Source organism: Alnus glutinosa, chromosome 10 (assembly GCF_958979055.1).
Source record: "Alnus glutinosa chromosome 10, dhAlnGlut1.1, whole genome shotgun sequence".
NCBI classification, from domain to species: domain Eukaryota; kingdom Viridiplantae; phylum Streptophyta; class Magnoliopsida; order Fagales; family Betulaceae; genus Alnus; species Alnus glutinosa.
Genome location: NC_084895.1, coordinates 27,755,944 through 27,811,890, shown reverse-complemented (window position 1 = coordinate 27,811,890; position 55,947 = coordinate 27,755,944). Strand labels below are relative to the sequence as shown.

The following is a 55,947-nucleotide window of genomic DNA, read 5'->3' as shown; positions in this document are numbered from 1 at the left end:
AATTTTAACAATTGAGTGAAATTGAAAAAAATTGAAATATGAATACACTAAATTGACACTTTTTAAAGTTTATGGGTATAATTGCAAAAGTTATGAAAGATCAGGGGTAATAAGTGAAGTTTTCCCCAAAAATAGATCAAACCTTTTCAAGTTCACTTCCTCAGCTTCACAAGAAAACTTGAGTTGCCCCTTGGAATCAACTCAAGTTTTGCAAGGATTATTTGGAGGAACAAAAAAATGGCCCCTTGGATGGATAGACACGCGTCATTCATTTGATGCATTGCTTCCTATTGTCTGCTTTTTCTAGTACTTATTGTATTGTTGGGTTGCCCAGCCCAAGTTTGTTGGTTTTAATTGTAATTTTTCTTCATTTACGACCCCTATATACATAAATGGCCCCTTGGATGGATTCAAGTACTCCTAATGCTGATTTGCCCATTACTGACTAGATAGAAGGTCTCCTCAACCCTCATTTATTTATGGCAATTTCGAAGAACAATAACAGTTTTGATGACCAAATTTGGTTTGTGAGAAATAAAGTTGTCCATGCATGAACCCTACCCCTTCTCTCGAATCCCCCCCATTCAACAACTCTCAAAAGCATTGACTTCATCAGCAAAGATTATCTTCTTAATGCTTGGAGGAAGTCCACAAACATGGAGGACGTACAGGTCCCCATCCTCCTAGGTATAGCTGGATCGTGAGTTGTGTTTATTTTTCTTGTCTTTCTAACCAAGTAATTTAGCATGTTGCTTGGAACAGCCTCTTTAGCATGTAACGACAGATCTTTCTAGATAGACAGAAGGATGCTTTTGAAACATTTGAGTAGCTTGAGAGTTTCCCACTCACTTTTTTCCGAGAAAACTGCGGCAGTCCCTATTTGCACAGAAACATACATATCTCAGTAATTGACTCAGCAGATCTCCCTTGAAAATGTGCTTTGGCTTGGACAACGACTGAGGATTGCTTATAGGGTTGTTGCATGATATAGTAGGGAGAGGATTAGGTAAAGAAAATAATGAGATAGGGAAATTAATTAATTAAGTTGTGGGTATATTATAATATTAATGTATCCAAGAAGAAATTAACTAATTAGGAAACTGCTGGCAATGTTAGATATCAAGAAACTTTAAGATCTAATATTGGAGATATATGGAATGAATTTTAGATCCAAAGCATTCATTCAATCACAATGATTGAATTGAAGGTCCTAAATGTGTATGGAGAAACACGTAAATTCCTAAAATAACAAGTAATTGTTAATTAAGTGGAGATACTTGTCAGAGATGAAAGTAAAACTGTTATAATTAGGTAAACATCATATATGTAATTAATATACGTACCCCTTAATATATTATTGTGTCAGTTTGATTGATTTAGATGTTAATATCCCTTGCACATTTAGCAACAAAGGAACATAGAAATTATTCGCATATGATTTGGGTGGGGTCTTACAATTAAATAATCTCATTTACAGGGAAAGAAAATGTTGGATATCCTGATAGAACCTAGCTATAAGAAAAATATGATGGAACCCCTTATATATTGCTTAACCTGATTTTGGCTTTTAAACTCTAATTTTTAATTTTTCAAATTTAAGATCGATCATTTTCAATCCAAGACCTTCGTCTATTTTTTCATTAAAAAAATAACAAAAATGGTATAAAAATACAATTATGCCCTCTTATAAATTTATAAAAGGGGCATAATTGTATTTTTACAGAAAAAAAATGGACAAGGGTCTCGGATTTAAAATAATTGTGAACTTCAATCTAATTAAATATATAAAACTAAAATCTATGATCTAAAAGTCAAAATCAGGTAAAATGCAGGAGGGTTCCATCATATTTTCCCTAAGAAATATTACCCATTTTTGTTCCTGATCATCTTGTGCTGTAACACTACTCCAGTTGCACATTGGGTAGATAAATAGCTCATATAGCTAGAGTGGGTAGTTTGTAAAAACACTTATTAGCCGGTGCTAAATCTCACATTAGTTCCTTAATAGATAAAACTGGGTTTTATAATTTCTATGTTCATTTATTGCTAGCACAAATGTGGCTAACACTGTACGTTTCTAAATCGTTACAAATGCTAACAAAGCGAACCTAGGCATTAATGCATAACGTGATTATAACAAGGAAGTCATATATTGGTGTTAAGTACCATATTCGTTATTCATTATGTGAGACTGAACTTTATAATTGATTTTAGAAAAGTTTTAACTTAATTAATCATTTTGAAGTAATATCGTACACAAATATGACTGGTGCAGATTACAGTTTCTTAAATACAATTCTTACTGCGTTATATAGGTGCGCACGTATTTGGCTTGTAAAGCATGTTTGGTTGTTAGAACAGTTAAAGGGTCATGCAAACAATCCAAAACAGTTAAAAATTGGATACGCATATAATGTCAAAATCAAAATGCGCAACAGTACTTTCATTCGCTTGTGAAAGCATCTTCGGTTGTTAGAGCACGATTAAGGGTCATGCAAGAACTAAACAATCCAAAAATATTTGTTTGAAAAAAATGGATCGACATATGTCAAACGTGGAATACTTTATTACACAAAAATGAGTACAAAAGCTACATTTTTGTACTTCTCTCTCTCTAGTACTCTTTTTAATGCTGTAGGTTTATACTTCAAATTCACGTGTAGGCAGAGAGAGAGAGAGAGAGAGAGAGAGAGATTATTATGTGAAGTGGAAGCAAAAATGTAGCTTTCTCATTGACAAAGATGATGATTACCTTGTGAGTGAAGAAAAATGCATCGAAAAAGACCAGAATAGAGTCAAAGACAAGAAGACCAACCATCCCTCTCCCAGCTTTGTTTTTCTCTCAAGGAGGTCCCCCTCCAATCCGTTTTCCACTCCACCCATTAACCAACAAACATAATCCTTCTCTCTTTCTCTCTCTCTCTCTCTCTCTAGATCTCTCTCTCTCTCTCTCTCTCTCACACTTCATATTCATATTCTAAGCAAACCCCACAACCATCGCCATCATCATCACCATTTCCACCCCATAAAGCCTTCTCTGATATATGTTCATACAAATGATATATCCATATATGTATATATATATATCTTTCTCTTGGATCTTCATCAACCCACTTAAAAGAAGAAAGCAGCAATGAGGAAGCCGGATCTGATGATAAAAGATAGAGTAAACAATAACAATAACAAGAGCAAGCTTAGGAAGGGCTTGTGGTCACCAGAGGAGGATGAGAAGCTCATGAGGTACATGTTAACCAATGGACAAGGATGTTGGAGTGATATTGCTCGAAATGCTGGTCTCCAAAGGTGTGGGAAAAGTTGTCGTCTTCGTTGGATCAATTACTTGAGACCTGACCTCAAACGTGGTGCATTCTGTCCCCAAGAGGAAGAGCTTATCATCCATTTGCATTCAATTCTTGGCAACAGGTCCTCTCTCTCTCTCGCTCTCTAGCTCTCTTCTACATGGCATTGATAATATATGCAAGTATTATGTTTCCATTTTCTATGATCAACCGAACCATGAAAACTAATATTTTCAGCAGTGACTTGATAAGCAATAACTAATGAAAAGAATAAATATCCTACGTAGTTAAATGTAATGTTGTTCCTTAATCCCATGTATAGCAGATCGACAGTAAGGTTGAATATGCATGCATATATATATAAATGAAATGCACTTATACTATCTTTTCTTATTCTTTTCTTTCTTTCTTTCTTTTTTCCCCCCCAAGCAATGCACTAATATTCACATAATTAATGTCCACTGCTTTGCATATATATCGCCATTGAAAATTGGCCAGATGTGAATCATACAGCGTACGTTTGACATTAAGCTATTTCTTGGATTTCAGCTTGTGTTGGTGGGGGTTAGGATAGATTTTAGGTTCATATACATTGCCAAGAAAAACATAATTAAAAAAACAATAAAGCCACTTGTGCTAGCTCCTAAATGAATGGATCAAATCTTGAACTCATTCAACAATTTAAAATGTGAAACTAGCTAGAGAAGGGATCTTTGAATTTGGCTTTCCTAATTAAGCTTGCTACTAGTGAGGCTGTAATTACTTGATTGCTTGTAATTCTTTTTTTTTTTTTTTGAATAAGTTTGTTATACTTTCTTAAACATGAGAGAATCACAAATTTATAGCCAAAACTTCGATCGAAATCTCTCTCCCTCCCTCTCTACGAATTTCAGTAAGATTTAACAAATATTTGTTATGATATATATATATATATATATATATATATATATATATATATATATATATATATATATATATATCCCATCAAATCTCACAATATATTCTAACAAGGCTTGACCATCTAGCTGCTCTAGGGCCGAGCATCTTTCAAACATCTTTCACTAATATATAGGATGCGGACCAAATAATGTTTTCAGATTATCAGAAAAGAAAGGTTCTTAATTGTGGAGCATATTTTCTTTGCCATGAACTCACCTCATTTAATAATTTAGTCCAGAAAGTAACTATATGTACGGAACAAAAATTATTTGGATGCCAGCTTAGACCTTGACAATCTTCTACTTTCCTTTGTAATTTGTTTATCTTGTACGTCCATTTTGGATTTAGCTTCGGTGAAGTTAAAAAAATTAGAGGGAATTTTTTTATTTTTTTTTGGTCTTTTTAACGGTTTGGATTTAATTTTATTCTCTCCATTTCAAATAGAAAATATAAAAATTAAATCTAAACCGTTAAAAATACTTCAAGATTAAATCACTACAGAAGATCTCGGTCTTTTTATTCTTTTTATAACATCTAAGCTAAATCCGTTTTCCTCATAGGAAACCATGCATTTAATTTTTAGTTTGACTAACCTCAAGTGAAAAAAGTAAAAAACCACCGAAGATCCCTCCAGTCATGAAAAATCAGCAAAAAAATAACTAGAATTCTCTTCTAATCTTGCAATCTTCCCCGTTAATTTTTGCACAAGAACATTGTACTGCTGCAGCTTAATTATATAATTTGTTAATTTCTCAACCTTTTTTTCTCTTTTCGACATGATGGATTCAGGTGGTCTCAGATTGCTGCACGTCTTCCAGGACGGACAGACAACGAGATTAAGAACTTTTGGAATTCCACACTAAAGAAAAGGTTCAAAAACAACAACAATTCGACACCCTCATCAAACGACAGTGATGGTTCAGAGCCTAGAGATCATGTCACAGGAGGCCGGGGTGTCATGCCCATGCATGAACTCGACATAATGAATATGTGTATGGAAACATTTTCGTCATCATCAACGTCGACGACCATGCAAAATTTTGTCACAGGCGGCAGCCAGTTTGACCCCTTTCCCGTGCTTGATAACCGTTATGACATGACTGGTGCGGCCGGATTGTTCAACATGCAGCCTACAGGCTTAGCTCAAGTTGGTGCTGGGGAGATTGGATTTTATGGAGAATATGGGATCTTAGAGGCTAATAATATGGGGTTAGAAAGGGACCTTTCACTTCCTCCACTAGAGAGTAGAAGCAATATTGAAGAGAATAATATTGCTCAACCGGTGGATATGAAAAGCAATAACAACAACCACTTCAATAATGGTTGCTTCAACAACACTGATCACAGCTTTAAAGTAGAAAACATGTTTGGTTTTGGAAATCATGCACAAGGAGAAAGCTTAAAGATGGGAGAATGGGACTTTGAGGGTTTAATGCAAGACTTATCCTCCTTCCCTTTCCTTGATTTCCACGTTGAATAAAACCCCACCTTTAACAGATAGGGATTCCAGACAATTTTGCTATACAAATTGTTGGGATCCGGATCCACCCTTGACTACCCCCCCCCCCCCCCTCTCTCTCTCTCTCTCTCTCTCTCTCTCTCTCTCTCTCTCTCTCTCTCTCTCTCTCATTTCTCTCACAAAACCATCCAACAAGCCAAACCCTAGGAAATTTTGGGGAAAATATTATTTCTTTCAAAACCATCAACTCATATATAAGCCCTTTTATCTTGCTTAATTTCTTCTTTTTGTTCCACCAATACCTTGTTGTTTCTTTTAGCCTTTAAGAAAAACGTATCCATCAATGGTCCGTGGTATTTCAATTTCTTTGTGAGGCATTTAATTTGGTCGATTTGCGGGAACAGATGGGTACTGCAATAATCATCGTCCCATGCAGTAATGAAGAGAAATGTGAATAGAAATATATATAGCAGTCGAGAGGAAAATAAAGATTAGATGGTAGAATATTTTAGTTTCTTGTGTACAAAAGAAATAATCTGGAGGTACATCAAGTGTTATTATAATTAGTGGAAGAAAGAATGTAACACCAATTATGTGAACTCATGTTAAATAATAACAAGCAAAATGAGAAGCTTAATTCTGTTGGTTTTATACACACATGTTTTGTTAAACAAGTATATATGTATGAAGACAACTATCTCTTGATCCTCTCATGAAATACACACACATATGCATATATACATCATGGCCCTAGTACTGCATGTGTTTTGACAATCTTGTTTGGCACATATATATATAGGAAAACTACAATTTACCATGCATTTATCTTTTGAAGCTACTTGGGGTACTTAGACTTCCCACCAAGGATTTCTTTAGCAAGCTGGGCTCTCATTAGATGTGATATGTGTGCTTTTTGTGGGCAAGAGGAGTCCTTTGAGTATCTCCCATTTATTTATTTATTTTCAAATGACATATTGGAACGTTAACCCTTCAAGACAACTACTTCGTGATTCATCCTTGTTGGATAAACTCCGATCCGGATACACAATCCTGTTTGTAAAAATCGAATATCAGTTGAATGAGGACTTGAATAGCCGATTTTGTGGTATTAATTACCAAGCGAGTCGACCATTCAAGCTAACCGTTGTGGGTGAATATAATCTCTTCTTTTCTTGTTCTTTTTCTTCCTTTCATTTGGCTAGCTCTCTCTATAAAAAAGGTGTAATATTCCAGTCCTTGCTTTGAGTTGGGAGCCGGACACCGTCTGCTAGATGGCAAACAGGAATATTAATGGCAAATACCTTCCTTCCTATATGGATTGACTGCTAGCTAGCTAGGGTGATGTTCGCTGCAACAATCTAGAGAATTTAGTGATCAGAAAGAACTGTTAATTAGTGATCTTTTCCAGAGCAGAACTTCTAGGCTTTTAATGCTTGTTATGAGACTAGCTAGCTAGCTATGTTCTGGATCAAGGTTAGAAACTTAGAATATAATCCTTGCATGGGTTCCCCTCTTATGGTTTCCTGATCTTATGATAATTCTAGCTCATATGCTAATTAATAATGGTTGTAATCTTTCTTCCTACTATAGCAATTGCATGTTCAGAGGATACGTACCCCGCGTTGTTTGTTTTCTTTGAGCTTTATCTAATTAATTACCCCCCAAAAAAAACATTATATTAGAATAATATAATTGGAATATAAAACTTAACCATGCATAATTTGATAATTTAACGTGTATTTTGAGGTTACAAGAAATTAATTTGCCTCCCAGCACAGGCCCTAATCCTATCCGTTTGGTGCAACAAGAAATTAATGTTAATTTATTGACCACTTCCTGTCGCGTCTTTTGTGAGCAAACCTGCAGTAAATTAACAGTCTCTAACTAATAAAGGTTCCACTGCCTTTAATTAGCTGTTGACTAATTAATGAGTAATCTAGAAGATCTTCAATTAATTCATATATATATATATATATATATATCCACATGCATGCACATACATTTCAATATCCGAATATATATATTCATACAAATAGATAATATATTGGCTTCATTCACAAGTAACACGTTGGTGACTTGATGTCCAAGCTTGCAAATCATTTATCTTTAAGTTGCAACTTATTCTAAAAATTCATGGCCAATAAAGAATGATTAATTTAATAATTTAATTAATAGATTAACACTCTTTTTTATGTGTGGGACCAGCCAAAATTTGAATTATTTTAATTGAAATGTGAGATATTAAACTGTATAGTAGTCAAGATTCGAAAATAGGATTTTAACTTTAATCCATATTAAATCTCACTTATCCCAAAAGTTGTAGTTGATAAAAAAAAAAAAAAAAATATCAATTTAATCACTTAATTAATACTTTAATAACTTTTTACCTATCATTTGCATGAAATAACAAACATTCATTTACATATTCTTCCTTCGTTAATTTCCTTGTCAGAAACCTCATGGACAACTTTTGTAGTGTGTGTCATGTGACACCGGCTATCTTCTAGACAGATGTTAGATGTGACACTGGGATAGAGTATTCACAATAAATTATCTACATTTAGTGTGTGCCTATTCTGTCATCCTAGGCAGAAAAATAGAGCTCACCTCTTTTTTTAGTGTAGTTTTAGCAAGAGAATTTAGAGATCTCTTATGACAGATTGTTTGAAGTTTGATCCTCCGATTGAATGGGATATGATTGTGCAGTGGAGTTCGGTGAGTTTGAAAGGAAAAAACTTAAGAGCTAGTATCCAAAAGCTCTGTCTTGCTACTACAGTATACAATCTGTGAATGCAAAGGAATGCTTTGCTCCATGGAAGGACCCAAAGACTAAAGAGGCGATTCTATCCAAGATAAGAAGGAAAGTCAAGACGAGAATCTTAGCTATGTTTTCTCCCACGTGCAGAATTCTGTAGAAGTAATTTATGAGTTTTGTCATTGTATTGTGTTTGCTGGTCAATGGTTTTTAGTATATATGTAGTTGTTTTGTGTTCCTAACCGCTTAGGGGTAGTTAGCTGTGTTTCTTGTTGGAACATTTGAAGAGTTGTAATGTTATATTTGGTTTATAAAGCTTTAATTCATTAAAATTAAAAAAAAAAAAAAAAAAAAAAAAAAAATTGAGAGAAAAATGAATAAAGAGAATGGAAGAAAAAAAAATCATAAATAAAAAATTTTATGGATGTGGAATATACACCAAAGCTTTTCAGTACGAGTTTTCAATAATGATTTGCTAAAAGTTATATTGGATTGGAATACAGTAAAAATAATTAATTAAACCGACTCAAATAGAAATAAATACAGGAGGAAAAAAAAAATTGTATGCGTCGCCTGAGAGATTCGAACTCTCGCGGGGAGACCCCATGTACTTAGCAGGCACACGCCTTAACCACTCGGCCAAAGCGACACTGTGTGAAAGGTTGTCGTTAGTAGTGAGCTTTAACTGTTTGATGTCTTCATTTCCAACCCTTGCATAATTTCTTAATAGATAAAAGTTTACAAATAACATATATTTTATAAAATAAAATCTTTTTAATCTTTCTGGAATGCACTTAAATGAGTTGGGAAAGGTGGGCTCTGGATTTAAAAATAGGTCATGATGAACTCAAATATAAGAATTAGTAAAATCATGAATAAATTAATTTAATTATAGCTAGAACCTCTCATCTATTTCAGGACAATTATAAAAAGAAAGCAGCTATCATTGACTATGGAACAGTGGTAGCACTCGAATAATCGAAAAAAAAAGAAGAAAAAGAACACAGTTTATAACCAAAACGAAAAAGAAAAAGAAGAAAGCTAGAACAAGCTAGAATGGAGCTGTGTTACACACTCCATTAATCCATTCCATAGATCGGTTAAATCTAACTTTGGTCGAGGGTGTGACTCAAAAGAATTATTTCTATCTAAAAGAATTTGGACTTTGGACTTGATTTCATTGTCACCAAAGTTCAAGGCTTTCACCAGTTGAGCCAACTTCTTGGGATTGGCTCCTAGCTACCTTTAATTTACACTCATTTCTATTTGTTACTTAATATTTGGGTTTACCTTAAACAGGTTTGGGTCATAAACGAGTCGTGTTTGGGTCATAAACGAGCCGGCCCGTTTATGACCCATTTATCTTGGTCTGGCGGGTCGGGTCGGGTCGGGGGGTCACCAGCGGGTGACTCGCCAGACACGATTAGTTTTTTTTAAAAAAAAAAAAAAAAGGAAAAAAGAAAAATGGAGAATGGCGGAAAATTGGAAATCCGGAATGGCCGAACCGAAATTACCGAATAGGAAATAAAATTGGGGGGAAAAGTAACCGGGAAAGGAAATGGCCCAAAATGGCCAAATGCCAAATGGGAAATTATTAATTTATTATTATCTGAAAACAAAAGATTCAAAAGAATCAAAGTTCAAAAAAGTAAAAAAACAAACAAAACGTCAAAACCGGAAAAGTGAGAAAAATCATAAAAGTGAAAGAAAAGAAAACCCTAGCTTTTTTTTTTGGATTTTTCCTTCAGCCGCCGCCCTTCTCTTCTCCTTCAGCCGCCGCCCTTTTCTTCTCCTTCAGCCTCGCCGAGTCGCCACGCAGCCTGCGCTCGACGATCGACGCTCTCTCTCTCAAGTCTTTGCTCTCCCCGTCTCTCTTCCAGCGTGCCGCTCTCTCTCCGGCCGATGTCGCGTCCGGTACCGCCGGGTCTGGCGGTATGTTAGTTGATTTCTATTTTCAATTTTTTATAGCCTCATTATTGTGGATTTGTGGGTATAAATTATAAAATCATAATCCGAATCATCCGATAATATGTGATGCTTGCCTGCTTGTTCAAAATCTAAAGGTCTTTCAAATTCCTTTAGGTTGTCTTTCAACTGACTCCTCTCTGTATAAACTATAAAGTATAAAATATAAACCCCCTCTCTGTATAAAGTATAAACTACATACACAACAGAATACCAAATGTTAGCTTCACTGTTTTCGCAAGTGTATCTGTGTATGTTGGTAGGATATTTCTGCAGCAAGTATGTTTCTGTAGAAGAATACTGAAAAATGCTTTCTATTTCTGTTCCTGCAAAAACCCCCCAAAATAATAATAAATAAATAAAAATTTAAGCTAAACGGGTCGTGTTGGGCCGCGGGTCATGTCGACCCGATTCGACCCATTACGTTAAACGAGTTCACGGGTCGTGTCGGGTGACCCGTGAAATAATTGTGTTCGTGTCGTGTCTGGAGCCCCAACCCGTTAACATAAACGGGTCGTGTCTGGGTCTAGGCTAAACAGGTCGCGGGTCTTGACGGATCGTGTCGGGTGACCCATTTTGCCAGCCCTACTTAATATAATTTTGGTTTTTCATATCTTTGAATTCTTGTTTTCTACTTTAAGATTTATATATATATATTTTAGTGATGTCTCTTTGAATAATATAAGTCAAGGATGCATGTGCAAGTATTTTAAGTAGATGAGATAACTTTATAAAATAGTATCGAATTATACGTCATTTTGATATAAGTGTATTGAACTAGCAAACGTCTCAAATTAGGATATCCAAGTTTTCAAACGTCTTGCTTAAAGATACTCCGTTAGGATATAATAAATCCTAACGGAGTACCCAAAATACCCCTATTTTTTTTAGAAAAAAAAAAATAAAAAAGAATGCTAGGATCTAGGTATTAGTCAGAATTTAACGAAATTTACAAAAATACCCATGCCTAAATCCTTGAAAATTTTATAATTTTTTCTTAAAAAAATAAACACATGGTATTTTGGGAATTTTTGCAGGATTTAACAGCAAATCTTAATGGAGTACCCTTAAGTGAGACATTTGAAAACTTGGATATCCCATTTTGAGACGTTTGCTAGTTCAATACACTTATCTCAAAATGACGTATAATTCGATATCTTTTTGTGAAGTTATCCCTAAGTAGATTTCTTAACCAACTACTACTCCAATGGTTATCAGTCGTCCCTAACGCTAAGCCAAAAGCCCGATCAAGTCTTTTAATTAAACATTTATGATATAAATATTAAAAAAAAAAAACAATATTTTTTTCGTTAATTATCATTTTTACAAATTAATCTGCAAAATTGCTTTGTTTTAAGCACTTTCTTTATTACTATAGTATTGATCTACAAATGGTGTTTTTTTTTTTTAATTAAAAAAAAAAAAAAAAAAAAAAAAAAAAAAAAAACAGAGTAGGGCAGCCGGGCAGGTTTTGTGGTAATGAAGAGTCAAGTCAAAATCCATTTTACGGCTCACTCCACTCCCATAAATTCTCTTAACTTTCGATTCACCTTTAGGTTATGCTTTAATTATATGCTGCCCTAGCCTCGTCTTTCCTTTAATAAGTTGACAAATTTATTGTCCTTTCACCTTTATCATATAAATTACAGAATCGATCCAAAGATTACAAATGATAGCGCGCAAAACGGTATAAATTTTTCTTTAGTCTTTCATGATCGAACTAGTCTCATATTACCATCTTTAATTGGAAGCTAGGAAGAAAATACCATTAAACAACTATAAAATCTGCAGTGATAATCTTAGAGTTCGACTTGGATTAGGCATCTCCAGTTGTTGAATATGGACAATCAAGATTAAAATTCAGTACTATTTTTAGCACAAACCCACTTAATGTTTAGAAATGTCTTAGACATGTGGCAACTCGTGTTCGCATGTCGAGTTTGGATCATATCGAAGCATGAGTATAAGACTATATATATATATAAGTCAATCTTAACCCGAACCATTTAATTAAATGGGTCAAACTTTCAACCCTAACCAACTAATTTCGTGTCGGGTTCACGGGTGGTGTCAAAAATTGATAGCCCTAAATGCCGCTTGACGTTTCGGGTTGTGTTAAGACATGAGTATAAAATTAAATAAATAAGTCAATCTTCACCTGAACTATTTAGTTAAATAAGCCATACTCCTCGACCCTAACCTATTAAATTCGTGTCGTGTTTATCAATCGTGTCAAAATTGTCAACCCTATTTCTTTAATGTCTATTCAATAATAAGGTGGATCATGTTATTAAATAATAAGATGCAAGCAAGGGTAACTCAAAATGTTATGCCGTTTGGAAAGGTGCATGTAATAGGAAACACTAATAAATTGCTCAAAGATCGAGGCTGAAGTTTAGGAGTAGTCCCTTTCTAATGAAAGGTGTTGACCTGTAAATGCATGCGTAGCAAGTATGGTTTTAGTGCTGAGGAATAGAAAATGAATTAAATGCAAGACCCAGTTGGGAGTAAGCTAGAAAGGAAACGTAATTGGTGATGATCGATATGATATCATGCTAGTGATCGACAAGTGCAATTCATAATGTCTCTAGGCATAAAAGCGAAAGCTATATATATTCCCGGCCCTTACATTATTTCCCAATGTTCACATTGTTTCCTTTAATCATCACCATGTATGGTCACCCTTGTATTTTAATCCATCACCTCTCTTCAAAAGCAAGCAATATTATTCATATCAAAATTGCATTATCTATTGCTCATTAAAGTTTTTTAATCTTGTTTGTCGCAAATTATTCTTGATTAATACAGCCAAACAAAGGCCCATATAGGATCAGATAGAAATCTCCAACAATTTTGATGTACAGATTGCTAGCTAGCAATTCAAGCAGAAAATGTGAGAAAGTTTCTACGGAGCCTACCTGCCTAGACAAGTCTTGGGCAGCCCAACCACCCCTTGTTCAAGCAAGTGGGCCTCATAGGAGCTATCTTATATTCGCTGCCTGAATTGCTAACAATTCAGATAGCAAATTGGTAGGAATCCCGATCCAATAAGATTTTGTGTGTGCATCTAAATTGAAACTTCATACATTCAACGAACTTTGAACACACTCCATAAGGATGTCATTGATTTATCAAATTAACAAGATCGATAAGTTTACTCTCTACGGAATAAGATCCTCTACATTTCAAGTAAAATGAAGTGGAGTATTTTATTTTGTTGTATCTAACAATATATATGTTGTCACGTCATTTAAAATTTTAAATAACATAATTACATATTCGTCATGTAACATCATGTACACTGTTATATATGTGAAATAAAATCTTGACCAATAAATAACTCATCCCCATTTCCATTTGTCCTCGTCTAGGCGAATCTGCATCAAATGCCACATAACCCCATTAATTAGCATTTACACACCAAGTTTTTTTTTTTTTTTTTGAAACATTCCTTTAGTTAAGACAATAAATTTGATATAGTCCCCTAGGGGGCATTTTATAAGAATAAATTACTGAGACCAAGAGAATAAGAAGGGTAAACACAAAAACAAATCAACATTAAAGCACCTTTTGGCTTAGATATGAGTCTTTCAAGCTGAAAAGAAATCAAAAGAGGGAAAAGTATTGCTAAAGCGTGCTTACTTAGCAATCATTCCTGGGATGTAAAAAGAGAGACAATTCGGTGTAAAAGCATGTGCTGTGTAGATGAGAGCGAGGCTCTTCTTCCGTAACTATCGGATTAGAGTCGTTGTAAAGTATATATATATAGGAAAATGTTAAATTTACAACACCAACACAACAATCACACAACAACCTCTCACATGAGGGTGGACCCCACACACTGGAGCCCACCCTCATGTGAGGAGTTGTTGTGTGGTTGTTGTGATGGTGTTGTGTATGAATCAAATCCCATATATATATTCCAAACCCGGCTCGGCTACGCCAAACAAACTCACAAGTGACTTGGGAGGTGGGAATTTTAATTTGTGGTTTCAAAATAATAATTTAGAAGGAAATTTTTATCCTATCGATCGATATCAATTTCTGATATAATCATAATTTGTCCATCCATCTCACCTAATAAATTTCCACTTATTTTAAAGATTTAGTTCCAATGAAACAAGTGGAGTAGGCGTCACAATTCGTACGTACGTGGTTGGGAGTTGAGTTCGTGTCGTGTCGAGGTATAAGTATAAGATTAGATAGGTCAACCATGACCCAATCTGTTCAATTAAACAAGTCAGACTCATTAACCCTAATTCGTCAATTTCGTGTCGAGTTTGTGGATCATGTCAAAAATTGTGTCATCCCTTATGTAGTATGTTGGCCATGGTATATATAAGGCTATATAGGTCAACCATAACTCGATCCATTTAATTAAACGAGACAAACCCCTAAATTTTAACTTACTAATTTTGTATTGAGCTCGTGTCGAGTTTGTGGGTCGTGTAAAAAAAAAGAATGCCAACCATATTGTGAAGTACTATTGTTGTACAATTAATATGTACTCATTTGTAATGGAAAAAATGCTTAGGAAATTACAAATTTTGATACAATCCTCTTACAAATTTAAGTCGTAGTATCTTAATAGTGAAAAAAAAAAAAGTAAATAACAAAATTTGACACGTAAATTTAATAGTTTAGTGACTGATATAATAAGTGCTGCTATCATATCAATTTGTAAGAAATTATGACAAATATTCTCGATCTCCATTCAAATGAAATGGATTAATATTCTCAATTTTATTGTTGGATTTAAAATTAATACATTTAATAATGTCTATAATTTCACATTATCTATATATTTTAAAAGACGTGTCAACGTTAACTTTGTAATGAAAATTATTTATTGATACTAGCTAGCTAGCAGTACAAAAAAAGCATTTAATATGGTCTTTTTTTTATTTTTTGTTCCTTTTTTGGTCCCTAATTGAGAGTGTATATAGTGCATCAAATTAAGCTTTGGCTCTAAATGGCTAAAAGTCTCCTAGCCAGCCAACCTCTTCTCAAAAAATGATCAACCTCGATCTCTTTTCCAGTTTAAAAACCCTACCTGCTTCCTAGCCTTTCCCGTGTCAGACAACTCTCTCTCTCTCTCTCTCTCTCACACACACACACACACAGAGAATGGATGACGTTGAAGACCAAGAAGGTGTATTTCATTCCTACCCTTGTGCATACTACGTCCAAAGTCCTTCCACAATCTCCCACGCCAACAGCGCCGATATCCGAAACATTCACAATATTGAATCCACATACCACTCCCCACTCCGCTCTGAAACGTTCCTCACCAACCCACCAAACCCGAGCCACGTTGAAGCCTCACGCTTCACTCTCTCCCGCTACTCGTCCTCTCGCGGATCCAACAACTCCTTCTTGCATGAAAAGAAGGTTGCTTACGACGCTCAGAGCCATGGAACGGGGACCGATAATGGTGAGAACCCTCTCATCATTGTCGATGGCGGAGTGCTTGGTGATGGTGATGATGAGAATGAGGATGAGGATGATGAGAAGGAATATTATGGAAGAAAAAGAGGGTTTTGGAGAAGGTACTGTACTTATCGTAACTCTGATTCATGTATGTGGATTTGCTTGCAAATATCCTGGAGGGCAATGGTGAGCTTGGGAGTTGCACTGATTGTCTTTTACCTTGCGACAAAGCCCCCACCACCCAAGGTCTCTGTTAAGGTACTTTCTTGGCATGCTCTCAATAAAATTCTTTTATATACTTTCTTAATTTATTTGATCAGTTTCATTGTTAGGAACTTTGATACTTGTTTTAGGTAGTGCAATTAATAATAGTTTCATGAGCTTTTTCTCCACCTTGAAGATAATAAAGGGTTCTTATCAAAACCATCGGACTCTACCTCGGATTTATGAAAAGTATATGTTTATTTTAATGTTGTGGTGTGGTGGTGGGGGTAGGGTTAAGTTAAAAAATATATATATATATTATAAAAAAAAAAAAAAAAAAAAAAAAAAAAAGAAGAAGAAGAAGAAAAAGAACAAAGATATTTAAGTTCAACTAGCGTGGGCGTGACTCTCTATTTGATAGAGATCTTAGCAATAAATAATTTTATTGTTACGACTCTTAGCAATTTGAACGGTAAGTATAAAGAGCTTACGTAGGTTTCACTAATTGTACGAATATGTTTTGAACAGTCCGTTCACTTGCTTTGTTAGAAGGACCCAAAAGAGTCTCTTATATTTATTGTTCGAATTACTAGTAATTTAGACAGAAAATTACTGTGACCCAAATCCCTCACTCTCTACGTAGGAAGTTAGAATAGAGATGTCAATAATTTTGTTGTCTGAATTGCTAACAAAGTGAACAGTAAATGTGAGAGAGTTAATATGAGACCTATATATCCAAACAAATTTTGAGCTGCCCACCAACATGTTTGGGCATACGAGCCTTTATAGAAATTCTCTCCTATTTACTATATATCTAAATTATTAGCGGTTTGGACGAAGATCCGAATTAAAAAGTTATAGGCCAAACAGTTTTTTTCCCGTTCTCTTCATTGTTGAGCAAGGATCTGCCCGCTCCTAACCATGGGCCTAAATAGAGATTATATCCTCCGTACACCTCCACATAGAAACTCTAGGCACCCAAACTTTAGCTAGGCTGCATGAGTAAGACTTGTGCTTCGTGGCTCAAGTAGGCCTAAATGTGATAAGTTGACAAGTGACCCAAACAACTATTAAAAGAAAAGGCCGAGAAACCAAGTCCCATGATTAATGAAATGCTTTTTGGATGAAAAGATCCAACAAAAAAGGAAATGGCCAACGCTCTAAGCTTGGCAACCCCATTGGGCTGGGTTCGGATCGATTGGGTCTAATTTCAGTTGAAATTGAACCGATCGATTGGAATTAACACATATACTTTTTTATGTTTTGTTATGAGACGCGTGTTTCAATCTCAACAAATTCCGTCCCAACTAAAGTTAGACCCGAGCCAAATCTTTCTCTCTGGTCGCTTCCTTCTGATCAATTTATAATTTACTTGTTGCAGATTGCGGGCATTGGCCAATTTCTGCTGGCGGAAGGAGTGGATGCTTCAGGTGTTGCAACAAAGATACTCACCTGCAATTGTTCCATCGATTTGGTGACAGAGAACGATTCCAAGCTCTTTGGCCTTCACATTCACCCCCTATTAATCGAAATGTCATTTGGTCGCCTCCCTTTTGCACTGTCTTATGTAAGTAATTTAAAAATACCCTTTTCTTTAAATGGACTCGAGATTTTAGTTAATGGGCCTAGCTCGTCCACTATATCCTCTCCTTATAATTACTTGGTGAAAAAAGAAGAAGTAAACCTAGCTACGAAGATGTCAGAGAGAGAGATGCTATACACTACACTTTCCTCTCATTATGTTGATGTAGCCATGCTTAATTATCAGTCCTCAGATCATCTAGTGTTCAAGAAAAAAAAAATCTACGAGCGAATGACCACGGTTACATCAGCCTAGTGGGATGAACATATAATATATAACATTTCTCAATAAAACAAAGTTTTCCTCTAAATTAGGTTAGAAAAACTTCCTACAACCCAATCTATTAAACTGATACATGTCCTTAGAATATGTAATCCTCACGTGCATTTTTAATAGAATTAAAAGAACATGTGATTCTCACATTTATTTTAAAAAATGCATTTGAGAATCATATGATCCAAGAACAAACGTCATTTTAATAGATTGGATTAGATGAATTTTTTAAAATCAAATTTAAAGGAAAACTTTCTTCGTTTTACGGTGCATTTCTCTAACAAATACGCATAAATAATATATGTAATTAGTATAGGGTCATTATTATTGTTGTTGTTGTTAATAATGTGGCTAATCAAATATTTTACAATGGGTTATGTATGTAGAGTCCAAAGCTATATGCTGAGAGGGGTCCAACATTGTACAAACTCTCAGTCGGGACAAGGAATAAGGCGATGTATGGTGCGGGAAGAAGCATGGAGGACATGCTAGAGTCTGGAAGGGGATTGCCGTTGGTGATTCGCATGAGCATGAGCTCAAGTTTCCGAGTTGTTTGGAACCTTGTCAGGCCTAAATTTCATCATCAAGCTGAATGTCTATTGGTCCTTAAAAAGGCATATGATAAGAAACATAGAACCCAGGCATATAATAGCAGCTGCACAATTGCTTCTTAATCCATCCTTAAGTGCAAGCACAGATAATTTTCAAGCATAAGCTAGAAGACAATGTGATACTAATGCTGTTGCAAGATCTCAATAGATATATTAAAATCTCAATGGACTTTCAACCCCTATAGCTAGATCTATATTCTTACTTTACGTTTTAAACTTGTAATGAACAATTTTTAACTATGATTTATATTCAATTTTTAACTATGAGTTCTTTAGGCATAATTCCTTGACCAAAAGGCCAAGGAAAGGGGCGCCATGTTGGCGGTTTGCGATCCATACAGATGGATGCACTGCTAAAAAATGCTGTTGATGGTTGGAATGGGCCAGGTAGTCGATCAATGAAGAACACTTTTCCTACACCTTTGAACAAAAGAGCATGCTCTGCGATAGTTTTGAAAAAAATAGGAGAGAAACTCTACCGAATTTCTTGTTTTACTATTGCGTAGGTATCCTAATGTCATATATTCCATCTATAGGCTTAAAAGAAAGCATGGTCGGTATTTAAAATTATCTTTTGATCTACAATTGAAAACACATTAATCTTTGCGCAATAACCCCCATGAAATGTTTCACATCAATCCTCTCCACTTCAGGAAAAATCGTTCTCGAGTTTATCCTTTCTCACTTTACTAAGAAAAGAGGTGGGGATTGGCTTTCAAAAAAATGATTTGAAACTAGACACCACTAGAGGAGTGGCGCATGTAGACAAGTGTATACCCAAGTACCCAACTATAATGTGAAATCAGAAGTGTGAACATAACCTCAACAATTTGCGACACAATAAAATTAGTAAGAAGGCTGGTCTGACTGAGTTGATGATGAACCGGAACTCAAAAGGTGAGAGGCTTTCATAAAGACATGAGAAATGAAGAGTCAAGAGAGGTGGACAAGCATCCTCTCAATTTCATTTAAAATTGATTGTATTGATCATTTCATAGTCAATTTCATTTAAAATTAGAATATTAGTACGCCTTTTAAAAAATTTCAATAATGTGACATCATATATATCATTAGATACATTGATAGCATGTTTGGCAAAAGCAATGGGCTCGTTTAAAGCCCTCCAAAATTGAGTTGAGTTTAATATTCAAGCGGAACGTAGTAGTGGTAAAAATAATAAGAAGAAGAAGAAGAAAACTTAAATTCTATTATACTTCATTCACATTTGGCTTTGTTTGGAAGTGGACACAACTCAAACTTAAATCTTAAATTTCAAAAATCTTGCATTTAATGAATGCTTTGGGCATTTGGAGTTTGTATTGAGTGCGGATTTCATGGGAAAAGAGAAAATCTGTCCAAACAAAGGTATAATTTACAAATCATTTTTCTTTTCACCAACTCCAAAAAAAAAATAACCCTCTTTCCCTCCTGTCAAGCACAACATAAGAATCTCTTGGCCAACAATTAGTAGGAATTAGTAAAGATCACTTTCACAAAGGCAACATGATATCTTGTATTGTTTAATATATGGTATACGTAGTCCTTAAAAGAAAAAGTATATCTAGCTAGTCTCTTTTCAAATTGGACTTGGTGGGGGGGGGGGGGGGGGACCTAAAGAGTGATTCTCTCTTCTTTTCCACTAGAGATAGAGAGGAAAGAAAAAACAAAGAAATATATATCCTAGAAAGCAAGTTAATTATTATATATAGAAATCTCACATTGTCAAAACAATACAATAGGTTTTTTTTTGTTTTTATTGTTATTTGGTGCGTTTTAATTAGTAATCTCACACTTGCATGAAATGGCCGGAGGGACCAATTGGTGAGTGGGCAATGCATGCGCACGCCTATATATCATTTTTTTAATTTATTCAAGTAATTTATTGTTATAAGCACTACGTACATCTCATATTAAGCAGGCACTTATCTTATCATATTACTTACATTGCAAGAATATTTTGTAACAACCCACTCCAATGACACAATATTGTCTGTTTTTTACTCATCCGAACCAGACTTTTTAAGAGGTCACCCATCTTGATACTACTCTCATAGAAGCACGCTTAACTACGGAGTTCTGATAGGTTTACGACAATCACGGATTTAAAATGTATTGTGTCAAAAAGTGTGTAAATATACATATAAGCACATCCCCATTCCCATACCAAAGTGACGTGGGACGTCACAATATTTTATGTCACTGCTCATTTTAATTTAGGACGGGATTGTCTTAGAGTCCATTTAGCCTTGCGATTTCTCAGGTCAAAGTGCGTTTTTAAATCATATCGTGAAAAATACCTCGTTCGGGAATATTTTTTTTTTTTAAAAAAAAAAAAGTGTTTTGAAAATGAGGAAACATTCATGTTTGCAAATCACATGTAAGAGGTGTGTTTTTAAATACAAAACTATGATTTTAAATATCAAAATGTGATTTTACTAACTACGTAACTGCGTTTTTTAAAAATTGAAATATTTATGTTTTTAAATCTTGGTTTTGAAACCGCAAAACAATTCAGACCCTTAATATTAAATATGTATGTTGATTAGAAGTTTTCAGTTTCTGTTTGTTTCCACGTAAAATATTTTCTAAAATTAATAAAACATTTTTAAAAAAACAAAATATTGGTTTTCTAGTATTGGGTATTCGCAGAGATGGAAGGTTTAAAAGAGGATCTAGAAAGGAAAATGTTTTGCGCCTTCAAAAAAAAAACATTTTACAGAAAATGATTATGAGATTTTTTTCTCGACAATTTTTTTTTTTTTTAAATGGTTGGCCAAATTTTCTAAGTGCTGCCGAACACCCGAAAATACTAAAAATGTTTTATGGAACAAGCGAAACCCAAATTAAGCAACATCCAATAATAAGATCGGAATGTTTCTAATTAAGGAGCTAGAACATTATTTTCTAGTGCTTAATAAACGAGACATTTTAGGGGATTCCCATCTTTTCATCGATCGAACTTGGAATGGCTAAATCGTGTAGTGTACTACTCCTCCATTACACAAACGTGGAGTCCAATCTATTTTTATCGAATTTGGAATGATGAAATCGTGCAATATTCTTCAAGAAAGTGGACTCCTAGCCTCCTCCATTTTCTTATTTCAATTATTTTTTCTGTGATCGATCAGTCGTTTCTCTCTCTCTCTAAACGATGGGCTACACTCAACTCAACTTCATCGATAATATATATCTATAGTTTGAAGATATATCATTAATTCATTATTGAGCACTATACTATGTTTTCCCTTTTACATACCCAATTGTATAGAGGCAATGTGTTGCACGTTCAGGATCATCTCTGATCCAACAGGCCCACTAGTACTAGACCACCAAACATAAATGGCGTGCTGCAACTCTATCCCCCACTAGGTGTTTGATGGAATTTCTATGGATTACCTGATTGAATCAATAAAAGAATAATAGACCCTGGCCTGCATCAATATCCTTACCGTATGTTTTGCTTCTAAGCCCCGGCCCCCATCGACACAATGAGTAAAGAATGAAAGGGAGACAAAGTCCTAACTAAATCATAACATAAGAACCTTCCTCTATAATTTGCACGATCAAATTTTTATATTCAATACCCGTGTTTTTTTCGTTCTTTTTTTTTTTTTTTTTCCCTTAATTTAAAAGGCAGACGGAGCAACCAGAATAGTTACTTTTTTTGAATGTGATCATAGTAGTACCTCTCACTAGGAACCGCAAAAAAAAGGGCAGACAGTAAGAACCGCATGTACGTCTTCCTTCAAGTCTGATTGAGCTATAATCTGACCCAGTTCCATCAATACATTAGTGAAACCCATGGTAATTTTTACTAATCACTAATTATGCATGAAAATTTTCATTACGAGACTCGAATTCATGCTCTAATATATTAATAATATATATATATACATGACCACTTTAAAAAGTTTCGTAGAACCACTGAATCACATCCGGCCAGATCGATGGTAGAACACTCATGATTCTTTGATTTGCATGGCCATAGGACCAGGCTAGATCGTCGTATTTCTAATTAGTATAAGTGCATCGTTAGTTAAGTTTGAAAAAAGAAGTACTCTAGGGTGAATATCTCCATCCAAAATATGAAGCCCATAATAGAAGAGACTTTCATGGCCGACAACAAAAAGGAAATGAATGAGGATCACTTTCTAAAAGGCACTTTCACATCTAACACTCATTGTACGATCGCCGTAAAAGAAGTGCATGTTTTTCTTTTAAAATAATTGTACGATCCATTTTAACTCTGAAAAAAATTAATATAATTAATTGAATAATATTACGTCTCATGAAATGAAGATATTATTAATTACTTGACATGGAAATTAAGGTAAAGTTGATGACGAAGGTTTTTGCACGCCAAGCCAGCTGGCCAGACGACTGGTTCCTATAAAATAAGGAGAAGGTTACCAGAAAAGTGTCGGCCTCTTGGGATTGTCTGATGCTTAAATCAATAAAGTATTCTCAAAAAATAAATAAAATTAAATTAAAATAAAGAGAGATTAGGATAAAATAGGTCGTTAATTTCCTGATTTCAGAGATGGTAACCCTTTTCATGTAAGACTCGAGATCTGAAGACTATCTCTTATGAATGTTGTGTGATTATTTACCATGTAGTGAGATTATAGCTGTGCAATAGCTATCTGATCATTTGCCACATAGTGGGCTTGTTTGAACAGGTCCTTTGTGATTCATCTCCACTGGACGTTGTGAGTTTTGTTTTGCAAAGACGGGTTGATTGGACACAGCCTAGAATGATAGGCCAAAAATGTTATAGTATGATTACTTAGCTTAATAGGAATTGGATTCCTGCTAGATGTCATATTTCAATTCACACCCAAAAAAAATGAATGCATTTTACGTCGTTTGAGTAGTTACGGCGCATGCAAAATGCCCGAAAGACGACGCTATTTGGTTCTCGTCGTTTCTATTAAGTCGCTTGTTGTCGCCGTTTACTGTGCAACAGCGGAAGACCTTGCTGTTAATTAGTATTATTTACAATTGATCTGTTTCAACAATACTAATAGCTAGCTTAATTAGGTCTCTGAAAGCATTGTTAGTTAATTTGTATTCTTTTTCTTTCTTTTTTTGCGTTTTTATTATTATGTTTTCCCTGGGTATGCTTGGAGCACTAATTTGAGAACTTGGAGCACAAGCTTGGACTAATTAAAATTAGTCTTGTTTTTTGTCATTAAACGTGGCATTGAATATCTACGCATGCACTTATCGTATCATGTGATCACTCAGAGATGATCACAACAATTCAATGATGCCCCTTTTTTTTTTCTTTTTTCTTTCTTTTTTTCTCTCTATATACGGTTGTGGCATGCATTAATTCCTTATAAATTAATGTTTTAATTATTGAAGCATCACAGCTTCTGCTCATAAATTAATAAATATAAGCATCGTGGTTGAACATGTGGAATGTGCTGATGCGTCACCGATATCCCCCATTAACTCTTTTTTTTATTTTTTTATTAAAAAAAATGTTAAATTGGTGGTGATTATTGTGACAAATAATGAGCCATTTTAATTAAATTAAAACCTAGTAACGTTGAGTTGGATTATGACATTCCTTCTGTCTAGCTTGATTCATAAAATAGGTAAATCCGGCCAACAATTACCAACCATCGATCTTATACATCCTTAATGAAATTGCGGCCGGCTATTATAGAGGAGCAGTGGAGGAATATCAATTACTAGAAGCTAGGCAAAATGATATCCAAAATTGAATACATTACATTAAATTATCAATTGTCTTAAAGTTTATATTACTTTTCACACTCGCTTATCACACTTTTTTATTACCGGCCGGCGTTGTGTATTTTAAATAGCTTTCCATGTCAGTAATTTAATAAAAATAAACGAAAGTCACTTAAACCACGCCACGTCAACAACAGGTGTAAAATAAATATGAAGAATAGCATAATTTAATCTAGTAGCATGTTTATTTTTTAGTTTAAAATTTTAATTATTTACTTATTATTCTAATACACTCCTTACCAAAAAAATGAAAAAAAAAAAAAAAAAAAAAAAAAAAAAAATAGATAATTTCTTTTCAACCTATTTTCAGATATTTCCAAATGGCTCTACCCTAATCTAGCTAGCTGACATTTTTACTAGAAAGTATTAAAAAGTGAAAAACTTTAATTGTCAAATTATGATTAATTTTTCATTAAAATGGCAATTAAAGTAACCACCAGTGATCGGTGAACCCGTTGATCTATTTGCAACTCCTTTAAAAATATTACCTAAATGGTATTTCTTTCCCGTATTTCTTTCCCCTTTTTCAAATTTGTCGTATAGTGTCCAATAAGTTACTAGGTTAATTTAAATGCTTCTTTATAGTTTCGTAAATTATTTTTCGAGTTTGAGTTTTTCATTCTCAAATCGTCGGTCCACTGCCAAGCCAGCACCGGGCCACCGACGGCCACCCTAGACCACCTCAAACCACCGTCAGACCACCATCGAGCTACCCCAGACTACCATTGAGACACCTCTGGACCACCACCAAGCCATCCCAAACCACCATTGCGCCACCCTCGAATCACCATCGAGCTACCTCTAACCACCACTGAGTCATACTGAACCAGTACTAAGCCACCTCTGAACCACCATTGAACAACGACGATCCACTACTGAGCCACCTCTAAACCACAGTCAAACAACCACTAGGTCACCGCTGGACCACCGACAGGCTTCCGCTAGACCACTGCCCAAACGCAAATTATGAGGTTAATTTTTTTAAATTATTTTATATTAATATTTTTATGTTGTAAATAAAAAATAATTTTATATATTAATAGGATTGAATGAAAATGTAAAAATTATTTATAATTTTTCGTACGCGGTAAACATAAAAAATATTTTTTAAAAAATTAATTTTTCTAAAAATACTTTTTAAAAACAAATTATTTTACGTCGAAAAAAAAAAAACAGAAGTCAGATAATGGGCATCATGGAAGGAGCACCAGGGCTATTGGCGGACAGGAGCTTTGTGTTTCTTCGAGGATTTATTAATCAAACCTTTCTTGTTAAACATCAGTACTTCATCACATTTCACTGCTCTAGCTTCTAGATGTGCCTGCTTTGCATCCCATTATACATTTGTTCTTCATCATATTTGAATATTCAAGTTTGGATGGCCGGTGATGCTGACAGGGGGTAAAGCCGCACGGCCGGTGTCCTGGGGTCCATGGATTCCCAATGACAATATATATAGCTCCATTTAATATTTGTTAATTAATCTTGGTTGAATAATTAAGAAAAAAAAACACTAGTGCACATAATTGGATGTATTTGAATTGAATAATTAATGCTACTTTTTATACTTATTTTATCACACAAAATTTATATCAGCTGACACGATGCATTTTAAGTAATTTTCCATTTATTTTTTAAGTGACTGCCATATAAAATCTCTTTAAAATACGTAACGTCAGCCGATGTAAAATAAGTATAATAAAATGAGTAACCCCACTCATTTGAATTATTCAAGACAAAATATTTTGCCAATTTAAAAATGATAAAGGTTTCGTCTAAATTGGGTTAGAAGAATTAAACCGGCATCTGTCCTTAGAGCATGTGATTCTAACATGTACTAAGCGCATGGTGTGAGCAGTCCGTTAGTTGAGCTGACGGAGTGGGAGAATCTGCTATTGGGTGCAACACCCTAATGAGAGTGCACCCGGCCCGAATCCTTATCCGTTATTTGACCTGCAAGACATTGAGCCTTCCAACTAGGTCCCTTGGTTATGGGCAACCGGGTCTTCTAGCAATGTGGTGGGTGACCTACAAGAAGTCCATTTGTAACTTGACCACAGTAGTTCCCCAATTTCATTGAATGCTGATAATCGTTCATTGGAGTTTGTATTGTAAACCCATCGAAAATAATTAGGCCCTCCCGTCCAAAAAGAATCCTTTAAGTAATCGAAATAAAACAAACACAAACACAAGAAATCCAAATTATTCTAGTTCGTCACCAAAGTTTGGGGGAGGAAAAAAGTTAGGCGAGGGAAATCTATTTTTTCAGAGTATGATATGTTAAATTACTACTTATTTCAAAAGTTTAAGCTAATACATGACTATAAATTTAATCATTTAATCAATACTTCAACACCTATATATATAATGCCAACATAATCACCCTTTAATGCCGCGGTGGAATCCATCTTCTTCTTTAAATTGCTAAGCTGATCATAATTTATACAAGTAGGTATGACTCGAAACGTGGCTTCCACACAAAAGTGTACTTGATCTTCTTATTCAAATATGACAAGGCACTAGGAGACCGTGGCCTCCACATGAAAGTGAGCTCTATCATCGACTCTAAAATTGTTTATTTCTTCAATTATGAGTTTCTTTAACTTGGAAGGTTGCTTTTTCTAAGCCCATATCCCATAAAGTTGAAGACCCTAATTTTGTTCCTTGTTTGTGCGTGTTTTAATTCATTTTTTGTTGTTTCTCTACAAGATCCCACTTGTAAGATATGTTTAAAATTTCTTTTCTTTTCTTTTTTTTCCCCCTTTTTGACAATTCACAATTTAAAAAAAGGCTTCCACACAAAAGTATACTTGATCTTCTTATTCAAATATGACAAGGCACTAGGAGACCGTGGCCTCCACATGAAAGTGAGCTCCATCATCAACTCTAAAATTGTTTATTTCTTCAATTATGAGTTTCTTTAACTTGGAAGGTTGCTTTTTCTAAGCCCATATCCCATAAAGTTGAAGACCCTAATTTTGTTCCTTGTTTGTGCGTGTTTTAATTCATTTTTTGTTGTTTCTCTACAAGATCCCACTTGTAAGATACGTTTTTCTTTTCTTTTCTTTTCTTTTCTTTTTTTTTTTTTTCCCCCTTTTTGACAATTCACAATTTAAAAAAAGGTTAATAAAGGAGCGAGAAATATGCCATTTGGTTGAATACTAAATATTTATAAATTATTGATGTAACGTTAGATGCAAAGGTGACCATCACGAGCCCTCCATTTTCGTTTGCTTTGTAGTACAAAGAAAAGTACAAACAGTGGGTTGGACAAAGCTGGCCATAAACCATAAAAAAAAAACTCTATCTCTAATGCTATTATTCAACCAAACACACGTAAAAATTAAGAAAAAATTTCACTTATAATCTTTTATCATTTTTACAATCATATTTTTAAATTTTAAAAAGTATCAATTTAGTGTATTCATTTTTCAATTTTTTGTAATTTCATTTATCTATTAAGATTTTTCGTTAAATTTTGTCAAAATATTCAAAATACCTCTTTTTCTTTTTTTAATATATATATATTTCAAAGATTCAGGCATGGATATTTTTGTAAATTCCGTTAAATAACGCCTAAATCCTTTCAATTTTTTTTCCTAAGAAAAAAATGAGTATTTTAGGAATTTTGACACCCTTCCGTTAGGATTTAACGGAAAATTCTAACGGAATTGTGAAATTGAAAAAAAAAAATGAAATATGGATACACTAAATTGATACTTTTTAAAATATATGGGATAACTTCACAAAAGGCCAAAAGGGTATCGAATTATACGTCGTTTTAAGATAAGGATACTGAACTAAAAAACGTCTCAAATTGGGGTATTCACGTTTCCAAACATCTCACTTAAAGATACTCCGTTATAATTTCCTGTTAAATTCTTCCAAAATTTTCAAAATACCCGTGTTTTTCTTTTTTATAAAAAAAAAAAATATAAAAATTTTCAAAGATTCAGGAATCAGTATTTTTGCAAATTCCATTCAATTTGACCAATACCTAAATCCTAGATTTTTTTTTTTTCTAAAAAAAAAGTGGGTATGGACACCCGAACAATTAATGATAGGACAAAGATTCTCTCCATTTTTATGGTGTAAATGATACCACATCGATCATTTAAATTCTTTGAAAATCCTGCCAGCATATTTATCACATGTCATTATTTATTGTTATGTTAAATATAACAATATTAAATCTTCACCATAATGATGAAATAGGTGCCGATTTGGCGAGGGCCTTACTTCGATCAGTACGTCTTTGCTGAATTTCAATCATAAAAAGATGACATGAACGGTACGCGCATATGTTTTTTCACATATATTCTAATTCGAAGGCTTTCTCCAATAATTAAAGAAAGAACTTGATCTAAGATAATTGTTAGTCTGACATTAATAATAGTCTTCGAAACCAGAAAGTTTCAATCCATGAACTCATGAAGAGTGATCTAGAGCTTACGACTTAACTACAATTCTACCTCATTGGATCGATTGCTAATAGTGCACGAAAAAAAAAAAAATCTAGAGAAAAAGACCAAATCTTCATAATTTAATCAAATTCGGATTGATGATCGATATCGTGGCTTTCACACGAAAGTTTCTTACTTAAATTGTCCTATTACGTTATAAGTACATATATATCTTTGATGAATATTCTCCTTAAATCTAAGAACATGACCCAATTTGCTCTTTACTTGCAACTATATATCGAAGATTTCATACTAGTTCTTCTTTTCTTTTCTTTTTCATTCGGTCGTGCAAAGTAGAGCATGTACGATAGATTTCCAAGGTTTAAAACCCTTGAAAACCATATAAAGAGGCATATAGAATACGAGCTTAAGAGAGTTATTGTGAAAAATACATATATCTCTCTCAAACTATCATTTTATTGTTAATGTGCCATCTAAACTATCAATTGTGTCAATGTCTCCCCTAAAGCCAATAAAAAGACAAAAATAATCCTAAAAATTAAAGGTTTCAATAAATATTTCCTTATAAATTCTTGAAAAAACAAAATTGATTTTTGTTGGTAGAGGCCTTCATGATTATTGTGATAAGAATAGACTATTCTCAAGGATATCTTCCTCTAAATTTCACAACATTATATATTCTAATTAATGTGATTGTTTAATACATGCAAGCCTTTAATTATACATATACGGTCACTTAGAGTGATCTCATCAATCTAAGTGATATCCTTAGGTCATCAATCTAAGCCTTCAATACATATATTGGCCATGCATTATGAAAATTAGCAAATTAAGATCAAGTTAATCCGCTCGCAACAACCGGTAATAAAATTAGGTCATGAAGCTGCAATATTGGCTTATTGGGAATCCTACGCAGCCCACATTTGCAAAAGTTTGGTCGCTACCTACTTAAAAGCACTTAAAAATATATGTAGGACAAAGTAGAACAATATCTCATATAGGTTATAGCTTCTAATTGAATGGTGGGCTTCCACCTCTGGAGACCGGCCATCACAAAAACGACAACCAAATCCTTAGATTTTTCATGCAACCTTTGGTGAAATTGCTGTCGTGTCATAGAGGTAGTGGCGAGTTTCTTTGTATTCTTCTAATCCTGTACGTGCATCTGTGTGTGTGTGTACATGTAATTCAACTAATATTTTAAGGGTTTGTGTGAGGTGTGAGGGTGAGGAGAGAGTACTTAAAAGGCGAAGAGTAGGTTGGATTTGGTGTATGAGCAAAAGGAAGTTGGTGTAAAGAGCTTCGACTTAAACATATTTCTTAGAGAGAGCAAGTGCAAAGGTATGCTCTTTTCCAGTACTGTTTTGTAGATAAACATTCACAAAATAACATGAGTTATTATTGACACGTTGCTTTCACTCTTCAGTCCTTGGTATATATTCACACGTACAATTAAACACAAGCATGTACGCACGTTTAGCTATATATCTCTGTATGATCAGGAGATGCATCCATGCATGTATATGGGACATGCATGCATTAGTTGATAGTCATACGTATGTATATGTACATGATCGAATATTGTATGTATATTTCTAATTAACATGAAGGTCTTAGTCGTCCCACGTCAAACTAAGTAACATCCAAAAATTGCTCCATCGAGATTTAGATCTGTAATTAGTACAGTTATTTTTATGTTTTTGCTGTCCTTTCAATCTCGAAGTGTAATTGCAAAATGTGGTTCTTTTTTTTTTCTTTTTCTTTTTTGCAGTTATCTTCTTGATTTTCTCCCCCACAAATCTCTACCACTGAAGCTAAGATTATTGCGATTAATGTTTACTTTATATATATGTGTGTGTTTTTAAAGTGAAAATTTATTGAAGAAATTCAACAAGAACAAAAAGAATTTAAACCATGAAATCCACCTAGTTTTTTTTATTATTATTATTATTATTTTCTATTCAAACGGGAAAAAGGGAAAACAAAGAGATCGATTGTATGAGTACTATGAACTCCCCGTAGCTAGTTCAATTCCAAAGTGAGTGTGTATAACCTTGGGCCTAGCCCAAACCACTTTTTTACCTATTTTATTTTTCTTATTTATTTTTTGTAATATTTAAAAGGTTTTGGATAGCAATTAGCTAGCTCTCACCTTCTCGACAAAAATAAACATTATATCATGTTGAGATAAGCCACAACTCAACCAACCGAATGCAAGTGCAAAATGTGAGTAGGCTTTGAAGCCCTCTAAGAATCATTAACTCTAGGACTAATATTAAACAAGTAAAGATAGGTTATAAATAATTAAGAAGAGTAAAATTCAAGTGACTATCTTGTTTACGTTTGAGTCATGAATTTAATAAATGATTTCAATTAACGAACATTTCTTTAGTTGATTTTAATTGAGTTCAAGTTCTTGACTCTCCAAAGATCAAAAGTAAAGGGAATTGAGTAGTCTCTTGATCAAGCTTAATCTCATAATTTTTCACTTTAAGTTTAGAACTTTTATAAAATAAAGCTAATTATTTCTAATTAGATATTACGTCCGTATAATTTTTAACATATATATGTATATTGGTCCTCCTTTCTAGAGTTTTAGGATGGTTGGACCACCTAAAAAAAAGCTTTACAGAAATAGTTAGTCATCCTTTCAAAGCCAATGGAAATTGGATGGCAATTTCTTTAGGTGGCCGATCACTTATCTTGACTGGGCTGATCGATTGTAGTAGAAGTCATTTTCTTTGATAAAATTTTGATTATTTATTTTAAATGAGTGGTCAGAATTAAGAGATTACGTGCTTACATATCCACAACAAAATGGTACTTCAATTATAAATGGACTTTACACGTCAAAACCGTACCAACTCCACTAAATTAAATTAGGTTTAATTGGCCTTCTAAATTTATTGTGCGTTTGGAATTGCGATTTCATAGACAATAAGTGCGATTTTAAATCAAATCGTAGAACATAAATCATTTGGGAACTACGTTTTTAAAAATTGCAATTTGAAAAGATAAAAAATCTATTTTTTTCAAATCCCAGGTAATATGATTTTTTTTTAAAACACAGAATTTTAAAGGTTAATTTACAATTTTAAATGCTAAACTGCAATTTTCCCAAACGTTTAACTGCATTTTTAAAAACCATTTTTTTCAAATCACACATTTTAAAATAATAATTTTAAATTGGACTTTTTGAAATTACAAACACAAATAAGGCGTCATCATCCGTCTGTCAACGTCCGTACCAAGGCCCCCACCCCCATCCCATCCCATCCCATAAATGAATAAACGATCAACTCAAATAGACAGAGTGCCTAACCACGTACACAAAGCGCGCAGTTGAAAGTTCGGTGGGGGAAAACGTGCGCTGTCAGCACTGACCACACTGACGATGTGACTGGAATTTGGATTAAAGATCGACCCAGATAAACACATCCCCAGTTAATCACAGCCGACTTTGCTTTCTATTTAGATAATCCTTTGATGATTTGATTTGATCCCAAAATTCCGTTCTTTTTAATGTTTCTAATTAAACAGTTGTTTTACTTCTTTAATATCAGTACTCCTCAATGGTGGGGAAACTGCAGTTGGATATTATATTCCATGTGGCAGTTCGGATTTCATTTATTCGGATTACGGCCAAAACACTTGTTTGATCAAACGGGCGACAATAAAACAATCCTATTACACATAGGATGCTCATTTTTGCTGTTATCCAATATCATGGGTCCATTTATATATAAACATTAATTGTAATATAACCTGTACTCTTCCAGATTGATCAGTCACATGTGTGCATCCTTATACATATGTACGTACGTAGATCCAGAAATATATACAACTAGCTAGGTTTGCTAATTAAGCTCATCCCATATCACATGTATAGCTAATTGGTCAAAGAAGTAATAATCTCACGATTGAGAATACAAGAGTAGTCATCATTATTGTATATAAAAAGACCTCTTTAACCACCCATGTATTTAATTAATCGAAAATTAGGGTAATTTATAGAGTTAAGATTTGAACTCAAAATTCTTATTTTTATACCATATTAAATCATTAGCAATTTATTTTGGTGTTGTTGGCCGGTGCCTTCAATTTATTCCACGTACGTACGTAGAAAATCTCTCCTTAATTACTACAAAATCGTAACAAGCTCATAAAAAATAATAAAATAAAGGAAAACAATTCCTAAGGAAAAATTTGTAAGATTTCTTGATCGACTTAACGAATTAATTAGATCGACCAAATGACGATAGTGAAAGAATAATTTAAGCATCTTGGACTTAACGGTGGGGTTGGCCGGAATAGTTCCAAATCTTACCAATATAAAATATATATAAAGTATACGGAAAGGGAAATTCGATTCAAAAAAGTGGTCAATTATCAAAGTAAAGTACAAAAAAGGAGGTGGGTATCTTCCAAGTCAAAAGGAAGGGGCTGGATCTTCGCATCAATTATTATAAATGAAAATAAAGTTTTACAGCATATTTGCAAAAAAAATGCTACATACTGAAGAACCATTAGCTCTCATACCAGTACTGCTAGAGAAATTTATTGTGTATTAAGATACGTACCCTTCAATCCAAAAGTTTAAGCCAATAGATTTTAGTCCAATTTTATTATACTAGCCACTCATTTTTACGATGTTTTTTCAGTGTAGGAATTAATTGTTTTTCACTCACACAAGTATACACAACATTCATCCCCCTCCATCTTATTTACTTCAAAGTTTCATTGGATATATATGTCTTACAATATTGCTTTTGGACAACCTTGATCAACAACTAGGAGAATCATTGGAGATCCCTCTTCCCCCTATTGAAAAAAAGAAAGAAGAAAAAGAAAGAGAGATTTATTGGAGGGACACTAATTGAAGTAAGAAGCCTCCCAATCACTCCCATTAATTTTGTTTTTTGCGAGTTTAAGCAATATCGATCCCCATCCCTAGCTAGGTGCCGTGAATGATGCTAAACTTTTGCAGAAGTACTATTCTTCGATCAAGTGAGATTTGAGGAGAACATGAAATAAAAAGGTACTCAAGAAACAAAACAAAAGGAAGTTTCTTAGTATCTCTAGGTTCAGTTTGTTTCAATTTCCAAAACAGTCGGTGATGTTTCCATTCATTTTCCCACCTTTTGGTGCAAATTTTTTTTTTATGGTATGATAATTAAATTAATTAATCCGCTCGCATGCCTGCATGGCCTGGGGTCCATAAACCCCATAGTTTTTTAATAACTATTTGTGGTTCACCTGGGGAAGAGACGGGTCGAATCTTGTCACAAGAAAGTGTTCATACAGACAAAGACATAGTGGGTGTGTTTCTTCGGATTATGTTCTTTTGTTTTTACATGAATTATAGATTCTTGCTGTAATGTTATCTGGGAAATGTGGAACCGAGGAAGGTTCATGCAATTCCTTATATGGTCTCCCTCAGTCACATTTTTCTAACATATTCGTTGTCCGTTTGTACAAAAGAGGTTAATAATATTTGTCCCCGTACGTAAATTCTTCCTTGACCGTACTATACTGAGGGAGGTTCAGCTTTGATAACGAAATAAGAGAGTGAAAAGCAAAGAGTAGCATATATGAAGAACTAAGGGAGGTTTCAACTGTCACTGACTTCAAGAACTTTGTTTAAATTCACTCTGACTTCTTCGTAGACTTGTGCCTTTTTCTCACATATATAGACACTTGGCTTTTCGATATCTGTAACCCCTTGTTAAAATATATACATTGTGAGATATATATCAGAAAGAATTAATACTAGGTTGGTAATATTAGTACATTTCTTTTTAACTTTGTTCTTATGCATCTTATAATAGCTTGATAATTAAGTTTTCATTTCCGTTGCGGTTCTTCCGACAATTAATCACACACCCGATGTCTTGGGATCACTCCTTAATTGGTGTTGAAAAAGTTGTTCTTCAAATGTTAACAGATTAAATAATGTTAATTGCCAAATGCAGATTATAAAGCTTGCTGGCATCTTGTTCTCTCGATTGAATCAACTACACCAGAAACACTTCAAACCTTGGAGCTAGCTAGAAATACAACATTTGAGGTTGTTTGGCACTTTGATATCATGGATGAGAACAGGAGTCTGGATTCAACTTGGGGAAGATGGAAGAGGAAGCCAATCTTTGTTTTCTTTAGAGATTCAAGGTACAGTTTTTGAATGTACGTGCTGCATTTGCAAAATATTCATGTGTTGGAGAAGTATCTATTTGTGTTTGACAAATGTGATTACTCCAGGCTTGTTTTCAAGTTGGATGCTCTTGGTTGGGAGATACTAGGCATTGCATTGCCTGCTGCCCTTGCCGTAGCTGCTGATCCCATTGCTTCTCTGATTGACACAGCATTCATTGGTCATATAGGTACACTTTTTCTTATTCTTCATGGCTTTCCTTCCCATAATAGGATTCTCTCCGTTTTACTTCCAAAATCTAATATTGTTGTATTTAATGGTGTAGATATGTGACGTTTCATATCACTTAGGTATAAAAATGAAAATGTACTTATATGTATATTTGTATCCTTCTTATAATAAAGCGTTTTAAAACCGTGATGTCATAAACTTATTAGAATTCTGCAGTTAAACATCATAATACGAGAATAGTATTAAAAGGAGTGACCTTCTAAAAAGTTTAATTCAAAAAATTAAAAACAGGCAATATTGTATAGTTGAGAGTCAATTCCTACAAGATCTTGACATGCATACCATTAAAATAAAAAAAATGTTACGATATTATTTAGTCCGTTAAATAACTTTATTAAATCTTGATTAACTCCTGATTATGACTTGAGACTGTTGTAGTCAAACATTCTCGCGTTTCGTGAGAATCTTAGCATTAATAATATGAGATACCAGCCTAGTGGGGGAATATTAAAATTCAAGCATAATGTTGGCCACCTCAGCGAACCACCACCTGCCGGCAGCCATCTCCGGCAGGCCATCCAAAATAATGAATTATTTTTGTTCTAGCTGAACAAGAACTCTGTAATAATGTGTTGCCAATGTACACAATTTGCATATTACGGTGATCAACTGCAGTGTATTTTTTTCTTCAAAGGGTCAACAATTACTAAAAAGAAGCTTTTTTCTTTCTTTTCTCTGTACAGGACCGGTGGAACTTGCAGCTGCCGGAGTTTCTATTGCCTTGTTCAATCAAGCTTCAAGGATTACCATATTCCCACTGGTCAGTATTACAACTTCCTTTGTTGCTGAGGAAGATACTGTTCGGAAAGTCGGCATCAAAGCTGCAGCAGAGAAGTGCTCAGATAAAAATGGTGAAACAGAAGATGATATGCTTGAGGACATGGAAAAAGGTGAAGCTGGAAAAAAGATTATGGACTTGGAAAAGGGTTCACCTAAAAGCAGTGAAATGAAACCGGAAAATACGATTGCTGAGGAAGTGGCCGTAAAAGTTGCACTAGGAACAAGTAAGAGCTCAGAAAAGAGTTTATCAGAAAGCAGTGAACCGACGAAAGAGTCTTCGGCGCCGGAGGATGTGGAAAAAGATGCAGCAAGAAAGAGTGACGCGGAAGTAACACCAGAAGAAGGTATATATACTCTCTTTTTTTAAACTCTCTCTCTTCTCTTGTGTGGCAGAACAGTGAACAAGTGTACGCCAACACAGATGTTCTAATACTCCATTTTACGTGTAAATTTATTTATTTTTTAATACGTGAGACCCGATGCATATGATATTTAATTAAAAAATAAATAAATGACCGATACAATAATCAAACTTAAAACATTTATTATGATATTATATTAAATTTTTATTTATTCTAAAAACTTAAGCTAGTAAAGAAAAAGTAAATTCAATCATTTACAAAGTATTTACTAAAACTGACATCTTAATTCATGGTGATTCATTAATTATCAGATTTCGATACAACTAAGAGCAGCAAAGATCCCTCTGATGTTGGTTTCAACAAAAAGAAGACCAAAATAAAACACGAGAAGCGCCATATTGCTTCAGCATCAACTGCACTACTTTTTGGTGCAGTTCTTGGCGTCATTCAAGCTATAGTCCTAGTATTTGCGGCCAAACCTCTCTTACATGTGATGGGTGTGAAAGCTGTAAGTGTCTTCATTACGAGTACCTATATGTGTGTGTGTGTATATAGATATATATATAAGATAATAGCATATACGAATTCAGCTCTTAATATATTGAAAATGCATGAAAAGAAGTACTGCATCTCTCATCCTTTGTTACTTTTTCTGGTTTTTATTTTATTTCTCTTAACAGAGTTCCCCTATGCTAGCCCCGGCACTGAAATACTTGAAATTAAGATCACTCGGTGCTCCTGCAGTTCTTCTATCCTTGGCCATGCAAGGGATCTTTCGAGGATTTAAGGATACAAAAACTCCTCTATATGTCATTGGTAGGCTCATGAGTTTTCCATATATTTTGTATCCCACTCTTTTTGCTCATCCTGCTTATTAGAATGTTGTTAATCATTTGTTGATGACTGAAATAAAACTTGATTTGTTTGGGTGAAGCTTAGTTTATGGATGATAAAGAGTATAATTGCAAGAAATACAAAATTTAAAAAAAAAAAAAAAAAAAAAAAAAAAAAAAAAAAGTTCATTTAGCATAACACAATTGGAAGAATATACAAAGTAGCAACTTGAGCATAATGGTATATATTACCCCTATTTGAACTATATATAATAACTGTCTTGCAATTATTAATTAGCGCGACATATTATTGGATTGGATCCTCTATAATTCAGCTATCTAAATTTTATGCAATTCTAAGAACCCCACAATTAACCCCTCTAGATGCTATCTAAAGTGCATAAAATTCGGGTAATTAATTATGAAGAATCCTCGTCCCAAATTACTAGCACTAACTTGCTTAAGTACTTGAGATTAATGATGGATATATACATCCCCTAATTCTCATTCATTTCTTTGTTTGGTCTTAATGTAGTTGTGGGATATACAACAAACATCATTTTAGACCCCATACTTATCTTTGTCATGCGTTTGGGCATCAGCGGTGCAGCAATTGCGCATGTTCTTTCTCAGTAAGTAGTAGTCATGATTCTTTTATTTTCTTTCCTAGGCATCTTCACTGCTATTTGTGATCTGATGGTTGATATATGGTCCTTTTTAGGTACTTGATTTTGTCGATCCTCTTGTTTATGTTAATGAGAAAAGTTTATCTCCTACCTCCGAGCCTTAAGCAGTTGCAGTTTAGTCGATTTTTCAAAAATGGTAAGGGGTTTAAATATTTCTGCATCACTAACTTAATTTGCTTTCTGTCACAGAGATTGACACCTCAGAAAATTTTTCGAAATCATAATATAGAGCATGCATGTTAAAAGATTACTCAATCCAAAAGCTTAAACTTATGGGTTTGAACTCAATTATGTTATGTTAACAACCTATTCTTATCACCATCTTTCCAATGTAGAACTCAGTTTTTGTACACTCACACGGCTCGGATATAACCAAACCATGGTTAATGACACTTGATTTGTCCTTTTATCTGTTGTTTTGCTCTTATAAGTTATATCCTCTTATTGTTTCTAGTCTTTTAATAATTACAAATGGCTTTTGCTTACCTTTGTTTATATTATATGCATGGTCACTAGGTGGTCTGCTGTTAGCAAGAGTGGTAGCTGTCACATTCTGCGTGACCTTGGCAGCCTCGTTGGCTGCACGGCTGGGTGCAACGCCGATGGCTGCTTTCCAAACTTGCTTACAGGTCTGGTTGACATCATCGCTTCTCTCAGATGGCTTGGCTGTTGCTGGACAGGTAAACGACATTTTTTCTTCTCTCATAATTCTCTCTTTAATAACAAGAGTGGTATTAAGCCGTTATTTACATGACAATATATAATTAATGAAATAATTAAGAAAAAAAATTGCTTATCAAATTTTCTTAATTATTTTCTTAGGCAATTCTAGCTTGTGCATTTGCTGAGAAAGACTACAAGAAGGCAACAGCTATTGCAAACCGGGTATTACAGGTAATCAAATATTTACATATAGGGTATGCGAGTCATTCATGATTATGAAAAAATATTAATAATAATCTTCACAAGATTTATTTTACTATTAAGATTTTATTTTGTTACATATAACAATATACTGTCACGGTATATATATATATATACACACACTATTAAATCTGTAATATTTAATCAGAATCATGAAACGAATCCTCTCTATTTCATAATTATTTGTCTCATAACAACAATTAATACTAATATTTTCATTTCTAAGATTTCAATTTTCCATGGAATGATCACACAACTTAATTTGTGAAACATTTATGTCATACAGATGAGTTTTGTTCTGGGGGTGGGGCTTGCTCTCCTTGTTGGAGTTGGCTTGTACTTCGGAGCTGGGATCTTTTCAAGAGATGTTAATGTTCTACACCTTATAAAAATAGGACTCCCGGTACATTTTCCCATCTATAAGATCAAAATTAGAAACTGTTTTAATTAATTTCTTTCTTTTCGACAAACTAATTATTGAATTTATGCACCAGTTTGTTGCTGCTACACAACCGATCAATTCATTAGCTTTTGTCTTCGATGGGGTGAACTTTGGAGCGTCTGATTTTGCATATTCTGCATACTCCTTGGCAAGTTTATAAGCTCTTATTCTACTGTCCATATGTAGATAGAGTTTGATATATATTTTCCAACTTATTGCATTTTAAAAATTCTTTGTTTGATAAAAAGTTCCTTGTCAACTTTCTTTCATCAGGTTGTTGTGGCCGCAGCAAGCATTACATCCTTGTTCATTCTTTATAAAAACAACGGATTTTTAGGAATCTGGATTGCTTTAACCATCTATATGTTTCTGCGCACATTTGCTGGTATTTGGAGGTAAATTTTTACTTTCAAAACAAAAACATTAAAAAATAACCCAAAACACAAAATGCACATAAAATACTTAGGATTGTTTTCACTTTTATGTCATACCAAAACACCTTTTTAAAATTTTTTTTAAAAAAAAAAAAAAAAAAAAAAAAAAAAAAAAAAAAACATGAACAAAAGGAGCCAAAGAACTTTGTTGAGGGAATTCTATAAATTTTATGCTCTGAAATTGACTTGCCTCTCATAAATTTGCAGGATGGGCACTGGAACAGGACCTTGGCGCTTTCTCAGGAACAGATCGTTGCCCTAGGGATTGCAATTACCTCTACGGCTATCTATACTCAAGCAACATATTTACGATGCTACGTTTCTCTTTTTGTTTTATTCCACTCATGTTATCAGTTATATATGTACGTAATTGGTTTACAGACATTAATTTTTTTTTGCATTTGTTTTCTCTACTCTTGTTTGTGTCAGGATTGGACCTACTAAAATATCTTCGTGTTAGAATGCCATTAAAATTTTATAGTATTGGTGACTTATTGCCATTCATCATGGGCAGCATAAATTTGATTACTCGATCTATTTATATATATATAGTGAAAATTGAAGCCTCAGGTTAGGAAGGCGTGAGGTTTTGTCACGTATAACAACATTACATAAGATTTTTTTTTTTTTTTTTTTCATAGCGTGTTGTTAGGAGTATTACAATTTTTAGTACAACTTCCTTACAAACTGATGTGACAAGTTACTTAGCACTTATTATATCAGCCACTAAACTAACGTGACTATTCATGTGATACCCCGTGCCAGTGGCTTATGACACCCCAATAGCTTATAGGGGGTGGTTTGACCACGCAGCACCATCATCAGCCAAAGGGGTGGCCAACCACCCCTCCTGGCTGATTATGGGGTGGTCAAACCACCAAATGGCTTGTTAAGCTACTCTTAATGGCTTTGAGGGTGATTCGACCAAAAACCACCACTTATAGTCGACTAGGGAAATTAAGTAGTTCGGCCATCCAAAGTGGACCGCAGAGGGGTGGCGCCGGCCGAATGATGTAGATTAGATTGTATGTCCACAACTTTATAGAGAAGTTTGTGCCAAGGAAGAATGTTCTAAGAGGGGTTGCTAGTGAAATTCAGCAAGTACTTGAGAGTTTGCTTGACCTTCGCTTGAGGGTCACTTGAGTGAAGTTGCTATGGGAGAATTTGCTCAAGTCACGATCGAGGGTCGCCCAATCTGGAGGATGAGATGTTGTGGCAAAAATTCTTGTGAATTCGCTCAATGATTCGCTTGAGTTTCGATCAAGCGGAATAATGTGATGATATATATATATGGGTAGAAATTCCCGAGAGTTTGATTGGTAGTTTAATCGATTGAAAATTGTTATCTTTTGTGGACTAAAACTTACTCGATCCTCGCTCGAGCAAGCTCTTTTTAATAACAGACAATTGTGAAATTTTCTTTTCACGGTTGGGACCCTACTCATATTTAGGCACAATAAGCATGGTCTGGCCGCCCCCGTTGATGTAATTTTCTAGTTTTATAAATAAGAACACTTTTGAGAAAGTATTTCTTCAGTTTTCCAATAATCCTTAGCGTCTTCTAGGATTTATACGAGGTTCTAATTTGTTTCTAATAACTTTCCTGTTGGGTGGTCTTAGACAGACAGACAGACAGACCGCGCGCGCACGTCCCATTGCATGCATGCATGCAGCTCGCCAATTTTAGGATCCAAAGCAGCCTTTGTGTACGTAGCACGTAGGTTCACGTGACAGTAGTACTGTGTTTGCATGCATGCATGCACATCCAAACACACACTACAAAAAAAGGTGCATTAAAATCGGGTTCTGATCTAAGTAAGCAACAAAAATCCACATTAAAATCATCGAATCGCCTAAAAACCAAACTCACATGACCTCTTGCGCGTCTTAAAAGAAATTCAAATATTTTTTGTTTCCAAGAACAAGATTCCAATGTAAATATGAGTTCAAACTGAATCAACAAGGGAAATTTACAACCAAATTTGACATCTTTGAGCCTAAAGAATGAAAAAGAGCATCATTGTTCATCAAAAAAAAAAAAAAGAGCATCATAACAACAAGCAGGGAAAATAATTAAAAAGAAACCGAGTAAATGCATTTTTTTTTAATGAATAAATGCATGTCTTTTTCTTTTTTCTCATACCCAAGAAAAGAAAATGAGAATGGATGACAAGGCCCGGCATAGATCTTACGGGAATAGACATTAAGCAAAAAAAATCAATGAAATAAAGAAGAGCATAAAACAAGATCTCATAATTGTTAAAGTCTTGATTAAGTGATTAAATTTACATCTTCCTATTAACTTAAACTTTTGAGAAAAGTTGTGATTTAACATGCACGTGTGGTATCAGAATCCCGGCCACCACCATAAAAATTTGTACAAATTAATAAATAGACCCAATTCATCAAAAACCAAGACAAAGGAATCAAGAGAGCATACAACGTCCGTGAAATACCTGAACTTAGAAGCTGGGGGTTAAAGGCAAGAGTGACGGGTGGCTGCTAGATAGATCGGTTGTTCTGCAACGGTGAAAATAGAGAGAGAGAGAGAGAGAGAGAGAGAGAGAGGAAGAGAGAATGAAAATGGAGAGAGGGGAAAAAACCATATCTATGTTTTGGAGCTCAAATTCTCGACAACATCTTCTTCTTCTCCTGCTTTTGTTCTGTTGTTGCTCCACGCTTGAGAGTGGAGAAGTGGGAATGATATTGGAGTGACTCAAGCAATACTCAATTGAAAATGAAAAAGAGAAAGTTTTTCTAGCTTATAATTTGCTAAAAAAAATGATAATTGCACCACTGGTCCCTGGGATATGCCATAATTACGAATTACTTCCTATGGTTTAAAAAGTTCATGGATGGTCCTTGTGATAAACTATAATTACAAATCAATCCCTGAAGTCAAATTCTATTAAAAAATTTGACAGATTCTGTTAAATGTCACGTCAACGCCACATCAAACAAATAAGATGGCAACACGTATCCATCTGAATAAAAAAATATAAATGTATTAAAAAAAATTATAAAAAATTTAAAAAAAAAAATAAAAAAATAAAAAAAGAGGAAAAAAAAAGGGGGAAGGGGTGGCATGTGGCCAAGGGTGGTGCGCAGCCACCCCCAGTGGCCTTGAGGCCACCCTGGACCTTCTAGAGGTGAGCTGATAGCCACCCACGGCGGCCACCCCTTCCTTTTTTGTTTTTTTCTTCTTTTTTCTTTTGAATTTTAATTTTTTTTGAAAAAAAAAATAATAAGTTTATTTATTTATTTTTTAATAAATTTATTTTTTTATTCAAATAGACATATGTTGTCATCTTATTGGTTTGATGTAGCGCTGATGTAGCATTTAACAAAATTTGTTAAAAAATTTAACGGAATTTAACTACAGGGATCGATTTGTAATTATAGTTTACCATAAGAACCTCCCATAAACTTTTTAAATCATATGGAGTGATTTGTAATTATGGCATACCCCAGGGACCAGTGGTGCAATTGCCTCTTTTTGAAAAATCGATTTTACCAAAAATGAAAAAATCAGATAAATTAATAGAGAGGCCGGATGGATGAAGAATAATAGAAGACGAACAATTTTTTTTTAAAAAAAAAAAATGTGTACGTAGAAAATAAATTAGGATATTTATTTTGATCTCAGAAAGACCACACCAAATTAAGCAACACTTCCCTCCTATATATGCATCGAAATTCCAGGCTGTCCAACTCATGATCAACCCTTTCTCCAAAACAGCGAAACTCAAGCCTTAGATGATTGAAATGATAAAAGAATGAATGTATATATATATATAGATACTTAAACGCAATCGTTGTCCAAGATGCATATATAAACCGGGGTTTAAGTAATTAACTAGGGAGAAAGAAGAAATAGTACTTTATGCAACGTACATGCATCATGCATGGATACATGTAGTACTTGTCACGCTATAATATCTTTGTATTTTTCATATTAATTAACTGGACAAGCATATATACATGCATGCTTTGTATCAAACTCTTTGACATGCACTTGTTGGTTTCCAAAAGTTTTGTCAATTCTTTGATGGGAGATATCACTCGTTCTTGTCCTTTTCAATTCCTTTATCGTCATCTTTGGCAGCATGCCACAGGTCACATATATACAAGAGAGACTAATTAATCAACCCCTAATTGGCCCCAAACATGCTACTCGTTTAATTTTCTATAAATCCATGTCAAACTGCACGCATGCTATACATATATATATATAAAAATATATTAAAGATTGAGTCTTTTTAACCAGCCATCATTAATTTTTTATTAAATAGGATTCCCCAGATATCCCCCAAATGGCTTTATTAATTTTGTCCTTATATTTTGATATTTCCCAGTGAACATATGGGATTGGTTCGATTAATTTGATTCTTTTACTATTGATACCAAATAAATGTTATTTAATAGACTGTTATAGCATCTGCATCAAGATGGCTATTTCAAACTTTTCTCTAAAATTTGGAGAATTCCGTCAGAAAGTGTGGTGCATCAAACTCTTTATTCTTTCTCTAATTTATCTCTTGTCAGAGTTCAACTACAAATTTAGCTCACAAATACCTCTTCGCTACTGAGTTTTTTAACATTTTTTTTCTGTTCGCGCCTTCCCCTTCAGTTCCTCCCGCTCTCTCTCTCTCTCTTAGGATCGATCATACACCCTAGAAATGGACTCTGATGCATGGACCATGCCACTCACCTCTCCATTGCTTCACGGCACTACCATAGTCGATCGGGTTGGTTTTATTTTCTCTGTTTCCCATTATGCCCCTCTCTTGCTGTGTGTTTCCCAAGAAAGTGTTGGAAACTTTTTTCTTTTCAAAAATTTTTATTTTTGATGATGCAGATCTGTACCTGTGAGGGGGCCACAAGGAAATTGACGGGGACAAGGAGCATCCTATGGAGGCCAAGAATGGGGTACTCATTTTTTCTTTTTGCTTTTGGTTTCTGGTTTGTTGTTCTCTCTATTAGAGTAATAGAGAAGAGAGAGGTTTTGCCGTTGCGGAAAGGAACAAGCAAGGTTGTGGATCAGGGGATTTATGTTGACTGGGTTTGATTTGGTGCTGATTGGGGCTCTGTTGCAACTCTACATTTTCTCTACTGCGAACTTCTCTGCGTTTTTTGCTCTCTGTTCTTGCTACTGCATGTTTGAGGTCAAAGAGGTATAGGCTTTTTGCGATTTTGTCAAATCTCGTCTAAACCCCTGTTTGAGTTATGGGGGTTTTTTGTGGTTTTTTAGGCTGAATCTGAGATGAGTTTGTGTGATTTTGGTGTAGGAAATTTGAACTTCATGACAGTTAAAGTGGTTATTTTCAAAACTAATAAAAAAAACAATATATAGTTAAAATATAGTAATATTTAGAGAGTTTGATATAGGAAATGTTTCAAAAGTGAGAGATAAAATAAAAAAATTAGATTGTTTAGGTAAAATTTGGAGAAAATTTTGGAGAGCTTGATGTGGATGCTCTTATACGACTGTCATATCACTAGGATGACATGTCAGTGAAAATCATCCATTGATTTTTCTTTTTACAAAACCTTTACTAATTTCCAAACACTAATTTTTATAACTGTCGACAAGTCATCCCGGTTATATGAAAGTCGTATAACAGTTTACTAAATAACATTATTCTTTGATAGCAAAGGATTATTGAACCATTGAAATTGTGATATGTGTTTCATAACAAGACACGTACAACAAGTGTCACAATCCTAACGAATTCAATTCTAATTAGAACTTGACCCTAACCGAATCCATATCAACTTGGAATGATATGATCGATCGGAATTCAAATAATTAATTGATTATTGCCTAAGTTTATATTACACAGAAACGAGTGCACACGGTTTATCACTTTTGTGCTCTCTTTAATCACTTCTCCTAAGCCTGTAAAACATACATTATATCATGCCACATTTAGAGAAAAATATTTGTTTGATTTCCAGAAGTTTCAGTAATCCTTCTGTTGTTCTACTTGCAGTCCTTTTCCTGTTTCGTTCTCTTTTTGATCAAAGCATGTTGCACGTCACATCTAAAAGGCACGCAAAACGCCACTTCGCTGGGTTGCATGCCAGACAGCGTGCTAATATATAAAGATTTGAGTCATTTTCAACTACAAAATTAGCCGCCCTTAATTACTGTTTATTATGTACGTATGCATGCATATATGGTTCTCCAAATTGTTTGGAAGTGGACTCAACTCAAATTTAAATATTAAATTTTAAAGATTCATGCAATATATATGGATATTTTGTGCGTTTGAAATTTGTACCGTGTATGAATTGAAAAAAAAAAAAATAAATAAAAAAAAAGAAGAAGAAGAAGAAGAAGAAGAAGAAGAAGGTAAAACTTTGAGTTTTTTTAACATGCATATTAATTTGTACCAAAAAATAAAAGCAAGAACAAATTTTACTTCCAAATAGGTTGGTATTGTTTGCTTGGTTTAGCAGTTTCAAAACGTGCGATTTTTTTAAAATGCAGCTATTGAAACAGTGATTTTTAATAGTGCAGTTAAATGTTTGGTAAAATCAAAGTTTTACCTTTTAAAATAATGTGTTTTTAAAAACACTCCCTTATTTGTGATTTGAAAATTGAGAATTTTTCACGTTTTTAAATCGCTATGAAAAAAAATAAAATAAAAATCCCAGTCACAATTCATATACTTCCTACGATTTGATTTCAAAAAGCATTTTTAGCCTATAAAATCACAAGACCAAATGAAATCATTTTTTATGCATATAATACATGACATATCATGTCAAAATGTTTGTTGGTGAGAAAGAGATCGATGGTGTGCATGCTAAGGAGTCTTGTTATTATATACCCTCATCAACTTAATTAATGATTACTACCTCAACATGTATGATTGGTAAAGTCTTTAATTAATACACCTTCAAACATTTCTACACTTATTATAAGAGACATTAATGGACATTAAATAACAAATTGTTTACATAGCATATATATATATACCACATGTATCAATTATTTTAATCCTACTAAACACGTGTCATGAAATTTTTGCCTCTCGTGTAACCCACGTGATCCCACGGCATGAAGCAAAAGATATGAATCATGCAAAAAGAGTTAAAAACTTATATAGGGTTCGGCCAGTACTGCTGACTCTTTTATTAAGTGAATTAGGCGGTCGTCTAACATCAATCCACAATAGAATAAAGTTTCCAAATATAATAAAAATGAAAAGTCTCTTGCTCCTTTCATATTAAAAAAAAAAAAAAAAAGGATTAAGGTCCAATTGTGGTACACAACCATTTTGAAAACACAGAAAAATACAATCAAGCTGCATTATCTCTCTCTCGAAAAATTGAAAACACAGAAAAATTAGGCTTCTCGATCTTCTCTCTTATATGACGACTATTAATTGCTTTTCTGTGTATGTGAAGTTCTAGAGTGTCCCACGTACACACACAAACACAAATTTAAAAATCAAAATCTAACAAATACACACTGATCTCTCTCTCTCTCTCTCTCTCTCTCTCTCTCTCTCAATATGCAAATTATCAAAATCAAATTCATGTATGCTTACAAAATTTTATTGAGAATATATACCTATTAGAGTTGCTTCTGTTGAAAGAAGTATAAATATTATTTAATTAATATTTAAATATAAAAAAAATACCACAGTTAAAAATTGTCCCCGGCCTTGGTCCTCAGGTTTCAAAATCTATCCAGCTGACCATGCATTAATTAATTAAGCATTACTCAAATGATGATTGAATGCCTAATAAATTTCAATTCATGTGTAACTTTTGGAGCTCGAACGTTAGGAAGATCATAACGGAGATATATAAAGAATGACTGTTCTTCTTGACGTCATCAATATAGAGTGCATTTGGCCCTACATGCAAGCCAAACCTACGATTTTAAATAAAATAGTGAAAAGTGTCTCATTTGAGAATGTTTAAGAAAAATTAATGACAGATTGAAAACATAGAATATATTAATCCATGTTTTCAAACCGTAGACGAGGAATTTTCATTAATTATGTATTGAAATCACTATTTTTTTAAACACTTCATTTTGAAACCGCTGAACCACACATATATAATCCAAGAAGCATGACATATATCGATCAAACCGCATTCATCTCTCTCTCATTTCATACTTGACTAGCTTGGAAATTTAGAAATTAAATACATGCATGCATATATTTGTTTGAACATGGAGTTGCGTATCTAGCTATTTTCCTTACCGGCCAATACATGATATAATTGTTTGCAAATGCATGAAATTGCGTGTCTACGTTCGTTTCCGTGTTTTTGGGGAACATCTAACAAAATAAGCTTGAATCATGCATGCTCTAGCTTTAGTTCATTACTAATTATTGCCTGCCCAACAATAACATGATCTAATATATATATACCTAAGATTTTCTTATATATGTTCAGTGATGTGTGACTATCGGCTTTGTTTTTTTCTAAAACCAGGTGACTTCTATCATGAACAGTTGATTTTTTTTTCTTCATGTTGCACGAAGTTTGACCAGGGTATATATTAATTTGTCAATATCCAGGTGACTTTTGTCTTGTCTTGAGTTTTTTTTTTTTATTCGTCTTGTCTGGCATGTGTTTGAGTTAACTAGTTAAGCTTTCTTCTGCATTTTTTTTTTATTCTGAGGCGTCTATATATATAGCCTGTAAGTTCAATTCCACTTCATCATTCAGCAATCGATCAGCTTCCACATTCACCATTTCTGCAGCCAACTACGTACTATCCTCTCATTGTGATCATCTCAGCAGAGAGGGTTGGTAATCCAATGCATATTTCAACTTTTTCTTAAGCATATATATATATAGCTAGTTGATCAAGTTTTCATTTCCCTAGACATTTTCTAATTATAAGCTTCTCTAGTGATCATAATTCATACATACGTTGTATATGTTATAAAAGTATTAATTAAATAATTAAATAATTGAATTTATTATTTTTCTATGGTAAATTTAAATAATTTAAGCCGATAAAAAATTATTTTTTAACATAATATTAGAGCATCATATATATTAAGCTTTATTGCATTAATAGCAGCACTTCAACCACAAAGTAATTAATTTTAGTTTAATTTGTTTAAAACTATTTACTTAGCTAGTATACTATATGGTTATTTAGTATATACATATAATATACAAAAAAATATCGAGTAACATATAATTAATTACATTTACTTAGTATATGTTAATAAACTAGCTAGATAATATGTTAATTTATGAACTAACTAATTAGTATGTTAACTAATACACACACATATAAATATTAAGTAATATATATAACATATATTACTTAATTACTAATATACATGCTTAAATTTATATAATTTATTTTTAGTAATATATAAGAGATATGAACGAGCTAACGAGTAAGTCGAGCTTTAAACAAGCTGAGCTCGCGAGCCTCTATCGAGTTTCATCAAAAGAGTCGGATATGTATCGCTTACTAATCGAGCGAGTTTCTACAGTAACGAGCGAGTTTTTACAGTATCGAGTTCGAATCGGACTAAATCGAGTAGGTATTGAGTGGGTTGTCGAGCAGACTGATTTATTTAAATTCTCAAGCATCATATTAAGCTTTATTGCATTAATTGCAGCACTTCAACCACAAAGTAATTAATTTTAGTTTTGTTTAAAACTTAAATGAATTGCATAGGAGCATCATATATATATATATATATATATATATATATATATATATATATATATATATATATATATATATATATAAAGCTTTATTGCATTAATTGCAGCACTTCAACCACAAAGTAATTAATTAATTTTAGTTTTGTTTAAAACTATTTTTTCCATTAGATATCATGGCTCAGAATGGTGATTCGCATCAAAATGAGAATGATCAGAATGGTGCTGCCCAGCAACACGAGAATGATCAGAATGATGATTTGCAACGATATCAGCGCACCTCAAAGATACCTTTCATCATTTTCTTAAAAGACTTGAGGTATATATACTGATTTGTTGACGTAATATTACTTTTAACTTCTTCTCTTTTTTTTTTCCTCTTTGACTATTTACTTCAAAAATAATTAGAAAAAAAGAAATGCTAAAAATCACACTTTCATACCACAATGAAGGACGTCATGACCTGCACCGAGTTGATGGCTGACTTAGCTTTTTCTTAGATCAAGGGAAATCAACTCGTTCTATTTCACTGGGCTGACCTGACAATGGCTATCAAATTTTTAATTTTTAATTTTTTTATTTTATAACAATAACTGATAGATATTGTCATGTTGAGAACAGGATGAGAGTGATTTTTAATGGTTAGAGAAACGTTTCTAACCTAAGAGATGGTGTTCTTTTTTGTGAATGTAAATTGTAGACTTGTTTGCAAGCTGGATGCGCTTGGCCGAGAGATTTTAGGAATTGCAATTCCTGCGGTGCTTACTTTAGCAGCTGATCCTGTTGCTTCTCTCATCGACACAATGTTCATTGGTCGTCTAGGTCTGCTTCTTCTCTATTCATCCACATTCATTTATTGTAGCTACTTTGTGGCTTTGGCTATCCGAGAACATCGTTTATTGACTGTAAGGTTGGTTTAACGGTTTCAAAATGTGTAATTTTTTTTAAAAAGACAAAAATAGTCAATTTAAAACACAGTTAAAGAAAACATAACTTTTAAAAACATAGTTAAATATTTGATAAAATCGTAGTTGAAGGTTGTGCTTATTGCTTTTGTGATTAAAAAAAACAAAAAAGTGCTTTTGGTTGGTTGGTTGAAAATGAAATTATTCCTTTGAAAAATACATTAAAAAAAAAAAAAAAAATGGAAACAACAAATAACTTAAAGCATCCTATGCTTCTCTTTCTAAATCGAAAACCGAATATGGTTTATGAAAATTCAACTTCACTAAAATCATTATGTATTCTTTTTTTCTTTTTTCTTTTTTTGGGTGTGTGTAGGTGCAACTGATATTGGTGGCGTTGGAGTTGCTATTGCCATATTTAACCAAGCTTCAAGGATTACCATGTACCCCATTGTGAGCATTACCACTTCTTTTGTTGCCGAGGAAGACACTATGGACAGATCGGCCATTGACGCACAAAAGGTTGAGGGCAAGAAGCTTGAGAACTTGGAAGAAGCTTCTCCCAAAAATGTTGAAATGCAAGAGCCCTCCCCAAAAAATGGTGCTCTCTCTCTCTCTCTCTCTCTCTCTCGCGCACTTACACACAAACACACATGTAGAAGGTGTTGAAAAGACAAAAACAAGAGTACTATATATTATCTACGACTACCCCACCGTGCTAAAAACAAAAATTGAGAGCTAATCGACACTGCTATGTCAACAGAAGGTGCTAGTGGTGTAATAAATATGTGATTTATAGCATTATTTTTTAACTAAATATTTCGTGTGTACGTTGCATAAGCTTTTATAATAATCAATAATTTAAAAATAACACGTAGTGCTACAAATTGTCATTGTGCTAACTTACTTTCTTCGGTAATTGGCATTAAAATTTAATGCGACAGCAAGCAAGTCTCCCTCTGTTACTACTGTTAAGAGAAATGAGGTTGCAAAATGCAAAAAGGTGAAGCGAAAGATTCCTTCTGCAACAACAGCAATAATCATGGGCACACTTCTTGGCGTGGTACAAGCATTGCTACTTATATTTGCGTCAAAAGTTCTCTTAAAATTTATGGGTGTCTCAGCTGTAAGTATCATCTTTCCATATATACATTGGAGATAACATTAGAGGCTATTGTTAGGAAGATAACATGCACCTTCAAGAGTCTTTTAGTTAGGCTATAATATAATATGTTAGAGCATTCTCATCTGGTGGCTCTCAGCTATAAGTATCATCTTTCCATATATACACTGGAGATAACATTAGAGGCTATTGTTAGGAAGATAACATGCACCTTCAAGAGTCTTTTAGTTAGGCTATAATATAATATGTTAAGAGCATTCTCATCTGGTGGCTATAGCCACCAGATGAGAATGCTAGTTAGGATGCTAAAATGGAATCCAAAAGAATTGCATCCGGCTCAGCAATTTGGAAAAACATTTAATAAGCACTGTTCACTTGCCAAATGTAAAAACAAAGCATTTTTTAATCTATAACATTCTTTTTCCTCTCAATAAAGAATAAGAAAATCCTTAAAAGTAAATATTTAAATGGAATAGTAAGTTTATATCTAAAATAGAAAGCCGGATGTAGATGCTTTGAAAAAGTAAGTAGCTTTAAAAAAATAATGATTTTTTAACAAAAATGGAGGGCAAATTTGTTGAGCCAAATATAAATGCTCTAAGGCCTATATATTTTGACGTTCCAACTACACTAAATTAACTACTCACACGTGTGATATCTTTTTAACATGGAATTAAATCTTCTTACACTCACATGCATATACTCAACCTCTGATATATCCTTTTTCTTTTATGCATTTTTTATAATTTCATAACAACCATATAATGGTAGTCTCTCTGCTATTGTACAGGATTCCCCTATGTATATACCAGCACGCCAGTACTTGACAATAAGAGCACTTGGTTCTCCTGCAGTTCTTCTCTCCTTAGCTATGCAAGGGGTCTTCCGAGGTTTTAAGGATACCACCACTCCTTTATATGCCACAGGTAGGGAGTCTTGCTTATTGCCTTTCTTATTTGATATTGTTGGACATTAATCCACTTACTCAGGCTCATTTGTTTTTCTGGTTTCATATATGTAGTTGTGGGAGATGCAACCAATATCGTTCTTGACCCAATATTTATCTTTGTTCTCCGTTTTGGAGTGAGGGGTGCAGCCATTTCACATGCTATTTCCCAGTAAGTTGTATAAGACAGTTAATAATAGACAGAGACGGAACTAAGGCCCCGAGACCATGGATTGTGGTATGATAATCCAAAACCAAGGGAAAATCCCTCGCCCGGCCCCTGATTCCGTCCCTGATAATAAAGTTTACTATTGCACATGCTACTTTGCAATGTAGTGCATATACATACATACATGTATATATGTATCCGTGGTGATTCTCACATGGTTGATGTTCCTTCTAGGTACTTAATTTCTCTGATCCTTTTCTTGAGATTGATTAGAGAAGTAAATCTCTTAGCTCCACGTTTCAAAGAATTACAATTTGGTCGGTTCATAAAAAATGGTAAGAGGGTTAATCTACTCCACCAATGACTTCTCTCTCAAGAATCTCTAATTTCAAACCAATACTAATTAAGAGCCTTAATGTTCATGCTGACTTCAGAACATTGGTATTACTACCTATTGGATACTTATAGCTCTTTTTAACTTTCTTTAAACCTCGGTGCAGGTTTTCTGATGTTGACCAGAGTCATAGCCGTGACATCTTGTGTGACCTTTGCTGCAGCACTGGCTGCAAGGCAAGGCCCTACTCCCATGGCAGCATTCCAGATTTGCTTGCAGGTCTGGTTAACATCATCACTTCTTGCTGATGGTTTGGCTGTTGCTGGACAGGTAGGCATTGCTCTTCTTTCTTTTTAATCGATCGAGCTATTTAATTCTAAGATTAGCAATTTTCAATACAATCAATAAACTAGATACGAACCCAACACAAAATTAGGCAACTTTTAAATAATGCAGTATGAAAGTTTTCCTATTCTAACTAATTGCTTTATTCCCAACATAGATTAATGACCAATGACTTCCCTTTCTCCATTCTTTAGGCAATTCTAGCTTGTGCATTTGCTGAGAAGGACTACAAAAAGGCTGTGGTAACTGCTATCCGGGTAGCACAGGTATTGACATTTCTATACTCTGCAAGTAAATTCAGTTGTCCTTATTGCTTTTCATTCGAATTGCTTACATAGCCTGAATTTTTCAACCACTTTTTACTCTGCAGATGGGTTTTGTTGCTGGTTGGGGGCTCCTTGTTCTCGTGGGAGCCGGTTTATACTTTGGAGGTGGAGTGTTTACAAGCGACAAACATGTTCTACACCTTATGTATATAGGCATACCGGTATATTCCAAATAACAAGCACAAAAAAGTTTCAAAGAACTGCATCTTAATCATTTTGTTCAAGTATATATAACTGAAAATTTTTCCTTTTGGCTCAGTTTATTGCCGGTACACAGCCACTGAACACCCTAGCTTTTGTTCTTGATGGTGTTAACTTTGGAGCATCTGACTTTCTCTACACTGCATATTCAATGGCAAGTTTACTAGCCCTCTTTTCCACACTATAAACAATGCTTCAATGCTTTCTTTCATTATTAGTATTAATTAATTCCTTGAAAATTTTCTTCTTCCTCAGGTTATGATGGCTGTTGCAAGTATTTCCTCAGAAATCCTCCTTTCTAAAGCCAGAGGCTATCTTGGAATCTGGTATGCCTTAATCATCTACATGGGTTTGCGCACAGTCGCCGGTGTCTGGAGGTAATGTTCCTTGATCGATATCCATATTCTTGTGCTTACCCTATGAAGGAAGCCATGGAGATTGAAAGATTCTGAAGGAATTCTTCTTTTCTTTTAAATTACAATTGCAGGGTTGGAACAGCAACTGGTCCATGGCGCTTCCTCAGGGGAAAAATCCCGTCTTAAATTATCATCTAATAATAAGACACTTTTGGACCATGTGTATTATATATCGTCTAAAAGTATTAGGAAAGAAGTAACAAAGAAGTGCTTGCCAAGAAAATGAAGTCTCAAGAATATATATTACCTGCAGACTTATTCTGCCTCTCTTTTGTGACGAGTTTTGATTTCTGGATTCAGTCACTCATGTAATATTTCTTGCCATGATGCCATGATGGGTGTAATAATATATGCTTAAACGTTTTTATATAAATCATATTGATGTTTACAGTTTACACTCTTTCTCTTGAAATCGCAAACTATTTCAACAAGGGAAAATGTTCCGGTATAACTCTTAATATATACAATCCCCTTATAAACTAACATAGCATTTCACGTGACATTATCATGTCAGGCACAATCAAATTTAAATGTTTAATAGCTGACATAATAAGTGTTACACGGACTTACAAACTCATGTAGCAATCCACTTAAGGCTATCACATCAGCTACAATCAAATTTCAATGTTTACTGACTAACATGATAAGTGTCATGTCGACTACCACGTCAATTTCTAATAAATTTGTAGTAAAAATTATAGTAACTAACGTGATGAGTGTGCAGTTTCCATTTACGATGCACACTCGTCTGGACTACAGCTGTCAGACGTTCGAACAATTAATTTTGAACTGCGATTCTTGCCTTACAGAGACACGCGTCCTGACGGGATACCACATCGTCCGGACGGTTGAATGATCTTCCCTTTCTTGGAAATTGAAAAGAATCAGAGAACCGTTCGAGAACTGAGTGGAGTCCGGACGTGCTACGGAAACATCCGGACGGATGCAAGCTGGCACAGATGCTTCTCGATACAATGAAGGGTCCGAACGGAATGAACACATCGTCCAGACGGATGATGCTGGACTGTCTGCGTCCTGACGGTATGGCACGTCGTCCGAACGGATGGATCAAGAACAATAGGCGTCCGAACAGGATGGCTCGATCGTCCGGACGACTGACCAGGGAACTTGAATTTCTTCTTACGTCACTCTGAAAAGTGGAATCCCTGTTTGCAGCATCTTTACACATAAGTGATTTTGTCCAAACACAGAATGAAGCCAAAATACTAACAAAGTGTTTCAAAAGTGAGAAATAAAATCAAAAAAGTAGATTGTTTAGGTTAAATTTGGAGAAAATTTTGGAGAGCTTGATGTGGATGCTCTTATACGACTGTCATATCACTAGGATGACATGTCAGTAAAAATCATCCATTGATTTTTTTTTTTTTACAAAACCTTTACTAATTTCCAAACACTAATTTTTATAACTGTCGACAGGTCATCCCGGTTATATGAAAGTCGTATAACAGTTTACTAAATAGCATTATTCTTTGATAGCAAAGGATTATTGAACCATTGAAATTGTGATATGTGTTTCATAACAAGACACGTACAAACAAGTGTCACAATCCTAACGAATTCAATTCTAATTAGAACTTGACCCTAACTGAATCCATATCAACTTGGAATGATATGATCGATCGGAATTCAAATAAATTGATTATTGCCTAACTTTATATTAGACAGAAACGAGTGCACACGGTTTATCACTTTTGTGCTATCTTTAATCATATCTCCTAAGCCTGTAAAACATACATTCTATCATGCCACATTTAGAGAAAAATATTTGTTTGATTTCCAGAAGTTTCAGTAATCCTTCTGTTGTTCTACTTGCAGTCCTTTTCCTGTTTCGTTCTCTTTGATCAAATTAAAGCATGTCGCACGTCACATCTAAATGGCACGCAAAACGCCACTT

The 55,947-nt window shown here is 34.1% G+C and overlaps 4 protein-coding genes and 1 non-coding gene across 8 annotated transcripts; 4 read left to right on the top strand and 1 right to left on the bottom strand.

Moving 5' to 3' along the window:
• The first annotated feature begins 3,052 nt into the window (after nucleotides 1-3,052).
• On the top strand, nucleotides 3,053-6,350 carry LOC133880130 (transcription factor MYB83). Its single transcript, XM_062319010.1, has 2 exons — nucleotides 3,053-3,423; nucleotides 5,028-6,350. The coding sequence occupies exons 1-2, from the start codon at nucleotides 3,134-3,136 to the stop codon at nucleotides 5,716-5,718; spliced, it is 981 nt and encodes a 326-aa protein (XP_062174994.1). The 5' UTR covers nucleotides 3,053-3,133; the 3' UTR covers nucleotides 5,719-6,350.
• Nucleotides 6,351-9,019: 2,669 nt separating this feature from the next.
• TRNAS-GCU (transfer RNA serine (anticodon GCU)) lies at nucleotides 9,020-9,101 on the bottom strand. Its single transcript has one exon. It is a non-coding gene; the product is annotated as a tRNA-Ser (tRNA).
• Nucleotides 9,102-15,486: 6,385 nt separating this feature from the next.
• LOC133880072 (uncharacterized) lies at nucleotides 15,487-18,693 on the top strand. The gene is made up of 3 exons (XM_062318948.1): nucleotides 15,487-16,105; nucleotides 17,433-17,618; nucleotides 18,293-18,693. The coding sequence occupies exons 1-3, from the start codon at nucleotides 15,545-15,547 to the stop codon at nucleotides 18,578-18,580; spliced, it is 1,035 nt and encodes a 344-aa protein (XP_062174932.1). The 5' UTR covers nucleotides 15,487-15,544; the 3' UTR covers nucleotides 18,581-18,693.
• Nucleotides 18,694-29,912: 11,219 nt separating this feature from the next.
• Nucleotides 29,913-40,176, top strand: LOC133879835 (protein DETOXIFICATION 43-like). Of its 3 annotated transcripts, XM_062318606.1 has the most exons (15): nucleotides 30,009-30,045; nucleotides 33,499-33,742; nucleotides 34,677-34,872; nucleotides 34,963-35,084; nucleotides 35,830-36,270; nucleotides 36,600-36,796; nucleotides 36,969-37,104; nucleotides 37,657-37,753; nucleotides 37,843-37,943; nucleotides 38,324-38,487; nucleotides 38,630-38,701; nucleotides 39,018-39,134; nucleotides 39,226-39,321; nucleotides 39,447-39,568; nucleotides 39,815-40,176. In XM_062318606.1, exons 3-15 carry the CDS (start codon nucleotides 34,793-34,795, stop codon nucleotides 39,867-39,869), a joined length of 1,800 nt encoding a protein of 599 aa, XP_062174590.1. In that variant the 5' UTR covers nucleotides 30,009-30,045; nucleotides 33,499-33,742; nucleotides 34,677-34,792; the 3' UTR covers nucleotides 39,870-40,176. The 3 variants fall into 3 exon arrangements, with proteins under 3 accessions (XP_062174589.1, XP_062174590.1, XP_062174591.1); XM_062318605.1 differs by lacking the exon at nucleotides 33,499-33,742 and having other exon boundaries at nucleotides 29,913-30,045; XM_062318607.1 differs by lacking the exons at nucleotides 30,009-30,045; nucleotides 33,499-33,742 and adding an exon at nucleotides 34,328-34,477.
• An 8,135-nt stretch (nucleotides 40,177-48,311) lies between these two features.
• Nucleotides 48,312-54,380, top strand: LOC133879971 (protein DETOXIFICATION 43-like). 2 transcript variants are annotated; one of them, XM_062318804.1, is made up of 14 exons: nucleotides 48,312-48,384; nucleotides 49,439-49,586; nucleotides 49,968-50,089; nucleotides 50,549-50,773; nucleotides 51,117-51,298; nucleotides 52,086-52,221; nucleotides 52,317-52,413; nucleotides 52,645-52,745; nucleotides 52,911-53,074; nucleotides 53,284-53,355; nucleotides 53,460-53,576; nucleotides 53,675-53,770; nucleotides 53,872-53,993; nucleotides 54,104-54,380. In XM_062318804.1, exons 2-14 carry the CDS (start codon nucleotides 49,444-49,446, stop codon nucleotides 54,156-54,158), a joined length of 1,632 nt encoding a protein of 543 aa, XP_062174788.1. In that variant the 5' UTR covers nucleotides 48,312-48,384; nucleotides 49,439-49,443; the 3' UTR covers nucleotides 54,159-54,380. The 2 variants fall into 2 exon arrangements, with proteins under 2 accessions (XP_062174788.1, XP_062174789.1); XM_062318805.1 differs by having other exon boundaries at nucleotides 48,315-48,388.
• Nucleotides 54,381-55,947: the final 1,567 nt, after the last annotated feature.

What these genes read in the sequence shown, in the direction of transcription:
- LOC133880130 (XM_062319010.1), top strand. Translation starts at nt 3,134, where the DNA reads ATGAGGAAGCCGGATCTGATGATAAAAGATAGAGTAAACAATAACAAT. An exon ending in CATTCAATTCTTGGCAACAG is followed by an intron (nt 3,424 to 5,027) that starts GTCCTCTCTCTC and finishes TGATGGATTCAG; the next exon opens with GTGGTCTCAGATTGCTGCAC.
- LOC133880072 (XM_062318948.1), top strand. Translation starts at nt 15,545, where the DNA reads ATGGATGACGTTGAAGACCAAGAAGGTGTATTTCATTCCTACCCTTGT. An exon ending in CACCCAAGGTCTCTGTTAAG is followed by an intron (nt 16,106 to 17,432) that starts GTACTTTCTTGG and finishes TACTTGTTGCAG; the next exon opens with ATTGCGGGCATTGGCCAATT. An exon ending in TCCCTTTTGCACTGTCTTAT is followed by an intron (nt 17,619 to 18,292) that starts GTAAGTAATTTA and finishes TTATGTATGTAG; the next exon opens with AGTCCAAAGCTATATGCTGA.
- LOC133879835 (XM_062318605.1), top strand. Translation starts at nt 34,793, where the DNA reads ATGGATGAGAACAGGAGTCTGGATTCAACTTGGGGAAGATGGAAGAGG. An exon ending in GGAAGTAACACCAGAAGAAG is followed by an intron (nt 36,271 to 36,599) that starts GTATATATACTC and finishes ATTAATTATCAG; the next exon opens with ATTTCGATACAACTAAGAGC. An exon ending in ACATTTGCTGGTATTTGGAG is followed by an intron (nt 39,569 to 39,814) that starts GTAAATTTTTAC and finishes ATAAATTTGCAG; the next exon opens with GATGGGCACTGGAACAGGAC.
- LOC133879971 (XM_062318804.1), top strand. Translation starts at nt 49,444, where the DNA reads ATGGCTCAGAATGGTGATTCGCATCAAAATGAGAATGATCAGAATGGT. An exon ending in ATTTTCTTAAAAGACTTGAG is followed by an intron (nt 49,587 to 49,967) that starts GTATATATACTG and finishes TGTAAATTGTAG; the next exon opens with ACTTGTTTGCAAGCTGGATG. An exon ending in CACTCCTTTATATGCCACAG is followed by an intron (nt 52,222 to 52,316) that starts GTAGGGAGTCTT and finishes TCATATATGTAG; the next exon opens with TTGTGGGAGATGCAACCAAT.